Here is a 72089-nt window from a genome sequence, read left to right on the forward strand (position 1 = left end):
TATAGACATGGCCTCGGAAAACAGAAGACCGAAAGGTCGAGCATGAGTCGTATAGAAGATACGATCAACATGAAGATGTTCACCGACGTTGACTAGTCCGTCTCACGTGATGATCGGACACGGCCTAGTTGACTCGGATCATGTTATACTTAGATGACTAGAAGAGGGATGTCTATCTAAGTGGGAGTTCATTGAATAATTTGATTAGATGAACTTAATTATCATGAACTTAGTCTAAAATCTTTACAATATGTCTTGTAGATCAAATGGCCAACGTAGTCCTCAACTTCAACGCATTCCTAGAGAAAACCAAGCTGAAAGACGATGGCAGCAACTATACGGACTGGGTCCGGAACCTGAGGATCATCCTCATAGCTGCCAAGAAAGATTATGTCCTACAAGCACCGCTGGGTGACGCACCTGTTCTCCCTGCAGAACAAGACATTATGAACGCTTGGCAGGCACATACCGATGACTACTCCCTCGTTCAGTGTGGCATGCTTTACAGCCTAGAGCCGGGGCTCCAAAAGCGTTTTGAGAGACATGGAGCATATGAGATGTTCGAAGAGCTGAAAATGGTTTTCCATACTCATGCCCGGGTCGAGAGATATGAAGTCTCCGACAAATTCTTCAGCTGTAAGATGGAGGAAAATAGTTCTGTCAGTGAGCACATACTCACTATGTCTGGGTTACATAACCGCTTGACTCAGCTGGGAGTTAATCTCCCGGATGATGCGGTCATTGATAGAATCCTCCAGTCGCTTCCACCGAGCTACAAGAGCTTTGTGATGAACTTCAATATGCAGGGGATGGAAAAGACCATTCCTGAAGTATTTGCTATGCTGAAATCAGCAGAGGTAGAAGTCAAGAAGGAACATCAAGTGTTGATGGTCAATAAAACCACTAAGTTTAAGAAGGGCAAAGGTAAAAAGAACTTCAAGAAGGACGGCAAGGGAGTTGCCGCGCCCGGCAAGCAAGCTGCCGGGAAGAAGCCAAAGAATGGACCTAAGCCCGAGACTGAGTGCTTTTATTGCAAGGGAAGTGGTCACTGGAAGCGGAACTGCCCCAAATACTTAGCGGACAAGAAGGCCGGCAAAACAAAAGGTATATATGATATACATGTAATTGATGTGTACCTTACTAGTACCCGTAGTAGCTCCTGGGTATTTGATATCGGTGCAGTTGCTCACATTTGTAACTCAAAGCAGGGGCTGCGGAATAAGCGGAGACTGGCAAAGGACGAGGTGACGATGCGCGTCGGGAATGGTTCCAAGGTCAATGTGATCGCCGTCGGCACGCTACCTCTACATTTACCTTCGGGATTAGTTTTAAACCTTAATAATTGTTATTTAGTGCCAGCTTTGAGCATGAACATTGTATCGGGATCTCGTTTAATTTGAGATGGCTACTCATTTAAATCCGAGAATAATGGTTGTTCTATTTATATGAGAGATATGTTTTATGGTCATGCTCCTATGGTGAATGGTTTATTCTTAATGAATCTCGAGCATAATGCTACACATATTCATAGTGTGAGTACCAAAAGATGTAAAGTTGATAATGATAGTCCCACATACTTGTGGCACTGCCGCCTTGGTCACATAGGTGTCAAACGCATGAAGAAGCTCCATGCGGATGGACTTTTAGAGTCTCTTGATTACGAATCATTTGACACGTGCGAACCATGCCTCATGGGTAAGATGACTAAGACTCCGTTCTCAGAAACAATGGAGCGAGCAACCAACTTATTGGAAATCATACATACTGATGTGTGCGGTCCAATGAGTGTTGAGGCTCGCGGTGGCTATCGTTATGTTCTCACCCTCACTGATGATTTAAGTAGATATGGGTATATTTACTTAATGAAACACAAGTCTGAAACCTTTGAAAAGTTCAAGGAATTTCAGAGTGAGGTTGAGAATCAACGTGACAAGAAAATCAAGTTCCTGCGATCAGATCGTGGAGGAGAATACTTGAGTCACGAGTTTGGCACACACTTAAGAAAATGTGGAATAGTTTCACAACTCACGCCGCCTGGAACACCTCAGCGTAATGGTGTGTCCGAACGTCGTAATCGCACTCTATTAGATATGGTACGATCTATGATGTCTCTTACCGATTTACTGCTATCTTTTTGGGGCTATTCTTTAGAGACTACCGCATTCACTTTAAATAGGGCTCCGTCGAAATCCGTTGAGACGACACCGTTTGAATTATGGTTTGGGAAGAAACCTAAGCTGTCGTTTCTGAAAGTTTGGGGATGCGATGCTTATGTCAAGAAACTTCAACCTGAAAAGCTCGAACCCAAGTCGGAAAAATGCGTCTTCATAGGATACCCTAAAGAAACTGTTGGGTATACCTTCTACCTCAGATCCGAAGGCAAGATCTTTGTTGCCAAGAATGGATTCTTTCTAGAGAAAGAGTTTCTCTCGAAAGAAGTAAGTAGGAGGAAAGTAGAACTTGATGAAGTGTTACCTCTTGAACCGGAAAATGGCACAACTCAAGAAAATGTTCCTGAGGTGCCTGCACCAACTAGAGAGGAAGTTATTGATGATGATCAAGATACTTCTGATCAAGCTCCTACTGAAATTCGAAGGTCCACAAGGACACGTTCCGCACCAGAGTGGTACGGCAACCCTGTCTTGGAAATCATGTTGTTAGACAACGGTGAACCTTCAAACTATGAAGAAGCGATGGTGGGCCCGGATTCCGACAAATGGCTAGAAGCCATGAAATCCGAGATAGGATCCATGTATGAAAACGAAGTATGGACTTTGACTGACTTGCCCGTTGAGCGGCGAGCCATAGAAAATAAATGGATCTTTAAGAAGAAGACAAACGCGGATGGTAATGTGACCATCTATAAAGCTCGGCTTGTCGCTAAGGGTTATCGACAAGTTCAAGGGGTTGACTACGATGAGACTTTCTCACCGGTAGCGAAGCTGAAGTCCGTCCGAATCATGTTAGCGATTGCCACATTCTATGATTATGAAATATGGCAAATGGACGTCAAAACGGCATTCCTTAATGGTTTCCTTAAGGAAGAATTGTATATGATGCAACCGGAAGGTTTTGTCGATCCTAAGAATGCTAACAAGGTGTGCAAGCTCCAACGCTCGATTTATGGGCTGGTGCAAGCATCTCGGAGTTGGAACATTCGCTTTGATGAGATGATCAAAGCGTTTGGGTTTACGCAGACTTATGGAGAAGCATGCGTTTACAAGAAAGTGAGTGGGAGCTCTTTAGCATTTCTCATATTATATGTAGATGACATACTTTTGATGGGAAATGATATAGAACTCTTGGACAGCATAAAGGCCTACTTGAATAAGAGTTTTTCGATGAAGGACCTTGGAGAAGCTGCTTATATATATTAGGAATCAAGATCTATAGAGATAGATCGAGACGCCTCATAGGTCTTTCACAAAACACATACCTTGATAAGATATTGAAGAAGTTCAATATGGATCAGTCTAAGAAGGGGTTCTTGCCTGTGCTGCAAGGTGTGAAATTGAGGTCAGCTCAATGTCCGACCACGGCAGAAGATATAGAAGAGATGAGTGTCATCCCCTATGCCTCAGCCATAGGTTCTATTATGTATGCCATGCTGTGTACCAGACCTGATGTAAACCTTGCCGTAAGTTTGGTAGGAAGGTACCAAAGTAATCTCGGCAAGGAACACTGGACAGCGGTCAAGAATATCCTGAAGTACCTGAAAAGGACTAAGGAAATGTTTCTTGTTTATGGAGGTGACGAAGAGCTCGTCGTAAAAGGTTACGTCGACGCTAGCTTCGACACAGATCTGGATGACTCTAAGTCACAAACCGGATACGTGTATATTTTGAATGGTGGGGCAGTAAGCTGGTGCAGTTGCAAGCAGAGCGTCGTGGCGGGATCTACATCTGAAGCGGAGTACATGGCAGCCTCGGAGGCAGCGCATGAAGCAATTTGGGTGAAGGAGTTCATCACCGACCTAGGAGTCATACCCAATGCGTCGGGGCCGATCAAGCTCTTCTGTGACAACACTGGAGCTATTGCTCTTGCCAAGGAGCCCAGGTTTCACAAGAAGACAAGGCACAGCAAGCGTTGCTTCAACTCCATTCGTGAAAATGTTCAAGATGGAGACCTAGAGATTTGTAAAGTACATACAGACCTGAATGTAGCGGATCCGTTGACTAAACCTCTCCCTAGAGCAAAACATGATCAACACCAGAATTCCATGGGTGTTCGATTCATCACAATGTAACTAGATTATTGACTCTAGTGCAAGTGGGAGACTGTTGGAAATATGCCCTAGAGGCAATAATAAAAGCATTATTATTATATTTCCTTGTTCATGATAATTGTCTTTATTAATGCTATAATTGTATTATCCGGAAATCGTAATACATGTGTGAATAATAGATACCAACATGTCCCTAGTAAGCCTCTAGTTGACTAGCTCGTTGATCAACAGATAGTCATGGTTTCCTGACTATGGACATTGGATGTCATTGATAACGAGATCACATCATTAGGAGAATGATGTGATGGACAAGACCCAATCCTAAACATAGCATAAGATCGTATAGTTCGTTTGCTAGAGTTTTCCAATGTCAAGTATCTTTTCCTTAGACCATGAGATCGTGTAACTCCTGGATACCGTAGGAGTGCTTTGGGTATACCAAACGTCACAACGTAACTGGGTGACTATAAAGGTAGACTACGGGTATCTCCGAAAGTGTCTGTTGGGTTGACACGGATCATGCAGGAAATATGCCCTAGAGGCAATAATAAAGTTATTATTTATTTCCTTATAATCATGATAAATGTTTATTATTCATGCTAGAATTGTATTAACTGGAAACATAATACATGTGTGAATACATAGACAAACAAAGTGTCACTAGTATGCCTCTACTTGAACAATGAGTTGTTATTTGATTAACGAGGTCACATCATTAGTTGAATGATCTGATTGACATGACCCATTCCATTAGCTTAGCACCTGATCGTATAGTATGTTGCTATTGCTTTTCTTCATGACTTATACATGTTCCTATGACTATGAGATTATGCAACTCCCGTTTGCCGGAGGAATACTTTGGGTGCTACCAAACGTCACAACGTAACTGGATGATTATAAAGGAGCATTACAGGTGTCTCCAAAGGTAGATGTTGGGTTGGCGTATTTCGAGATTAGGATTTGTCACTCCGATTGTCGGAGAGGTATCTCTGGGCCCTCTCAGTAATACACATCACATAAGCCTTGCAAGCATTACAACTAATATGTTAGTTGTGAGATGATGTATTACGGAACGAGTAAAGAGACTTGCCGGTAACGAGATCGAACTAGGTATTGGATACCGACGATCGAATCTCGGGCAAGTAACATACCGATGACAAAGGGAACAACGTATGTTGTTATGCGGTCTGACCGATAAAGATCTTCGTAGAATATGTAGGAGCCAATATGGGCATCCAGGTCCCGCTATTGGTTATTGACCGGAGACATGTCTCGATCATGTCTACATTGTTCTCGAACCCGTAGGGTCCGCACGCTTAAGGTTACGATGACAGTTATATTATGAGTTTTTGCATTTTGATGTACCGAAGGTTGTTCGGTGTCCCGGATGTGATCACGGACATGACGAGGAGTCTCGAAATGGTCGAGACGTAAAGATTGATATATTGGAAGCCTATGTTTGGATATCGGAGTTGATAATGAAAGTGCAACTTATTTGTGGCACTGTCGTTTAGGTCATATCGGTATAAAGCGCATGAAGAAACTCCATACTGATGGACTTTTGGAACCACTTGATTATGAATCACTTGGTATTTGCGAACCGTGCCTCATGGGCAAGATGACTAAAACACCGTTCTCCGGTACTATGGAGAGAGCAACAGATTTGTTGGAAATCATACATACCGATGTATGTGGTCCGATGAATATTGAGGCTCGTGGCGGATATCGTTATTTTCTCACCTTCACAGATGATTTAAGCAGATATGGGTATATATACTTAATGAAACATAAATCTGAAACATTTGAAAAGTTCAAAGAATTTCAGAGTGAAGTTGAAAATCATCGTAACAAGAAAATAAAAGTTTCTACGATCTGATCGTGGAGGAGAATATTTGAGTTACGAGTTTGGTGTACATTTGAAAAATTATGGAATAGTTTCGCAACTCACGCCACCCGGAACACCACAGCGTAATGGTGTGTCTGAACGTCGTAATCGTACTTTACTAGATATGGTGCGATCTATGATGTCTCTTACTGATTTACCGCTATCTTTTTGGGGTTATGCTCTAGAGACGGCCGCATTCACATTAAACAGGGCACCATCAAAATCCGTTGAGATGACGCCTTATGAACTGTGGTTTGGCAAGAAACCAAAGTTGTCGTTTTTGAAAGTTTGGGGCTGCGATGCTTATGTGAAAAAGCTTCAACCTGATACTCGAAACCAAATCAGAGAAATGTGTCTTCATAGGATATCCAAAGGAAACTATTGGATACACCTTCTATCACAGATCCGAAGGCAAGACTTTTGTTGCTAAATTCGGAAACTTTCTGGAGAAGGAGTTTCTCTCGAAAGAAGTGAGTGGGAGGAAAGTAGAACTTGACGAGGTAACTGTACCTGCTCCCTTGTTGGAAAGTAGTACATCACAGAAAACTGTTTCTGCGACACCTACACCAATAAGTGAGGAAGTTAATGATAATGGTCATGAAACTTCAGAACAAGATACTACTGAACCTCGTAGATCAACCAGAGTAAGATCCGCACCAGAGTGGTACGGTAATCCAGTTCTGGAAGTCATGCTACTAGATCATGATGAACCTACGAACTATGAAGAAGCGATGGTGAGCCCAGATTCCGCAAAGTGGCTTGAAGCCATGAAATCTGAGATGGGATCCATGTATGAGAACAAAGTATGGACTTTGGTTGACTTGCCCGATGATCGGCAAGCAATTGAGAATAAATGGATCTTCAAGAAGAAGACTGACGCTGATGGTAATGTTACTGTCTACAAAGCTCGACTTGTCGCGAAAGGTTTTCGACAAGTTCAAGGGGTTGACTACGATGTGACTTTCTCACCCGTAGCGATGCTTAAGTCTGTCCGAATCATGTTAGCAATTGCCGCATTTTATGATTATGAAATTTGGCAGATGGATGTCAAAACTGCATTCCTGAATGGATTTCTGGAAGAAGAGTTGTATATGATGCAACCGAAAGGTTTTGTCGATCCAAAGGGAGCTAACAAAGTGTGCAAGCTCCAGCGATCCATTTATGGACTGGTGCAAGCCTCTCGGAGTTGGAATAAACGCTTTGATAGTGTGATCAAAGCATTTGGTTTTATACAGACTTTCGGAGAAGCCTGTATTTACAAGAAAGTGAGTGGGAGCTCTGTAGCATTTCTGATATTATATGTAGATGACATATTGCTGATTGGAAATGATATAGAATTTCTGAATAGGATAAAGGGATACTTGAATAAAAGTTTTTCAATGAAAGACCTCGGTGAAGCTGCTTACATATTAGGCATCAAGATCTATAGAGATAGATCAAGACGCTTAATTGGACTTTCACAAAGCACATACCTTGACAAGATTTTGAAGAAATTCAAAATGGATCAAGCAAAGAAAGGATTCTTGCCTGTGTTACAAGGTGTGAAGTTGAGTAAAACTCAATGCCCGACCACTGCAGAAGATAGAGAGAATATGAAAGATGTTCCCTATGCATCAGCCATAGGCTCTATCATGTATGCAATGCTGTGTACCAGACCTGATGTGTGCCTTGCTATAAGTTTAGCAGGGAGGTACCAAAGTAATCCAGGAGTGGATCACCGGACAGCGGTCAAGAAACTCCTGAAATACCTGAAAAGGACTAAGGATATGTTTCTCGTATATGAAGGTGACAAAGAGCTCACTGTAAAAGGTTACGTTGATGCAAGCTTTGACACTGATCCGGACGATTCTAAATCGCAAACCGAATACGTGTTTACATTAAACGGTGGAGCTGTCAGTTGGTGCAGTTCTAAACAAAGCGTCGTAGCGGGATCTACATGTGAAGCGGAGTACATAGCTGCTTCGGAAGCAGCGAATGAAGGAGTCTGGATGAAGGACTTCATATCCGATCTAGGTGTCATACCTAGTGCATCGGGTCCAATGAAAATCTTTTGTGACAATACTGGTGCAATTCCCTTGGCAAAGGAATCCAGATTTCACAAAAGGACCAAACACATCAAGAGACGCTTCAATTCCATCCGGGATCTAGTCCAGGTGGGAGACATAGAGATTTGCAAGATACATACGGATCTGAATGTTGCAGACCCGTTGACTAAGCCTCTTCCACGAGCAAAACATGATCAGCACCAAGGCTCCATGGGTGTTAGAATCATTACAGTGTAATCTAGATTATTGACTCTAGTGCAAGTGGGAGACTGAAGGAAATATGCCCTAGAGGCAATAATAAAGTTATTATTTATTTCCTTATAATCATGATAAATGTTTATTATTCATGCTAGAATTGTATTAACTGGAAACATAATACATGTGTGAATACATAGACAAACAAAGTGTCACTAGTATGCCTCTACTTGACTAGCTCGTTAATCAAAGATGGTTATGTTTCCTAACCATGAACAATGAGTTGTTATTTGATTAACGAGGTCACATCATTAGTTGAATGATCTGATTGACATGACCCATTCCATTAGCTTAGCACCCGATCGTATAGTATGTTGCTATTGCTTTTCTTCATGACTTATACATGTTCCTATGACTATGAGATTATGCAACTCCCGTTTGCCGGAGGAACACTTTGGGTGCTACCAAACGTCACAACGTAACTGGGTGATTATAAAAGGAGCATTACAGGTGTCTCCAAAGGTAGATGTTGGGTTGGCGTATTTCGAGATTAGGATTTGTCACTCCGATTGTCGGAGAGGTATCTCTGGGCCCTCTCGGTAATACACATCACATAAGCCTTGCAAGCATTACAACTAATATGTTAGTTGTGAGATGATGTATTACGGAACAAGTAAAGAGACTTGTCGGTAACGAGATTGAACTAGGTATTGGATACCGACGATCGAATCTCGGGCAAGTAACATACCGATGACAAAGGGAACAACGTATGTTGTTATGCGGTCTGACCGATAAAGATCTTCGTAGAATATGTAGGAGCCAATATGGGCATCCAGGTCCAGCTATTGGTTATTGACCGGAGACATGTCTCGGTCATGTCTACATTGTTCTCGAACCCGTAGGGTCCGCACGCTTAAGGTTACGATGACAGTTATATTATGAGTTTATGCATTTTGATGTACCGAAGGTTGTTCGGAGTCCCGGATGTGATCACGGACATGACGAGGAGTCTCGAAATGGTCGAGACGTAAAGATTGATATATTGTAAGCCTATGTTTGGATATCGGAAGTGTTCCGGGTGAAATCGGGATTTTACCGGAATACCGGGAGGGTTACCGGAACCCCCCGGGAGCTATATGGGCCATAATGGGCCTTGGTGGAAAAGAGAAGGGGATGCCCTAGATGGGCTGTGCGCCTCCCCCCTTCCCCTAGTCCTATTAGGACTAGGAGAGGTGGCCGGCCCCCTCCTCCTCTTTTCCCCCTCCGCGAATCCTATTCCAACTAGGATTGGGGGGGGGGGGAATCCTACTCCCAGAGGGAGTAGGACTCTCCTGCGCCTCCCTCCTTGGCCGGCCAGCCTCCCCTCCTCTACTCCTTTATATACGGAGACAGGGGACACCTCTTGACACACAAGTTGATCCACGTGATCTATTCCTTAGCCGTGTGCGGTGCCCCCTGCCACCATATACCTCGATAATACTGTAGCGGAGTTTAGGCGAAGCCCTGCTGCTGTAGTACATCAAGATCGTCACCACGCCGTCATGCTGACGGAACTCTTCCCCGACACTTTGCTGGATCGGAGTCCGGGGATCGTCATCGAGCTGAACGTGTGCTCGAACTCGGAGGTGCCGTAGTTTCGGTGCTTGATCGGTTGGATCGTGAAGACGTACGACTACTTCCTCTACGTCGTGTCATCGCTTCCGCAGTCGGTCTGCGTTGGGTACGTAGACAACACTCTCCCCTCTCGTTGCTATGCATCACATGATCTTGCATGTGCGTAGGAAATTTTTTGAAATTACTACGAAACCCATCAGATCAAGACTGGGATTTGTCACTCCGTATGACGGAGAGGTATCACTGGGCCCACTCGGTAATGCATCATCATTATGAGCTCAAAGTGACCAAGTGTCTGGTCACGGGATCATGCATTACGGTACGAGTAAAGTGACTTGCCGGTAACGAGATTGAATGAGGTATGGGGATACCGACGATCGAATCTCGGACAAGTAACATATCGATTGACAAAGGGAATTGCATACGGGGTTGCTTGAATCCTCGACATCGTGGTTCATCCGATGAGATCATCGTGGAGCATGTGGGAGCCAACATGGGTATCCAGATCCCGCTGTTGGTTATTGACCGGAGAGTCGTCTTGGTCATGTCTGCATGTCTCCCGAACCCGTAGGGTCTACACACTTAAGGTTCGGTGACGCTAGGGTTGTAGGGATATGTATATGCAGTAACCCGAATGTTGTTCGGAGTCCCGGATGAGATCTCGGACGTCACGAGGAGTTCCGGAATGGTCCGGAGGTAAAGAATTATATATAGGAAGTGCTGTTTCGGCCATCGGGACAAGTTTCGGGGTTATCGGTATTGTACCGGGACCACCGGAAGGGTCCCGGGGGTCCACCGGGTGGGGCCACCTGCCCCCGGGGGCCACATGGGCTGTAGGGGGTGCGCCTTGGCCTACATGGGCCAAGGGCACCAGCCCCAAGAGGCCCATGCGCCTAGGGTTCACAAAAGGGAAGAGTCCCACTAGTGGAAGGCACCTCCTAGGTGCCTTGGGGGGGAGGGAAACCTCCCTTGGCCGCCGCCCCTAGGAGATTGGATCTCCTAGGGTCGGCGCCCCCCCCTTGGCCCTCCTATATATAGTGGGGGAAGGAGGGCTTTTCATCCACGCCTTTGGTTGCCTCCTTCTCCCTCTCCAACACCTCCTCCTCCTCCATAGTGCTTGGCGAAGCCCTGACAAAGTACTGCAGCTCCACCATCACCACGCCGTCGTGTTGCTGCTGGAGCCATCTTCCTCAACTTCTCCTTCCCTCTTGCTGGATCAAGAAGAAGGAGACATTACGCTGACCGTACGTGTGTTGAACGCGGAGGTGCCGTCCGTTCGGTGCTAGGATCTCCGGTGATTTGGATCACGTCGTGTTCGACTACCTCATCCCCGTTCTTTGAACGCTTCCGCTCGCGATCTACAAAGGTATGTAGATGCATCCGATCACTCGTTGCTAGATGAACTCATAGATGGATCTTGGTGAAATCGTAGGAAAATTTTTGTTTTCTACAACGTTCCCCAACAGAGACAATATGACAAAACAAATCACGATGCTAAATACACCCTAAGAAATGTTCATCAGAGCATAACTCAGCTGAATAACAAAGTAGCACCGGAGAATCAATAGACAAGCATACAGACAAACTATCTTAAGTGCTGCAAATTGAAATACACTGAGCAACATAGTCATGGTACACATAATAAATGGACGAAGATATATGATCAAAGACAAAGAGCACAAACGATAAACTACTGAAAAAACTACAATGGAGTAGAAATAACCAGTGGTGCTTGAAGACGACAGATGGTTTGGTAGACCAGTTCACTCTTCTGCAAAAGAGCTACGCCTAGTTGGAGGGACTTGGGATTAAATCGAGAAGATAAATTCTCTTCGTTCTATTGTCCTTCAATATGATGTTGATCAGACATCAGTTGAATTCAATTGGGGTAGATCCTTATCGGTGATCTCCAAACCTTCAACAAACTTGCTTCGTGAACCACAATTACTCTTGCTTGCTGAAGACTTTGGCTTGGTGAAGACAATTATTCTTCGACACTTAAGCCGACACCTCTCCGTTGGGAGAGTATGCAGCTCTCAAGAATAGTGGTACGTCCTCAATCTCTCTCCCCTCTGCATGGTGTGCTCTTTCTTCAGGAATTCACACCCAATCCTCATGAAAATTGAGCTCATCTTTATAGCCTTCTCTATTCCCCACAACGTTTCCACCATAGATCCATGAGCGGGGTGAGCTCATTCATGTTTCTTTTGCTTTTTCTCTCATGCCATCTGCAGTATGCCATGGATCCCACGAGGTTGAGCTCAAGAACATGTGGGACACACACGCCCTCGACTCATGGGGAAAGACAATTGTTATCCTTCCTTACCGTTTCATCTTGGAGCTTTGAGCAAGGGGCACGACGATCGGGTTGCAATCTCGCGCACCCTCTGGGTCACCATGGTACGCGACAGCGGTGACCGGTGTCTGCTCGTGCAGCGATACTGGAACCGGCCGACTGGGAAGTAGCAACCAGAGTTCCCTGTGGACCCGCCCTCGCCACGAAACGCATTTTTTGTTGGAACCAGCCTTTATTTTTGCTGAAACTAGATTTCTTTGTTGCTACAATCGGCACTGGTGCTTTTTGTTGTGAGGTTGTTTTGCTGGAACTAGCGTCATATTTTGCTGGAACTGGATAACTCAAGTGCTATGTTGAGATTTTTGTTGGAACCACCATTAAGTTTCATTAGAACTCGCAAATCCGTTCTGCTTCAATCGAGTATTGTTGTTGTTCTAGATTTTTTTCTGGAACACCATCAAGTTTTGCTTAATCCCGTAAATCTTTTTGTTCCAACCGAGTACTACAGGTCTTTGTTGCTTTAGATATTTTTTGTAGGACATGCCGGTGCATGTCGGTGACGGTGACGAGCTGGAGACGATGACGCCGGGATGCTGCAACCATGGTGACCGCTAGCACCCGTCAATGTTCGGTTTGCAACCATGGCGAGCGGAGGCAGTCGGGGCGAGCATAGTGGCACGAGTGGCTGACAAACACGGGTATCGGGTGCGGTGGCACAGGTGACTGGCAAGCACAGGAAGCCGAGGGCAAGTCCGGGCGGTCGGTGAGCACACGCGGATTCTGGCTGGCGCTAAATTTTCTTTTGTGCATTTGACCTTTTGAAGACGAAGAGAAATATCGTATTGTACAGTTACAAAAAGTTGTATCGTACTCTTGGCAACCAACCGGGCCAATTTTGGGTCGGCCGGCGCCTAGCATTGGCCCAAATTTTAGAGATACAGGAACTGTTGGACAGGAGCACCTATATGACGCATTCTGCGTCAGGTTGCGAGCCTCCGGCACAGGGGAGCGCCTATCTGGGTCGGCCCACAAGCGCACAGGATTGTCGCCTGTAGCGAGCGATCGAACTAAAAGAAAGCTTGTAGCAAGGCGGTGGGCACTATAGCAACCCGCGATACTGCAGCAAGACGGTACTGTAGCGCTCTCGGTCTACAGTACCACCCTCTTTTCTCTAAGTGACCATTTTTTGAAAACGCAAACAGTTCTTCAAATTTGCGAACATTTTTTGAAACAATGAAATTTTAAATCTTTCAACAATTTTTAAAAAATGGGAACATTTTTGAAATTTTACAAACATGAACATTTCTTGAAACTCCGAACAAAATTCAAAAGCACGAACATTTTTTGGATCTATGAACAAAATTTGAATACAGGAACATTTTTTGAAATTCCGAACAATATTTGAAAAGCCGAACATTTTTTGAAACTCCCGAACAAAATTTCAAAACACGAACAATTTTTTAAAAAGTGAACATTTTTGAATATGTGAATTTTTCTTGAAATCGGAAATATTTTTTGAAACAACCGACCAAAAGTTGAAAACACAAACAATTTTCTGAAACTCTGAAACAAAATTTGAAAACACGAACAAAACATTGAAAATCTAACATTTTTTGAAAAAGAGAACGTTTTTAAAAAGGAAAACAAAAAAGAAAAAGAAACAACAAACAAAAAAGAAAAGAAAAACGAAACAGAAAAAAAATGAAAAATAAAAAAAAACGATTCAGGAGCCTTCTAGAAGGCTTCCAAAACCAGAAAAAACCGGCTGGGAATCCTCAGAAGGTTACCAAAACCAGAACGTGAAAGATTGAAGTGATGGGCCGGCCGAAATCGCTGGCTCAGGTCGCTCGTACGTGCGTTCGCTCGACAGTTTGACGCAGAGAGCGTCATATAGGAAATTCCCTGTTGGACGGCGTGCTCTAATACTGCCGGTCAAATGTTGACTTTAAAAAAATAGAAACAAATAAATTTATTTGCATAACAATAATAAAATCGTGATTTAAAAATGTTCGTAGATTTGAAAGAAGCTCACAAACTTCCAAATTTTCATCAAATTGGAAAAAAGTTAATTGAATTTTAAAAGACATTTATCAGATTTGAAAACATTCTTCGGGTTTGAAAAATTAATCAAATTTGAAAAAACTTCATTGAAAAATGAAAAAGTTCATCAATTTTGAAAAAAAATCTTCAATTTTCAAAAAAATTCATCGTAAAACCAAAAATTTGACGAATTTATTTTTTTTCCATCGAGTAAGGAAGAAGGAAAAAAAAAGAAGATAAAAAAAAGGAAAGAAGAAAATGGAAAAGGGGAAGGAGAAGAAGAAACGATAAAAAGGAGTAACTTATCAGATCTTGTTGAGTGGTGCGGTGGTCAGTGTGTCCCTCAATGTGGGACATGGGCGGATCGATTCCCTCCTAGAGTGTGCTTTTTTGCGTTCTTAAAATAGATAAACAAAGGGAAGCTGGGCCGGCCCAGCGCGGAGGGGTTGTGTTCTCCCGTTTGCAAAATGTATGCTAACGGTTGCCTAAAGCGCCAAATAGGAAGTGCCCATATACATAAAGTGCGAAGAAGGAAGCCCTATTATTGGGCCCATGTATGCAGATGGCACACACAACCATCCTCGAATGCAAAGGTCCAACTGAGAAGCAATCAAAGGCTGCGGAACATCAACTCGATCACGCGCGTACCCCGGGAGCTCCTAACTGCCGCTCTTTGCTGCAGATTGTTGGCCGCACGCACAGGTGGATATTCGACTAGGTCGGGCCAAGCTAGCGACCAAACGTGCTAGTACCATTTATGCTAGCGTGCCTTTCTGAATATTCTGCTCCAAGAAATCCTTAAGAAACAAAATCGGCGAGATCCGAAAAAAAAAGATTGCAAAATTCCATAAAACATATTGGTGAAGGATCGAACACAAACCTCTCGCTAGGGAACCGCGTCCATAACCACCGTAGTAACTCAGGTTATGTGTCAAAAATGGCGCCAAGGTGCATATGAACAATAATAGGCGGCAGATTAAAACTTTAAAAAAATCAAGCGTGATTCAAAAAAAAGGAAAAACTTTTTGAAACACCAACATTAGTTTGGGAAAGTACAAATTTAGAAACAAAATATGAACAAAAATGAACACGAGAACATTTTTCTAAATTATGAACTAAGTTTTGTAAAACTAAAAGTTTTTTCAAAAACAATAAAAAAAATAAAATATTTTTCAAACCTCAAGCATTTTTTGAATTGGTGAACTAATTTTGAAAACATGAACATTTTCTGAATTTGTGAACAAATTTAGAAAACTGTAGCATTCTTTGAACAAATGAACAAATTTGAAAAAGGAACATTTTTTAAATTCCCAAACACTTTGAATTTGAGAACGAGATGTAAACATGCAAAAAAAATTTAAATTTGTGAACAAATTTTGAAAAATGAATATTTATTGAATATGTGAAATTTTTTTGAAAAGGAAAATATTTTTTCAATTTGTAGATAAAATTTAAAACAGGAACATTATTTGAAATTCCCAAAAAATTACCCATTTGTGAAAAAATGAAACATGTGAACCTTTTTGAAATTTGAACAAATTTTGGAAATGGGAACTTTTTTTTGAAACAAAATATTGTTTGGTTTGTAAAAAAGTTTAAAATGCTGAATTTTTGAACTTTTTTGTAAGCATGAACATTTTTCGAAATTTTGATCAAAATTTTAAAATAACAAACATATTTTTAATTTTTAGAACAAATTTCAAAATGGAGGAGAATTCTGAAAATCCCCAACAAATTTGAAACACGAATAAATTTTGAATACGTGAACAAAAATGTGAAAAGAAGGCACCGTCTTCAACGTCCGACAGTACGGCGAAGAGAAGGCCAGAGGGACCCAAACGGAGGTTGTAGTTCCTGGGGTCAGAGAAGCGGGAGGAGAGCAAGCCTCTGCTGCAGCAAGCACGCTGATTGTGCCCACCAGCGCCCATATGAGGACGACGCTGCCGATGGAGGCTGCCGTTGGCCAAACAAGAGTGAGACGATGGCAGACATCTTGGTCTTGCCTCCGAGAGGAGTAGTGTTGATATGTAAAGAAGGAAGAGGGAGGTAGAGGGGGATGCAAGTGTTGGTGAGGAGAGTGATGCGGTTCTGCACTGCTTCTGTATCGATTTATATATCCGATATGGTACAATGGATCCATGTGTCGTCAACCTCGGTTCCGGCAAGCAAGGTTTTTAATTTCGGACCTCATCGAAATATGCAAAATTTTGAAAATTTCACATATTTAGGAAATTATTTCAGATTTTGACATTTCAAATTTCACTTAATTTTAATGAATTCTAACATAATATAAATTTATTTTGACCGTGTCGAAATTTCAGGGTTAAAAATATGTTGGAACCCACTGAAATATGTGAAATTTCGTTGAAATTTTTAACCCTGCCGTCAGGTTCATCGTCGTGGACTTCTTGAATGGCATGAAATTCAACAAGGACTAGAACGAGATGGATCCCGTCAAGGAATTTGCCCTCTTCACCGGTATGGATGTAGCATTCAGCGACGGCAAAGGCAATGGCAAGAATGGAAGCAACGTCAAAGGCAAAGACAATGGCCACTGCAATAGTGGCATCGAAGGCTCCGACAACGATAATGGCAACTGCAGTAGGTCTGGCAACGAGAATGGCAGCAATGGCGGCAAATAGAAAGGGTTGATGCGTGGCCTTCGTATGTTGAAGCACAATCACCGTCGTTACATGTTTAGCAACCAACAGAGGATGTATGCGTGCATGCATTCATTCTGGGACTTAATTTGCTATCAGACTAGTGTTGACGACTTTTGCATCTATCCATCTTATGGTATGATGAAAAATATGCTGTAAATTCTAACTCCCTGGTGTTATCAGATTTGCCATCAAATAGTTATTTTTAACTGTTGTGCTATCGGCTTAGCTGAAGATGAATCCAACCCAGGTAGAAAGGAACTTTTAACTTGGTTGATCAACAAATTTTAGATGTTGATTTAATTTCCAGAGTTTGGTGATGAACGAAAACAGCAGTTTGGTTAAGTACAAACTCTTCATCTTTAAGTCACTGACAATGTTGTAATTGAAAATAAAAATTCAGAAACATAGAGCGGGTATGACATTGCTGATCAACTACACTTGCAACTAAAAATAAAAATCATTCTTTTCATTTCAGGTATGAGTATGAGAGTGGTAACGGAATGCATGTTCTAATGTTTTTGAATACATGCTTAGTTTTGACTTTTGACTTTAAGCGTCACAACCTGTAAACTCATCATATTTTATATTTGTCTAAATAGATGTAGCAGCAGAAAATACCTGAAACTGAAACTAATCTACTCAGCAGTTCAACTTGTTTTCTGACCATTCAAAAGAAACAAGAAGGAAGAAAGCAAGGGGCATAATTTGCACCACTCTAGACTCTAGTGTTAGGTCAACTCCCTTTGAGACATTCATCCTGTGGCATGATGAAAACGTACTGTAAATCGTCCCTCCCTTCTTCTTTTTTTAGCTAGACTAGACTGGAGAAAAGGCTCAAGCAAAAGTTGTTGTGTCTGCACCCAACACGTGTAGGCTAGTAGTACAAGTGCATGCACCAAATTTGGCATGTATGGAGCTCCAATGGCTCATGGCCTCACAATCACATCACCCCAGGTCGACTCTCAACCATCGATCGCCTATTCCTATATATATATATATGAGGACAGATGATAATGCAGCTCTAGCTAGCATCTCGATCAACACCGGCGCCCATCAACTAGCTAGCTAGAAGAGTAGAAATCGACAAGAAGATTGATCGATGGCCGTCACCCTAGTCATGGTGGTGGTGGTGCTGGTGATGGTAGCCACATCATCCATGCCGGTGGCGAGGGGGGAAGATCTAGAGAAGGATGATGCCTCCACCAGCTGCCCGGGCGAGTACTCCAAGCTCTGTGGCAAGGACCCCGCGTGCACCGCCATGGTCGAGACGGCCTGCCGCACCGATGCCGGCAGCGTCGAGTCCATCAAGGGCATGTTCGCCGAGCTCGCAAAGGTCGGCGGAGACAGCAAGGGTTTTGCTTTCACGGAATGGCCGTGGGGGCACGTGGCCCTCTGCGCCGCTGTCAACGAGCATGGGGCCTGCCCCGGCAACAGGACGGTCCAAGAATTTGCTGGCCAGCACTGCATAAACGACCTCAGCGTGACATGCCTGGACCCTATCTGCCACGACGGTGCTCGCATCGAGTGCTACCGTACAGCCTCGAGATTTTGCTACATCAAGGCCACCCCCGCCGATAAGAAAGCCATAGAGGAAAACTTGAAATGCTTCGAGGGCTGTTGCGCGCAGAAGAAGAAGAGTGAAGAGTGCCGTAAAGAATGCATCCTCAACAAGAAATGAAAATGCACACAATTATTATTACCAAAGAAAGAACCTACCAAGGCTTCCTTTGGTTCATATAGGATGTAGGAATATCATAGAAATAGAAACATCATAGACAGTGAGATGGCATGTATCTCAAAAATAGATTCTCTTCATTTTATTCACATGATAGGGATTTTTTTTCATCGAGGCTGTTAGAGTTGCGTCGAATATTATTGTACAAGGTAGATTACAGTTGGATTTATAGTTGTATTGTGTTTAGATAGGATATGGAGTTGTGTCTAAGTAGGACACTTATATCCTATACCTCTTATATATGAGAGAGTAGACATACGATATATCCTATGCCAACATAATAGTACGGGTAAGCGGAGGAGCCAGCGGCGTGTGCCGGCACCCGGGAGACAGGGTGCTGTATTGTAGTGGCGTCATGGGGAGGAGCACCCATAGTCAGGCCCCGAAGATGTAGCCATATCGGTGAACCTCGTTAACAAATGACGATGTCGTGCTCGTGTGATTGCTTGGTCATCGGATGATGGACGGTGGCCTCGGATTAATATTCTAACAGAGGCTAGGTTAATGTTTTTATCCTTGGAAGTGTACATAGAAATATGAATATATTACTACAAATGAAAGGGCTCTAAAGAAAATTTTCCAACAAAATTCCTATCCTTTAGGCCAGAGGTGGCTCTAGTCGGACGAAATTCGTTGTGATATATCTTGAGGTTTGACTTGGTACAGGTCGTTGGCCATGCTAGAGATGCGCATCAAAAAGTCGACCCTTCACTTTAAGGCTATACGGTGTCAAAACTCTATGTGAGCACTAGCTCTGTTGGAAATACTCAAGTCCTTGAAGGCATTCTGGCACTGTGATATCAGACCTTAGCTGCATGTGGAAATGTTCGACGCCATTTTGGCCGATTTTTGTTATGAAATATAAAAAACATGGTGTCAATATGTATGTGCAAGAATGAATATGACCAAGAATAATATGTTGATATTCATCGGAGAGGGTCATCAAGACCACAGAGCAGTGATTATTTATGTCCACACATACTTGATCTAATTAACCTGATTACCTAGCACCTAGTTTGTACGTAGGCATGCAAAGAGTTATGCATGGGCACATCTCACATACAAGTTATGATTACGATGGAAATCCTATGCGTGCATGTAGATAGCTCGTTGAACGTGACGAGTTAGTTGGCTTGACTATCCACGAAAGCTGATCAGGCCAGGTCCCTACGTGTCAGCCATGACCGTGTCCGCGTGTAGGTCTAGCTGCTGCAATGCACCACAGGGGATAAGCTTCAGAGGAGATAATGCATCCTTATCTTGTCATCTCTCCACGAGATCAGGAGCGCCGGTTCAACAACTCTGGAGCGAGACTTATCCCTTCTGGCCACACACCTGCCTATATAAGAAGCAGCCACCACGAGTCCAGGGGGACCCCCGGGGGGGACGCGCCCACGGCGGCAGCGTCGAGCAGATGGACGGAGGAGCCTGTAGAGGAGCCCCCACTGCGCCCTCGGTGATGAAAAAAAGAAGCCAAAAGGCCACGCCAGGGAGGACCATGCGCTCGGATGACGCGCCGGCGTCCACTGCACCGTAGACGTGCTGCGACCACGACGACGACGACGCACGCCCGCCGGCAAGCCCGGCGGAGCCTTCTTCCATGCTCGCTGCCGCACACTCCATCAACCCAAGCAAGCACACGCACGCGATGCCAAGACTCAAGACTAACCGTGCACATTGATTCATCTATCTATTCTTCTTTTATCTTCTTCGTCATGCAGATCGAAGATTCAAAGATCGACAGCCAAGTGAGCACTCGACCAAGAAAGAGGCGGCACCCAGGAAAGCATGCGCCCATGGTGGCAGCCGACGGCGCCCTCGCGCAAGCAGGCCACATGTAGATGAAGCAGCGGCGATAGCTACGACCCACACGAGAAGGGCGCTCACACCGGCGGCAATGCCCCGGCCGGCCGGGGACGACGCTGATCGTGTCTGCGAGGCTAGGAAGTTGCGCCGCCGGTGGTGGCGCACACCTGGCCATTTTGTGTTATGTCCAAGTCGTATGGTGCTCTTCTTTTTCTGCCCATATGATACGTATGTTTCTTTTCTCTCTTGATGCCCAGGCGCCATGGAGACCCACACACAAGGACTCGAACGGGGCGAACACACTCGGCCGTCAGGCTGTCCACACACGCGCCGCCGCAGGGCTGCGCACGGGGAGGCGCACACAGATGGGCTGGCTGCCAGGCCGCCCTCATGCACGCAGCTGCCGACGGCAGGCTACACACCGGAGAGGGGCACAGCCACACACGCGGCCATCAGGCTGCTCACGCGCACACACGCACGCGTAGACGCCGCCGCCCTGCACATCCACGCATTGCCAGAGAGGGGAGAACCCACGCACACAAACATCCAGCACACGCACCTCCAACATCCATCCATTCACCAGCGCCCACATCCATCCACCACACATCTACGCGGCCACGCAGCCGGCAGAAGACCATATCGCATTGACGGGCCAACGCAACCGGGCAAGAACACCCGCGCCAGCGACATGGACACCAAGCTCACGTTCCTGAAGGGTGAGATTTTGATCTAATACATCTATTTTCTTCTGCCTCCTTCCCTCCAGCATGCATGCGCTACGCGGAGAGTACGTGCCGGTCACTGGAGACGACACTCGTGTGATCCCGTCGCCGCCGCCGGAGATGACTGCACCGACACCGTCGGAGATCGTCTACACCAAGCCTTTCATTTTCAGGTGTCATGTTCTTGGCTGGAGATGACTCGGGAGCTGCCGGAGCTCGCCAACGACGCAGCCCAACCGCTAGCCCTGACGCTGTTCTAACATGGCAGTCTACAGGTCCCCGGCGAACAGGTTACGATGCACAGGTCAAAACGAACAGGTCACCGGTGCACAGGTCCATGGCGTTCCAATCGCGGTGCACAGGTTTGGTGTCTTGCTTCCTGGATGAGACGGCGGGGCAGAGCCGGAGCTCGGTGATGACGCGGCCTGGGACTCGCTTCCCCCTTGATGGCGTACAGATCTTTGGTCAAACCAAAGTTTGCAACGACACAGTACAAGACCGGTCCCTCCTTTGAGAGGTGCACCTACCGTGGCGAACAGGTCCATGGCGTTCCGATCGCGGTGCACAGGTTTGGTTTCTTGCTTCCCGGATGTGACGGCGGGGCGGAGCCGGAGCTCGATGATGACGCGGCCCGGAACTCGCTCCCCCCTTCACGGCGTACAGATCTTTGGTCGAACCAAAGTTTGCAGCAACATAATACAAGACCGGTCCCTCCTTTGAGAGGTGCAACTACCGTGGCGAACAGGTCCATGGCGTTCCGATCGCGGTGCACAGGTTTGGTTTCTTGCTTCCCGGATGTAACGGCGGGGCGGAGCCGGAGCTCGGTGATGACGCGGCCCGGGACTCGCTCCCCCCTTCACGGCGTACAGATCTTTGGTCGAACCAAAGTTTGCAGCGACACAGTACAAGACCGGTCCCTCCTTCGAGAGGTGCACCTACCGTGGCGAACAGGTCCATGGCGTTCCGATCGCGGTGCACAGGTTTGGTGTCTTGCTTTCCGGATGTGACGGCAGGGCGGAGCCGGAGCTCGGTGATGACGCGGCCCGGGACTCGCTTCCCCCTTCACGGCGTACAGATCTTTGGTCGAACCAAAGTTTGCAGTGACACAGTACAAGACCGGTCACTCCTTCGAGAGGTGCACCTACTGTGGAGAACAGGTCCTTGGCGTACAGGTCCACGGCGTTGCCGGCGTACAGGTCACCCTTTGGGCTAGCACCAGCCAAGGCGACGCGGCCTCTACAACGCTACCTTTGTCTTGGTGAACCGCCAAATACTTGGCGTCTAGCAAAGACGAGGCGCCAACCACCCCAGCCACGCCATTGTGAGCGTGCGTCAGTTTTTACACTGATGCCGGCCTCCCACTACAAGAAATATGTCAACTTATGACCTTCTGTCAGTGACCCTCGAAGAATTGGTCATAAATTTATGACCATTTTAGACCAATTGGTCAAAAGCTGTTCAGGGGGCTCCAAACCCTAAACCATTGCGACCATTTTGGTCAGAAAGGTCGTAATTTCCTTACACGAAATAGTCACAAAGCAAACAGTGCTAGTCCGCTGCCTTATTTCTAGTTGTTAATGACCAATATAGATGGTCATAGCCTTGTAGATTGTGGTGGGTTGTGATGACTAGGCGCCATCTCATCAGTTTTGCCTATGTGTCATGTCCATGTGGCAGTTTTTGCCCTAGGTTGTGAAGCAACCTATATTTCTATCATTCCCAAAATTCCCAAAAAAATCTCATAAATTCTTTGGGGCATATCTTCATCAAATATGTAAAAATCCTTCCTTTCCTAGTTCAAAACTAATTCAACAATATTCATTTTCCTATTTTGTTCACAACAACACTTTATGAAGAAAGTGCTATTTATATATTCTTGATTGCCCTCGGAATTTTTGGGCACTCTTTCCTATCCAAATCATTACCGCATGACAAAATTCAGCTCCATTTGCCTAGCAAATCTTCCTCGGCAAATTTCCAAAGTTTTTGTCCACCTAGAAGCATTGTGAAGGAAGTACCTTTTTTATATCTCTAAATGACATGAAATTTATACAGCTCCTTCATATGCCCAAATTATCACCCTCCTCCAAATTGCAGCTCAGTTAAATCATCTATGTGAGCCCAGGTTCAATTTATATTTTATGGCCAAATTGGCACGTTGCAAAGCAAGTGTTATATAGACCCCTCCTATTACCCTTAAACTTTTCGGGCACTCTTCCATACCCAAATCATTGCTACATGATAATATTCAGCTCAATTTTCCTAGTAAATCTTTCTTGGGTAATTTCCAAAGTTTCTACCTCGAGAGAAGCTTTGTGAAGTAAGTACTAGCTAGGCTTACCCAAATGATCTGAAAATTTACCAGCGCTTGATCATACCTAAGTAACTTACCTACACCAATTTTGAGCTCATTTCATTCATCCAATCTCTCTCACTAGTTTTCCCAAGTTTTTGTCCATAGAAGAGCATTGTGAAGGAAGTACTACTTTGGCATGTCCAAATGGTATCAATTTTCTACAATGCTTTCCTATGCCCAAATAACCATCCTCCACAAAATTTCAGCTCACTCCATTCATTATTTTGAGCCCAGCTTCAACATTCATATTTTTGTCCAGCGTGGTACTTTGCAAAGCAAGTACCACCTAGGATCCTCCTTTTGAGCTAAAAATTTGTGAAGACATTCTCCTTAGTAGATTATCATCCTCAGCCAAAACTCACACCCATTTGCCATGTGCATTTCCCGTACCGCTAATCAAACACTTGGCTGCTAATTCATGTTTGAGCATCGATCGGTCTCCTCGTGAGAATCTTATGTTGTAATTTTCTTCCTAGCACCAACCTGGGGAGTGCCCAACCCACTAGACATGCCTAGGCCGCCCAGAACACATGGCAACATTACGGTCACGCGGTGACCACGCGACGGGCATGCGAGTTTATGCGCTCTAGAGTCGGGGCCCTCGGCCACCGCCCAAACCTCGACGTATCGCCACCAAACCATGTATTTATGATTAAATAGGTCCTTATGTAACTAGAAATGATTTTTGGAAAAAATAAATAGCAAACTATGAGGCAGCTGCAGTTCAAATTTGACCCGCTTCCAACTAAATCGGCGGAAATTTGTCTTTTTCACGAGAGGTGGATCAAAAAATTTTACACCCAACCATTTTGTCAATTGTGCATTAAATATGGCCTAGTATTTTATAAAAATGATTTGGTCCAGTTTTGCAACAATTATTTGGTAGTTCCTTCACAAAAAAACCTCCTTTCGAGCACTCGAAAAATGGAAAATTGTTTTTTCGTCCAACGAAAATGAAAACTTCCTTAGGCAACATTGTTTTCCATTCCAATATGCACCCTTGTGCACAATATGAGATCATTTGAACAAACTATGCCATGAATGTGGCCATAAGATTGATCATTTGGCTTGAAAGCCATGAATCTTCACACTTGATAGCTCATTTCTGAGAACACTTTTTTTAAAATAATTAATGTATTACAATTTTATTATTTTTCCTGGAAACTTGTTCACATATAATGACACAATGCGAAGGTTTTCCAATTTTTTGATTTTTTTTGAATTTTTTATGCCCGTTTCAAAATGCGGTCAAAACGACGAGCTTGACCGTTCCTAGCTAGTGGTTGAATATTGGAATTTTTTTGGTGTTTCTCTGATTAAATATATACTTATGTACCTAGAAATGATTTTTGGAAAAAATAAATAGCAAACTATGAGGCAGCTGCAGTTCAAATTTGACCCGCTTCCAACTGAATCGGCGGGAATTTGTCTTTTTCACCAGAGGTGGATCAAAACTTTTGACACCCAACCATTTTGTCAATTGTGCATTAAATATGTCCTAGTATTTTATAAAAATGATTTGGTACAATTTTGCAACAAATATATGGTAGGTCCTTCACAAAAAAACCTCATTTCGGGCACTCGAAAAATGGAAAATGAATTTTCTGTGCAAAGAAAATGAAAACTTCCTTAGGCAACATTGTTTGGAATTCCAAGATGCACCCTTGTGCACAATATGAGATCATTTGAACAAACTATGCCATGAATGTGGCCATAAGATTGATCATTTGGCTTGAAAGCCATGAATCTTCATGCATGATAGCTCATTTCTGTGAACACTTTTTTAAAATAATTTCCATATTACGAGTTTATTATTTTTTCTGGAAACTTGGTCACATATATTGACACAATGCGAAGGTTTTCCAATTTTTTGATTTTTTTGAATTTTTTATGCCCGTTTCAAAATGCGGTCAAAACGGCGGGCTTGACCGTTCCTAGCTAGTGGTTGAATCTTGGAATTTTTTGGTGTTTCTCTAATTAAATAGATACTTATGTACCTATAAATGATTATTGGAAAAAATAAAGAGCAAACTATGAGGCAGCTACAGTTCAAATTTGACCCGTTTCCTACTGAATCGACGACAATTTGTCTTTTTCACCAGAGATGGATCAAAACTTTTTTCACCCAACCATTTGGTTAATTGTGCATTATATATGTCCTAGTATTTTATAAAATTGATTTGGTCTATTTTTGCAACAATTATTTGGTAGGTCCTTCACAAAAAAGCTCCTTTTGGGCACTCGAAAAATGGAAAATGAATTTCCCGTGCAAAGAAAATGAAAACTTCCTTAGGCAACATTGTTTGGAATTCCAAGATGCACCCTTGTGCACAATATGAGATCATTTGAACAAACTATGCCATGAATGTGGCCATAAGATTGATCATTTGGCTTGAAAGCCATGAATCTTCATGCATGATAGCTCATTTCTGTGAACACTTTTTTAAAATAATTGCCATATTACAAGTTTATTATTTTTTCTGGAAACTTGGTCACATATATTGACACAATGCGAAGGTCTTCCAATTTTTTGATTTTTTTTGAATTTTTTATGCCCGTTTCAAAAAGCGGTCAAAACAGTGGGCTTGACCGTTCCTAGCTAATGATTGAATCTTGGAAAACTTTTGATGTTTCTCTGATTAAATAGATACTTATGTACCTAGAAAGGATTTTTGAAAAAAATAAAGCACAAACTATGTGGCAGCTGCAGTTCAAATTTGACCCGCTTCCAGCGGAATTGGCAGAAATTTGTCTTTTTCAGGAGAGGTGCATCAAAACTCTTGACACCCAACCATTTGGTCAATTTTACATTAAATATGGCCTAATACTTTATAAAAATTATTTGGCCCAATTTCACAACAAATATATGATAGGTTCTTCACAAAAAAACTCATTTTGGGCACTCAAAAAATGATTAAAAATAGATAGAAAGATCAGAAATACATACAAATTGGTGCTCATCCATAAAATATGGTCTAACTTGAGTGAAAATTTGTGTGATGCCATTTTGCAAAATAGTTTTGATAGTTACTTCACAAAATCCCTCAATTTTTAGTACTTAGAAACTATTGTAAATCACTGTTTTTTCGAACCAATCAAAACTCTTCCCACGGATCGATGACATGGTGCCCATCCATCCATCCATCCATATATCCGTCCCACATCCATCAATCCATCTATCTACAGAAAAAAAGAAAAAGAGATAACCCCCCGCAGCCCAAACCCTAGATCAGATCCATCCATCCCCTGCTCCCAATCTCCCCGCCGCCGCCGCCACCTCCTCCCCGTACCCGCCCCCTCCCGATCCAGTCCTCTCCCACCCACCCCTGACCTCGCCGTCCTCCCTCCCCTCCCCGCATCTCCCAGCCACCTCTTCGCCCGAGGAGATCGAGCGAGCGCCCGAGCGTGCCCGTCCTCGCAGCCTCCTCCCACGATTCCCCGCACCCGAGCCCCACGAGAGGAGCTCCTCCTGTGATTTTGCACGCCGCCGCCGGCGACCACCAGCCACAGCTTGCCGGAGCCAGCAGATGAGTGCCACCCTTCTTCCCGTGCTCTCTTTCTTCCTCCTTTTTCTCTCTCACACATCTCAATTTCTCTCTTTGTCTCAAATAGTGCACTCTGCCGCCATGGACGCTCGCGTCCCCGACCTTGCAGCATGCCGCCCCGATGCCAAGTCCCTCCTCGCCGTTCCTGTGCCGCCGAGCCGAAGCCTCGCCCAAGTCCAAGAGCTGCCGCCGTTTGCCTCCTCGCCATGGCCTCCCCTGCTTTGTCTGCTTCGCGGACAGAGCTGCGTCTCCGTCAACGTGTCCTCCTGCCGTCTCTGTTCGCTATCGGGCTCGATCGACTCCAGCAGCACCCCATGGTGACGCTTCGCTCCTCCTAGCCCCCGTCTCCTGTGCGTTTTGTTCCTGTAGTCGTCTTTCCGTTGCTCTAGTGATGCTGCAGCTGTATGCTTGTGGGAATTATGTTGTATGAGTACTGAATAGCTTAGATTGGTAGTGTCATCATCATGTGCTAGCTTAGTTCCATTTTGTGTTGCTTCATCCTGGCGGTTGTATCCGTGTGTCTGCCCATGTAATTAACTAGATAGTAGTTGTTTCATCGCTTCAAGTTTAGAGCCGGGGTGCTTTGTGCTCTTTTCTGTAAACAAAGAGTGGCATCTACTACACTAATAGTCTAGCACTACTTGCACCAAGATTCGGTGGTTTGATGTGGCCTGTAAGCTAAACTACTCCAAGTGGGCAGTACCTGTTTAATTAGATTAGCAGAAAATTCAGGCCCCTGAGATTTTGTTGCTCTTGTATAGTGTGAAATTCAGTAGATGAATCAGTAACAAACTCAGCCAGCATGAAGTTTGAATCAACACCGATGCTAGTGTTCTGCAATCATATATAGGTCTTTGAACTCGCAGACTGGAATATATATGGGGTGTTTGTGACTGCTTGCATGACAAGAATGTTACTAGTACATTTGTCATCAGTAGTGCTTTCATCATTTTATAGTTTACCACATGTGTTAAATGACCAAAGTTCATGGCTGGTTCTCTAACTTGGAGGTGATGTCTAGGCAAAACAACAGTAAATTACGATCACCATACCTGGTGATCTGCTACAGCTATGCACTGATGAAACTGTTTGCTTGCTTCTGTACCGTGCTTGCTTCTGTACCTGGCTCTTGTATAGTTCTGAATTGGTCCAGTAGATATAAATTTGGAGTGCTTTTTGTACTGCAGCCAGTGCCTCAGCGCTATATATGTTAGTGCCAGGCTGTTTGTCTGTTTTCTGCTTCTCTGCTGGTAGATTAGAAGAATACAATTCTCACTGAATGTACTTTTGCATTCTTACTATATCTACTGCTGCCACAATCATTCTTACTATATCTCACTAAATGGCATCTCAGTTTGTACCTCATCTAGCACACTGCCTAAAATTGTCACTATTGTTTCAATGAAATTAGTAGAATTACCTTGTGATTCCTCTGTTTGCTTCATATTATGGTTGCTCTACTGCTAGTGTCTTACTAGCTTGTTCTGGCTCATCATATTTCTGCTTGTAGTTGATTTTCTATGTGCCTAAGTATATGAGTAGTACATGTGCAAGCAAACATTTGAACTCAAACCCATCCATCCTTTGTACTGTACTATACTGAAGAAGTAATGTAGATGAATATACATGCAGTTTTATTAAGTGAATGCCATGCAAACAACTAACTTGCTCTTGTCCATGTAGATGGAGTAGGAGGATGAGCAGCAGCAACAAATGAACCTGATGGTGAAGAAGCACCTGATGACCAGAACTCGTCCAAGTGCTCTTTAGTCCTTCCAAAGCAAGGTCTTGATGTCCCCCTTACAGAAAATGTTCATATATGTTCCTGCATGACGCGTGTGTGCATGTTGGATGGTCACATTCTAGTGTACTAGCTAGCTAGTAAGCTTGTTTTGCTACCGGATGATTGAATGTCATCTCAGTTTGTACCTCATCTAGCTCACCACCTCAAATTGCCATTGTTTGGTTAGTGTTTCCTTCTTGGTTGGCTAAACATATTTGTTTGTTTAATTAGGAGCATTAGACGCTCTCCATCGATGATTGCCTAATTTTATTCATGGTCTGCACAATATATTCATTTGATTTTCTGCTACATCTCCACTTAAATACTCATAATGCTACTGTCCAGCCTTTGTTCAATTGGACTGACTATATATCTCTTGTTGAAATTGTGCTCTTGATCTTTTGTTTAAACCTGGGACATCATGCATATCTAGCTCTTCCTTTTCAGTCTAAACCTGAGACCTCTTTTGTTTTCAGTCACACTACTGTTTTGCTGTGCTTGATAAACCTGAGACTTCTTTCTATTGTAATATCGAAGTTGTTTGGTTCTGGCCTCAGCACTAAGTACACTAATATTGAAGTTGTTCACTCTTTTACAGGAGCTTTGGGCCTAATTTTTTTGGAGTGTGAAGCCATGAAGCCAAGTGTGAATCAGTGAAGCCCTACTTAGCAAAGAGTTTTTTTGGTTCTGTAGTAGACTGTAAATTGTAATATTGTATCAGATTGTAAAAGACTAATGTAGTGTTATGTGATGAATTATATTTATCCCGTCCTATTTGAAATAGTGATTATGTATGTTAAAAAGATGTGAAATGGAAACATGACCAGCGGGACCAATTTATGCCCCACTTATGAATATAATTTGAGATATTTTGAAATTTTTGACATGTGGGGCCCATGTGACTAGTGGGACTAGCTCTAAAATAAAATGATTGAAAAATAAAAAATCAATTGATGGTAAGAAGGCCACGGCCCAACAATAAAAAGGCTGCAATATTGGGCTTGGCCCATGAACCGAACCAAAAATTGATAGAAAAAACACAAATAGGCTGAATTGTTGGGCTAGGCCCATGTAGAAAATCGAATTGGACCGGGCTGAATCTTGTGCCATGTCAGATTACCACGTTGGATGCCTACGTGGCCTGGGGAGGTTGCTAGTGACCAAAACGCCACAGTAGACGTATTTTGGTCATAAACGTCTACGACCATTCCAGAAGAAAGGTCGCTATAGTCAGTTTATGACGGCCAGCTTTTGACCTTATGTTTTTGGTCACAAAAAGGTCACAAATGGAAATTTGTGACCATTCAGTGACCAATAGTGGTGGTCACAAGTTGACATATTTCTTGTAGTGTCCCCAAACCATCACTCCCGCAAGGTGTACCCCCTTGCACACCCCGATGAAGTAACCAGCCGTCGAGAAGTCTAAGCCGAGCGCGGCCCATGCCACCCCGACAACAAATACTCCAACGCTGGCAAGACCGACGAGGCACGACGGTCTGAGGTCTACATCGACGAGCTCGCATTGTCATCATCTTCAAGCAACACCTCCACGCGGCGACACTCGAATCTACTCCGACTTCTACATCAACACACTCCCGAAACCCTGTCCAAGCTCCGACGAGGCGAAGCCACTTCACCGACATGTCTTCTTTCGATGAAGCTATCCATATCTTGCCGGGCACCGACGAGGCGAAGGCAAGACACACCGTGTCTGACACCGACGAGGCGGACACCACCAGGCCGGGCACCGACAAGGCGAAGGCCGACCATCTGTCTGAGTTGACGAGGCCAGACATCTTCATCATCGGACATCGACAAGCCGGAGGGATGTGACTAAGCATCGCCGGAGCGACGGACGTACCGCTCCACTCTTCTATTCCACCACATCATCACCATCATCTACACCGAGCACTTGGAGAAGACGAGACTTGAAGACGACGACCATTGTAGCAGCTTAATCGGAGGTGGTCCGTGGCTCCAGCTCGCGGACGTAATTAATCGGGAGCTTTCCGAGGCCCCGTGAACCAGAACCTCACAACCGCCGAAGTCATATTGGCCGAGCTAGCAGGCCGTTGAGTGCTTATATAAAGGGGTCATGTAATTTGTTTCTCCGATGAGAGATTAATAAAATACAAGTTTCCCTAATTTTATTTGTGTACTTAGTACACTGGCACGCCCGCATATTTATTTTCCCTAGCGCGTAGAGAGATAATAACACGATAACCATTGTTGTTTGTTATTATTTTTCGTGTCAAACAGGAAAAAAGCTTTTTCTGCAAAAGTAGCTCGTTTTTTCCCAGTACAGATGCAAGTGTTTATATACACGCGCATACACTCACCCGTATGAACACACACACACACACGCATATCCTACCTCTATGAGCACCTTCGATAGACTGAGCCGGCATATCCTAAATGTGCATCGTCGGAAATCCTGAAATAAATCCAGGAATAAATGTGAGCACTAGTATTTGAACCCTGGTGGGCTGGGATATCACAGTCCCTCTAACCATCCAACCACAGGTTGGTTCACGTACAAGTAGCTCGTTGGTAAACTGATCTATGACTGTATTTGAGGGGCCTTATGTGTAATTAAATAAAACAAATGGGGGTTTTCTACAAAGAGAACAACACCCGTGTGCTTGGCGATTCGTGACGACAATCAGCGGCCAACAGATTTGTGAACCAACCTCTTGTTACCAAAAAATCACGCGCCCGTGCCTGGGCGAACGCCGAATTTCTGACATTTCCTTTTCAACAAGTGTAAAGTTTCTTTTTTGCCAGAAAATCAATGTCAATAGTTTTTATATTTTTTTGCGAACCAATCTCTTGTTGGATGGTTAAGAGGACAGTGGTATCTCCGCACAATAGACTTGACACTGGTGCTCGCATTTTTCTGGATTTATTTATGTCATTCCGGCGATGCGCGTTTAGTGGAAGGAGACATTTTAATCGATTTCGAAGACGTTTGTGACGAGTTCGTCAATCTGAAGATGATATGTTGGCTTCTCTCAAAGGTGCTCGTAAAGGTAGGGTGTGCATGCTGCGTTCATAGGGGTGAGTGTGTAAATGTGTTGTATGAGCGTCTTTACTGTGTCAAGAAAAGTCAAATATTATTTTTAGGATCAGATCAATATTTTTTTGATCAACCTTTAATGTTTATTAATATTCCCAAGAAAAGTAGGGATCCTCTATCTCTCGTCGGCACCGTTGCAGGTCCGCCTCGTCTCCGCTAGCCTTAGGGCTATGGGAGCGCAATGGATCCCGGCCCTTGCGGACGGGAGGGCTCTGTTTTTAGACGTTTCTTTGAGTTCTGTTAAGGTTTGTGTCTTTCTTAGGAAGGTGAGACGACGGCGGCTCCCCGGAGATGGAATAATGTTAGGACCATAGCACGACGAGTTCCCGACCGTTTACTACAACAAGGTTTGTCTGGCTCCGGCGAGAGAGGGGCGATGAGGGTGGCGCGCCTTCGGCTAGCTTCAGTGCTTGTAATCATCGCTAGGTGGTCTACGGATCTGAATGTAATTTTTATTATTTTTTATTTTCGTTGTACCCCCATGATGTTCAATGAATAGATCGGAATATTTTCGAGAAAGATAAAAAATAAATCAAGTTGATTGGCTCCAACAGATAACGAACGCCGCCGCGGCTTGGCTCCACACAGATGGACGACGAGGTCGTTGATTGGTCGGACCGGCACGCCTTGACGAGAAGGCCACTCTCCTTCCAGGTTCGCCGCCGGCCGGTCAATCACAGTTCACTTGCTTCGATTAATTTGATCATAGCAAGTACTTCCTCCGTTAGTACAAAGTTGGGTCATCTATTTTGGAACGAAGGAAGTAGATGAGTGACCGGTTCTTGAACCTGGGGTTGTATGACGGGCACAAACGGCGTGACCTCTCCAAGATAATCTTTTTCACCCGACGGCGGAAGAGGCGGCCACGCATGGCAAGGTGCTGCCAACAATATAATGACGCCCGCCAAGGCCCGTGCCACCAACAGGAGAAGGATCTGTGACACCGATCTGGCCACGGCGGAGGCCGCGACGCCCAGAATCGTTCTGCCAAAACCCGAGCTGCTGCTCATGGGGCCACCGTAACTCTCCTCCTCCCTGGAGGCCCATCACTTGGTCCATTTCTTCCCCACCGCCTCGGAGAGCATGGTCGTCCTGGGCGACCACGGGAACCGCATGCTACGCTTCCAAAATCATCGATGGCTTCCGCTACATCGATACCCTGCCATGCCTTCATGGAGTCAAGGAGATACCCATGGCCATCTCCGTCCCTCCGACGGACTTGTACGTCCCTGACGGTGAAGACACCCGAGACCTCTACATCATTGATGGCCTCCTCCATCCGGACAAGGCCGTGGTGCGGCCGCAGTTCGAGGCCCTGGTGTGGAGGGGGTTCCTGCTGGAATTTAGTCTATTTGGGCAGCCCAATAACTATTTCAGAAATTCCTAATAAATCCTAGAGGCCCACTTAGCCCATTTGTGCAAGGCAAGGGATACTACTAAAGTTTAGTCCCACATTGCTAGTTTACTGGGAGTTGGACCTCCTTATAAGGGAGGTTCTTTCCCCACTTGTATGAGCATGAGAACAAGAGGGACATCCACGCGCGCTCCTCCTCGGCGCGGCGCGGCGGGGCGGGGCGGGGCGGGCTCCGACGACGACTACCTCAGCAACGACATGGCTGGAGAGGATGTCGACCCCAAGTCCAGTGCTTCTGCTGCTATTGTCCCGTATGTGTTCTTCTTTTTGTCAGATGTCCTGTCACAGTTTCTCGTACTAGTTCTTGCCCTACATGTGTTAGGTTCTACTCCATATATGCAACATGACCTAGTGTCTGTCCTAGATGTGTTCAGTATAAGTTCATATATGCAGATGCTACTTACTTTCTCTCCGTCAGATTGCATGACTTGCTTTATCGCAGCTATTATAGGCAATTTACCCCAAGTGGTTTTGCTGCTTCCATGAGACCTCCTATGTTTGAGGGTATCCACTATAAGAGGTGGCGCGTGAGAGCAGTTGAGGGAGTCCTGGATTAGGGGGTGTTCGGGTAGCCGGACTATACCTTCAGCCGGACTACTGGACTATGAAGATATAAGATTGAAGACTTCATCCCGTGTTCGGATGGGACTTTCCTTGGCGTGGAAGGCAAGTTTGGCGATGCGGATATTCAAGATCTCCTACCATTGTAACCGACTCTATGTAACCCTAACCGTATCCGGTGTCTATATAAACCGGAGGATTGTAGTCCGTAGGCAATCAACTCCATACACAACAATCATACCATAGGCTAGCTTCTAGGGTTTAGCCTCCTTAATCTCGTGGTAGATCTACTCTTGTACTACCCATATCATCAATATTAATCAAGCAGGAGTAGGGTATTACCTCCATCGAGAGGGCCCGAACCTGGGTAAAAACATCGTGTCCCTTGTCTCCTGTTACCATCCGGCCTTGACGCACAGTTCGGGACCCCCTACCCGAGATCCGCCGGTTTTGACACCGACATTGGTGCTTTCATTGAGGGTTCCTCTGTGCCGTCACAATCAGGAAGGATGCCTCCTCCCGTCTTTAAAGACGGCGCCGTTGCTAAGGGAGCCTTGGCTCTCGGCCAAACCCTCCGGCTAGGTGGTTTCCTCACGACCGCCTGTTCAGCTGTTGCGCCGACGGTGACCTCTCGGGTCATCAAAAGCAACCTACACGTCAGCTCGGAGCTCGTCGAGCAGCTAGATCCAATGGAGCTCTCTTCCATAAACGAGCTCTTGGATCGCATCGCCGCCCTGGGGGTCGCTACGGATTACGACCAGGTTGGGCTTAAACCCGATCTAAGAGAAATTAACTCTTCCCAAGTCACCCACCACATTGCCGTGGTAGAGGCGCAGTGCGGCGACCCTTCATCTATTTTAAGGACTAGCTACGTCCGAATTCCCGACTCCACCAAGCCGGATACCTGCGGAGAGGAGGATGTAACTCAAGACCTGAGCTTAGGATCAGGCAACGGGCTAGATTCGTTGGACAACATCCAAGAATCCGAACTTCAGAGTTCGGAAACTCTTCGGCCTCTGAATCTTGGATTGGGTGAGGTTTCAGATTCAACGACACCCGCCCACCCGAACATAAGCGATCTCTCCCAAATCAGGCAGAGGCCCGAGGAAATAGTACATCATTACTGGGCCAGATTCCTCCTGGTTATGAACAGGATAAAGGATTGCCGCGAGGGAGACGCAATCTCAATTTTCTGCAGTAATTGCACGGACGAGGGAATCCTTAACGCCGTAAGTCGTCGTGATATTACACGCTTCGCTGACTTGGCGTCCATAGTACAAAAATACTGTGCCATGGAAAGCGCCTGGAAAACCGGAATAAAATTTTGGGATAATCCGGCCTTGAATAGTAATCCCGTCCGAACTAAGAGGGTGCATCATCATAGGACACCCGGGATAAACACCAAAAAGCCAAAACCCTCTACAGGGCATGGAACCGTACTGGAAAGGTGGCTTGATGGACCCTATAGAATTCACAGTACAGAGGACGCCACACCAAGTCACAGCCTTAGAGCATGTTGGATACTTCGGCAGGTGGCCAAAATTGGCGAGGACCTCTTAATTCTTGAGGCCGCAAAAAGCCAGCCCGAGGACACCAGTATCGTTCTCACAGTCTTCGAGACTTTCGCATCAAACAATATGCGAAAAAGAACACTCCGCAGCCTCGCCGAAGTCTATCAAGTTGCAACAATAAATCCATGGAGCGACACTGCTATTACCTTCAACGCAAGTGATGAACCTAGATTCCGAACAACCCGAGCACCAGCCGCATTGGTCCTCAGTCCCATAGTGGACGGCTTTCGCCTCACCAAGGTGCTCATGGATGGAGGCAGCGGACTGAACCTCATTTATGAGGAAACCCTTCAAAAAATAGAAATAGACTGGAACTGCATCGAGCGAAGCAGCACAACCTTTAGAGGAATAATCCCCAGTCGGGAAGCACGCTGCACAGGAAAAATCACACTAGATGTGGTGTTCGGCACGCCGGATAATTACAGGTCCGAAGAAGTCACGTTTCAGGTGGCCCCATTTAAGAGCGGATATCACGCTTTACTAGGGCGGGAAGCATTCACAATCTTCCAAGCAATACCCCATTACGGGTACATGAAGCTTAAGATGCCCGGGCCGAATGGAATTATCACTCTAGCTAGTGATCTGGACATAGCACTCCGCGCCGAAAACAAGACGGCCGCATTAGCCCTTGAGGCGCTATCCGAAGCCTTAGTGGCCGAGGAACTGACTGCGCTGCGCTCCACAGTTAACAGGGATGATGTGATACTCGATAAGAGATCCAAATCCACATCCTTCAAGCCAGCCGACGAAATAGTCAAATTCCAGGTCCATCCAACGGACCCCAATAAAACAGCTTCAATCGGGGCACGACTGAACCCTGATGCAGACGCCGCACTGCGAGAGTTCCTATGAGAGAACTGGGACATCTTCGCCTGGCACCCTTCAGACATGCTAGGGATCCCACGCAAGCTGGCCGAACATAACTTAAATATCCTAAAAGGATTTAAACCTGTCAAACAAGCCCTTCGGCGTTTTTCCGAACCCAAGAGACAGGCTATGGGAGAGGAGCTAGCCAAGCTATTGGAGGCCGGATTCATCAGAGACATAAAACATCCGGACTGGCTAGCAAACCTGGTGATGGTACCAAAGAAGGACAAATCCTGGCACCTGTGTGTCGATTTTAAAGATCTTAACAAGGCTTGCCCAAAGGATCCCTTCCCCCTCCCCCGCATCGATCAAATTATCGATGCCACCGCAGGACACGATTTGTTGTGTTTCCTCGACGCATACTCCGGTTACCATCAAATCAAGATGGCAGAATCAGACCAAGCCGCAACAGCATTCATCACACCATACGCCCCATTCTGCTTCAACACAATGCCCTTCGGGCTGAAAAACGCCGGCGCCACATATCAGCGCATGATCCAGACATGTCTGGCAAACCAGATCGGCAAAACAGTGGAGGCGTATGTGGATGATGTGGTCGTCAAATCAAGACATGTCGAATCCCTAGTAAACGACTTGAGGCTTACATTCGATAACCTCCGACAATATGACATCAAGCTCAACCCAGAAAAATGCGTCTTCGGCGTTCCAGCCGGAAAGCTCTTGGGCTTCATTGTATCCGGTAGAGGAATTGAAGCAAATCCAGCCAAGATCCGAGCTTTGTCACAATTGGATATCCCAAAGGACCTCAAACAAATACAAAAATTAACCGGATGCGTGGCGGCTTTAAGCTGCTTCATCTCCCGCTTGGGAGAAAAGGCACTACCCCTCTATCGCCTCCTTCGGCGCACCGAACACTTCGAGTGGACGGATGCCGCCACGGCCGGACTTGATGAAATAAAAGCCATATTGGCAACAAACCCAGTCTTGGCCGCGCCATTCACCGGTGAACCAATGTTATTGTACATTGCAGCAACACACCAAGTTGTCAGCGCAGTGCTCGTTGTCGAGCGGGAAACGGACGGACACAAATTCCCCCTTCAAAGGCCGGTCTACTACGTGTCCACTTTCCTCACTCCATGCAAATCACGGTACCCGCATTATCAAAAGATTGCATACGTGGTATTCATGGCATCCCGGAAGCTACGACACTACTTTCAAGAGTGTTCCATAACAGTAGCCTCGGAAGTGCCACTAAACGATATTATCAACAACCGCGATGCAACGGGCCGGATTGCAAAATGGGCCATCGAGCTTCTCCCGTTCGATATAACCTATAAGCCACGGCGAGCTATTAAATCGCAAGTTTTGGCCGACTTCGTCGCAGAATGGACGGAGGCCGAGCTCCCTAAAGAGCACGGCACATATTCAAACTGGATTATGCATTTCGACGGCTCCAAAATGTTGGCCGGACTGGGGGCTGGCGTCGTCCTGACGTCCCCCACAGGAGACACAGTCCAATATGTGCTCCAGATTATGTAAACGGATTCCAACAATGCAGCCGAATATGAGGCCCTCCTACATGGTCTCCGGATAGCAGTATCCATGGGTATCCAGCGCCTAGAGGTACGCGGGGATTCAAACCTCGCGATATCCCAAATAAATGGAGACTTCGACGCCAAGGACCCAAAAATGGCAGCTTACCGCAACGTCGTCCTAAAAATGTCAGCTCGGTTCGAAGGGCTGGAGTTCCACCATATAGCCCGAGAAAACAATCAAGCAGCGGACGTCCTGGCACGCATCGGAGCAAAACGCGATGCAGTCCCCCCCAACATCTTTTTGGAAAGATTGTTCAAGCCATCCATAGCATGGGAGGGGGAACCCGCAAATAACAGCCCGGACCCAGCCGCACCACTCGACGCCGAACAATCTGACACAATTGGAGGCTCTGCCAATGAAATTACACCTTCAGCCCACGTAATAATGGCGGTTATCGCCCCATGGACAGAACCATTCCTAGCCTACCTTACTAGGCAGGAACTCCCGGAGGACCAAAATGAGGCCCGCTGCATAGTGTGGCGATCTAAAGCCTATAGAGTCCATGAGGAAGAGCTTTATAAGAAAAGCACTACCGGAGTCCTTCAAAGGTGCATCTCCGAAGAGAAAGGGCGGAACCTTCTGGCTGAAATTCATGCCGGACTCGGTGGTCACCACGCCGCTGCTCGGTCCCTTGTTAGCAAGGCTTTCCGTACAGGCTTTTATTGGCCGACGGCCCGGGCAGACGCTCAGGACCTAGTCCAACGATGCGCTGGTTGCCAACTTTTTGCCAACCAAAGCCATATGCCACCCACCGCACTCCAAACTATACCCATCACCTGGCCTTTTGCGGTCTGTGGGCTTGACATGGTCGGACCCCTTAAAGGTGGAACCAATAGGAAAAAATACTTACTGGTCATGGTGGATAAGTTCACCAAATGGATAGAATCCAAGCCTGTTAAAACGGCCGAATCCGGACCTGTGATAGACTTCATATCCGGGGTTGTACACCGTTATGGCGTCCCCCACAGCATCATAACCGATAACGGTACAAACATTACCGCCGACGAGGTAAAACTCTGGTGCAAAAACATGGGCATCAAGCTCGATTATGCTTCCGTCTATCACCCACAAACCAACGGCCAGGTCGAACGCGCAAATGGTCTTATCATGAGCGGCATTAAACCCAGACTGGTGCGGTCCCTCAAGGAATCTAACACGCACTGGGTAGAGGAGCTCGACTCCGTGCTATGGGGGCTGCGGACCACGCCAAATCGCACCACCGGATACACACCATTTTTTATGGTGTACGGCACAGAGGCAATTCTGCCCTACGACATAATTCATGACTCACCTAGAGTGCGCATGTACGAAGAAAGATAAGCCGAGATCGATCGACAGGACAACTTGGACGCCTTGGAGGAGGAGCGTGACGTGGCAAAAGCCCGTTCCGCATTTTATCAATAGCAGGCCCGAAGATATCAAAGCAGAGAAGTACGGGCCAAAAATTACAATGTTGGCGAACTAGTTCTACGCCTGCCGGATAAGAAAAAGGACAAACTCAAGCCCAAGTGGGAAGGTCCATTCATAATCGACCAAGTCCTAACTGGCGGGGCGTACCGCCTGCGAGATGCGTCGGATAACCGACTCGAGCTGAACCCGTTGAACGCCACCCGTCTCCGAAGATTCTATGCCTAACGCCGGACTCTGTGTTCGTCTCCTTCCTCTGTCCATTTTTTGCATTTTTTATTTCTCTCTCCTTCCCCTCTTTTCTTTTATAGCCCTTAAAGGCTCATCTAGTGACGCGCCACTCACGCTCATTAAACCTGGGGGCTTCTTTAACAGAAGCTTATTCATACGGGCTTCACGCCCAACACATGCGTCAAACTTCTGCATGTACCTTTTTCTTCACCATTATATGCATCAATATGACTTAAGTTTTGGCCAAGCTGGGTTGCCTGGCTCCTGTGCTTACCCCTATGTTCCCAATAGTTTGGCTAGGCGGTAAAGGGAGCACCTCTGCGACTGTTACTGCCGGGTCAGCCGGATGTGTACCTCAGACTGGGTGAAGCCGAAAGCTAGCGTTCTTAAGAGAATATTCGGTCGGTGAAATAAAAGATGATCTTTTTACTCATTTTATGCGCCCCAGATGCTTTTTCCGCGTCTTTTCACGCAGTCCGGACATGCACTTTAGGGCGCCTCCCAGCGAAAGGAACCCTTAACGGAACTATTCTCTCTGGAAGATGCTTCTTACTAACCATGTAATATAACATAACTAGTTGGGCACTTGTCTGATAAAGCACTAATGAGCCCTACGCCTGGTCTCCACGCATACCCCGGTTCTTATATAACCGCTATGGTATTCGAACACACTCCGGACCGTCAGGTCCCGAGGTTGAAGCGAAAAGGTCGGCAACGACAAACGATCTACAATCCGGCTAGAAGGCATTACACATGTCAATTCAAAATTACATAGTCATTCTGACTGATTGTATTCCTCTTCTATACCATCTAACAGGCTGTCTAATTTACAGTCCTGCTGGGAATACTTTGCGGCTAACTCTACTTGGCCGTTACTAAGCTTACAGGGATCTCCTTCCCGTCAGGCCCCACTGGTCCGACCCCGGCCATGTGGTTTGGGTCAGACTTCGTAAAACGGGTCTTCACCATGGCCCAGGCCTCCCTAGCGCCTTGTCGGCAGGCCGATATCTTCCATAACGGAAGCGCCGCCGAGCTCCCTTCAGCTTCTCCGCAAGCTCTCCAAGGCCCTCGGGCATGGAGTGGGCAGGCCATAAGGCTTGGGCAACGCCTCGCATCGCCTACCGAATTCGCCCGTGCAGTTGCATGAGTTCGGGAAGAAGGTCACCCATAGAACCGGGCATCTCCTCTGCAGGATGACCTGTGAGCATACCTACAGACATTACTCTGTTAGTCGACTTCCTCGCCGAACTCTTTTTTCAAAGTTCGTTCAAGCACTTACTAAATATGCCGCATCGAAGCCGCTGATTCTCCTTCGTGGAGTCCGACAGCTGGCCACGAACATCTTTAAGTTCGATGTCCAGCCGGGTGTTGGCATCCTGAAGATCATTCTTCTCTTGCCTCACCTTTGTCAACGTACTCTCACCGGCCTTTAGCCGGCGTAAGAGTTGTTGCTTGTCTGGATCGAGTCCGGCGCCATCTGCAATATGATTTGTCAGATTTGCACCCACACCGCATAATACTAATCTTTCGAAGTGTATCTTACCTGAGGGGGTCTCTTTGGGCTCCCCTGCTGCGGCTAGTGCGACCTCTAGTTGGGCCTTGCACTTTTCCAGCTCCTGGGACAGTACGGTATTCTTCTTTGTAAGAAGCTACATATTAAATGATCCTTAAATCAGTTGCTCTAACTGCTTCAAGTCTCGGGGGCTACTGGCATATATATATATATATATTTAACCAAAATTTTCTTACCCGTATGTCTTTTACATACTGCTCCGTGGCTCTGGCTAAACCATTTTGAGCGGCACGGAGGTACGCATCTCCCAAATTAAAGGCATCTAAAGCCTCTTGGGAGAAACAAGCGTCGCGTAGAATTGTCCAGCGACACCTGTGGTTCATGGCACTCTCCACTAAAGAATTTGTGGCAGACAGCATGTCCGCATCCTCTGACGGAGGAGCGTCCGGTGCGCGCCTTGTGCTCGTCTCCGCCTCCTGGCCAGACATTGGAGCCTGGCTGGTGGAGGCGCGATTAGCAACCTCTCCGGATGTAGTCCGGCGAGATCTCTTCGTTCTGAAGATAGCACGAACGTTAATATGCCCTGACAGAATAACTCCAGGGAAATAGAGGTGCACTATACCTTTGCGCCGGCATCTCAGTCCGGACTTCATTCCTTTTTGCCCCACGGGGCCCTGCGGCCCCTCGTTGGCTAGCCGCCGCAGGTTCGGCCTCCTGCCTCGGAAATCTCCCCTACAAAACATGGCTGTCGTCAGAAACACCGGGCTATGTAAGGGTGGAATCTCTTTCAAGGGAATAAGACCCCGGTTTCTGTCACATGGGAGGCCGGGATTAACCCTGGGTAATCCGCCGTAATGGCTACCAAGGTATTGTCCTTGCTTAGCTGATGGAACACCCCGTCGATAAGCTCCACCGATATGTCCGGATCCTCTTCGGAGTCCGGATTGAGGGACCGTTCTGGGTCCTCGGGCTGTGGAGGGCGGCTGCTTATATCCTTTACCTCCTGTCGCAGTTCCTGCATTGAAGTCGTTAGACTACCTATCTAACGATGGGAGTATAAAACAAACGGGCAAGCGCAATTGTTCACTTACCCAACTTGGAGGATCATACATACTGAATCCGGCCCGCGGGTTGACGCGGAGGAATTCCTCCTTTTCTCCCTTGTACAAAGAGGATAAGATCTTTACTAAGGCGGCGGCTGAGGCCGGCCCCTTACGACCGTAACGTGTGGCGTCATCCTCCCCGTTGAAATCCCACATGGGGTGGCCTCTATATTGAAGCGGTTGCACCCCCCGCATAATGCATGCGGCCATAACTCCAATCATGGTTAGTCCGGAATGAGCCAACAGTCTTATCCGGCCCATCAGGTAAAGGGCGTCTCTATCGCTTTCTCTCCGAGAGCTCCGCGGACGCCAGCTCAAGCGTTTCTTCAATGGAGCACTGTTGAACTCAAGGAGACCGACCCGGATAGGGTCCGGTAGCGGGACATCATCTATATAAAACCATTCCGAAGGCCAGTCCTCGGACGCTTTCTTTGGGGTTCCGGATAGGTATCCGGTCCCGGCGATGCGCCATACTTCGGCTCCGCCCACTTGGTATATAGACCCCTTTTGAGAACGGGGCACCAGGCAGAATAACCTCTTCCACAGCGCGAAATGAGCCTCAACGCCTAAAAATAGCTCACAAAGGGCGACGAAACCCGCAATATGCAATACGGAGGCGGGCGTGAGATTGTGCAGCTGGAGGCCGTAGAAGTCCAGAAGCCCGCGGAGAAATAGATGAATTGGAAATCCCAGTCCCCTTATTAGATAGGGGACGAGGCACACCCGCTCTCCTTTAGAAGGATTGGGGGTGCTCTCCGCTTGTTTTCCGCCATTGTAGGTGGCGAGACCGGCTTGGACCGGGACCATGTATGCCTGAGGGAGAAATCCCTTGGCCTGAAGCGACACTAACTTGCTATGCGGGATGGTGCAACTCTCCCAGTCCCCGGGTTTGGGACCGGAGGGGCGAGGGGAGGAGCTGCCACGGCTGGTCATGTTGGAATGGACCTTTGCTGGAAGCGCTCTGATGATAACTCGCGAAAAGGAGAAGATGTGGTTTGGACCTAAATCCCCATCCCATTAAATAGGCGGCTCATTTATACGGCTAGGGGTGTGGATGTAAAAACACCCCGGCTTTTCGCATTCGTTTGACACGTGGAAGACGGCCATTATTGGGCGTGGAAGCCGAGGAGCACTACATTGCAAAAATCGGACATTATTCCTACAGGTACACAAGATTTGGAGAAGAACCCGCCTTGCAATGCCGAACAATCTGCGCGCCGGACTCATCGTCATTGAAGCCTGGTTCGGGGGCTACTGAGGGAGTCCTGGATTAGGGGGTGTTCGGGTAGCCGAACTATACCTTCAGCCGGACTCCTGGACTATGAAGATACAAGATTGAAGACTTCGTCCCGTGTCCGGATGGGACTTTCCTTGGCGTGGAAGGCAAGCTTGGCGATGCAGATATTCAAGATCTCCTACCATTGTAACCGACTCTTTGTAACCCTAACCCTATCCGGTGTCTATATAAACCGGAGGGTTGTAGTCCATAGGCAATCAACTCCATACACAACAATCATACCATAGGCTAGCTTCTAGGGTTTAGCCTCCTTGATCTCATGGTAGATCTACTCTTGTACTACCCATATCATCAATATTAATCAAGCAGGAGTAGGGTATTACCTCCATCGAGAGGGCCCGAACCTGGGTAAAAACATCGTGTCCCTTGTCTCCTGTTACCATCCGGCCTTGACGCACAGTTCGCGACCCCCTACCCGAGATCCGCTGGTTTTGACACCGACAGCAGTCTTATGGTTTCAAACCATGAGTTGCTATGACGCCACTCTCGGCAAACCTGAAGGAGAGCTTGATGCTCAACAGGCACAAGCTTTTCAGAAAATGGATACTCTGTTTAAGGCTGCTCTTTTGAGTGTTCTTGGTGAGAACATAGTTGATGCTTATGCGTCAATTGATAATGGAAAAGATATGTGGGATGCACTCGAGGCCAAGTTTGGGGTCTCGGATGCTGGCACTGAGCTGTACATCATGGAGCAATTCTATGATTACAGGATGACTGAAGAGCGCTCTGTGGTTGAGCAAGCTCATGAGATACAGTCATTTGCTAGAGAACTTGAGCACTTCAGTTGTATGCTACCGGACAAGTTTGTTGCCGGAGGTATCATCACTAAGCTTCCTCCTTCGTGGAGGAACTTTGCTACCTTGCTGAAACATAAGAGGCAGGAGTTTTCCGCCCCGGATCTCATTGGCACTCTTGATGTGGAAGAAAAGGCGAGAGCAAAGGACACACGTGCTCGAGGTATTGAGGGAGGATCTAGTGCCAATCTGGTACAGAAGAAGAACTTCCAGCCCCACAAGTTCAAGAACAAGGGCAAGTTTGATGGTAAAGCAATGTTTGATAAAAAGAACAAAGCTGTGCAACACACGAACTTCAAGAAGAAGAATGACAAGAAGAAAGGTGCTTGTCATGTGTGTGGGGATCCTGATCATTGGGCTCCTAGTTGCCCTAATCGCTATGACAAGCGTCATCCTGGGAAAGGCGGCAAGACCGCTAATGTTGTCATTGGAGACACTAACATGAAGGATGCTGGGTATGGTATATTTCCCACTATTCTTTCAGTATGTCATTCTCCTGATTGGTTGATTGACACGGGTGCTAATGTGCATGTATGCGGTGATATTTTCATGTTTTTGTCTTATCAGACTGCAGGGACTTCAACCGTGCTGATGGGCAACGGTTCAAGTGCTTCTGTTCGTGGTGTTGGCACGGTCGATCTGAAGTTTACTTCAGGGAAGATCGTGCAGCTGAAGAACGTGCATTATGTCCCCTCCATCAATAGAAATCTTGTTAGCGGATCTCTTCTGTGTAGAGATGGCTACAAGCTTGTCTTTGATTCGAATACATTTGTAATATCCAAGTATGGAACCTTTGTTGGTAAAGGCTATGAGTCAGGAGGCTTGTTTCGTTTATCCTTATCAGACGTTTGCAATTAAGTTGTTAATCATATTTGCAACAATAGTGAATCCAATGTGTGGCATTCACGTCTTTGTCATGTTAACTTTGGTTGCATGTCGCGACTAGCGAAGTTGAACTTAATCCCTAGTTTCACCACCGTCAAGGGATCTAAGTGTCAAGTGTGTGTGCAAGCTAAGCAACCTCGTAAGTCTCACACGATTGCGGAAATAAGAAATCTTGCACCACTAGAGCTCATACATTCAGATCTATGTGAAATGAATGGTGTGTTGACAAAAGGTGGAAAGAAATATTTCATGACGTTAATTGATGACTCCACTAGATACTGCCATGTGTATCTTCTGAAATCTAAGGATGAGGCTTTGAACTTTTTCAAGATCTATAAAGCTGAAGTGGAAAACCAACTTGATCGAAAAATCAAGAGGCTTAGGTCCGACCGTGGTGGAGAGTATTTTTCCAATGAATTTGATGCTTTTTGTGCGGAACATGGTATAATCCATGAGAGGACGCCTCCCTATTCACCTCAGTCAAATGGGGTCGCCGAAATAAAGAACCGTACTCTAATAGATTTGGTTAATGCCATGTTAGACACTTCGGGTCTCTCCAAGGCATGGTGGGGGGAGGCGATATTGACTGCATGTCATGTCCTAAACCAAGTTCCCACAAAGAACAAAGAGATAACTCCATTCGAGGAATGGGAGAAGAAAAGGTTAAAACTCTCTTATCTACGAACATGGGGTTGTTTGGCGAAAGCCAATGTTCCAATTCCAAAGAAGCGGAAGCTTGGACCAAAGACAGTGGATTGTGTTTTCCTGGAATATGCTTTTCATAGCATTGGCTATAGATTCTTGATTGTAAAATCTGAGGTACCTGACATACATGTCGGTACGATCATGGAGTCGAATGATGCGACTTTCTTTGAAGATATCTTTCCCATGAAGGATATGGCTACCTCATCTAATCAGGAGATGCCTAGTTCATCGAATCAGGAACCAGTTACAATTACCGAACCTGCCATTTCGATGGAACACTTTGAAAGTCCTGTGGAGGAGAACAATGAAGTTCCTACTAGAAGCAAGAGACAGAAGACTGCAAAGTCCTTTGGTGATGATTTTCTTATGTATCTCATAGATGACACTCCCAGTTCTATTTCAGAGGCCTATGCATCTGAAGATGCTGACTACTGGAAGGAAGCGGTTCATAGCGAGATGGATTCCATCTTGACGAATGAAACCTGGGAGATAACTGATCGTCCTGATGGGTGCAAACCTATAGGATGCAAATGAGTATTCAAGAAGAATCTTAGGCCTGATGGTACTATTGTAAAGTACAAGGCTCGGCTCGTGGCTAAGGGTTATACCCAAAAGGAAGGTGAAGACTTCTTTGATACTTACTCACCTGTGGCTCGACTGACCACTATTCGAGTTCTACTTTCACTAGCTGCCTCGCATGGTCTTCTCGTTCATCAAATGGATGTTAAGACTGCTTTCCTAAATGGAGAGTTGGACAAGGAAATTTATATGGAACAACCAGATGGGTTTGTACTAGATGGTCAGGAAGGGAAAGTGTGCAAGTTGCTGAAGTCTTTGTACGGACTTAAGCAAGCACCCAAACAGTGGCATGAGAAGTTTGAAAGAATTTTAACAGCTGCAGGCTTTGTTGTGAACGAAGCTGACAAATGTGTGTACTATCGCCACGGTGGGGGCATGGGAGTTATCCTGTGCTTGTATGTTGATGACATACTGATTTTCGAAACAAATCTGAATGTTATTAAGGAGGTCAAGGATTTCCTATCTCGTTGTTTTGAGATGAAGGATTTAGGAGTGGCTGATGTCATTCTGAACATCAAGTTGTTGAGAGACGATGATGGTGGGATTACATTGCTTCAATCTCACTGTGTGGAAAAGATCTTGAGTCGCTTTGGCTATAGTGACTGCAAGCCCTCTCCAACACCATATGATGCGAGTGTGTTACTTCAAAAGAATCGAAGAATTGCTAGAGATTAATTAAAATATTATCAGATTATTGGCTCGCTTATGTACTTAGCAAGTGCTACAAGACCTGACATCTCTTTTGCTGTTAGCAAACTGAGTCGGTTTGTCTCAAAACCAGGAGATGTGCATTGGAAAGCTCTAGAGAGAGTTTTGCGTTATTTGAAAGGCACTGCAAATTATGGAATTCACTACACCAGGCATCCAAAGGTGCTTGAAGGGTATAGTGACTCAAACTGGATCTCAGATGCTGATGAGATAAAGGCCACGAGCGGTTATGTATTCACTCATGGAGGTGGCGCTGTTTCTTGGAAGTCTTGCAAGCAGATCATCTTAACGAGGTCAACAATGGAAGCAGAACTCACATCACTAGATACAGCTACGGTTGAAGAAGATTGGCTTCGCCGGCTCTTGAATGACTTGTCGGTTGTTGAGAAACCTATACCGGATGTCCCTATGAACTGCGACAATCAAACTGTGATCACGAAAGTGAGCAGCTCAAAGGATAACATGAAGTCATCAAGACATGTTCAGAGAAGGTTAAAGTCTGTCAGGAAAATAAAAAACTTCGGAGTTATTGCGTTGGATTATATCCAAACGTCTAAAAATCTGGCAGATCCTTTTACTAAGGGTCTATCACGTAATGTGATAGATAATGCATCGAGGGAGATGGGTTTGAGACCCACAATATGAGTTGTTCACAGTGATAACCTATTCTTTGTGATCGGAGATCCCGTGAATTAGATGTGGAAGACAAGTTGTTGGTCAACTGAGAGGAGAGTATCCTTACTATTCACAATACCACTCCTTGAAGATGCAATACTCTCCTAATCTGCATGGCAGGTTGATGTATATCTTAATGTGTTCTAAGTGGCTTATTTAAGCAGAGATGTTATCCTGCAGAACATCTTTTGAAGAACACACCTATATGAGTCTGATTGTCAAATGTCGCAATCTATGAGAGTAGGATTCTCTCTAGTAAACTCATGAAAGGTCACGGAGTATGACGCATAAGCTCCACCCGCGGGGAAGACCCACGGTAGCCACGTATCAGTCAAGGCTTTACATGAAGCTAGATTCGCAGAAAAACTTGCAGTTCAAGGCCCAGTCCACTGTTCAAGTTGCTTACTAGTGTAGCATAGAGTTCTAGGTGGAAGTTCAACTTAACAGTCTCCACTGCAGTACCGGTATATAAAACAGTGTTTTTGAACCAAAGGCAAATTTCTGTGTGCCTCTGGGATCTGGTGGGGGATTGCTGGAATTTAGTCTATTTGGGCAGCCCAATAACTATTTCAGAAATTCCTAATAAATCCTAGAGGCCCATTTAGCCCATTTGTGCAAGGCAAGGGATACTACTAAAGTTTAGTCCCACATTGCTAGTTTAGTGGGAGTTGGACCTCCTTATAAGGGAGGTTCTTTCCCCACTTGTATGAGCATGAGAACAAGAGGGACATCCACGTGCGCTCCTCCTCCGCCGCCCGCCACGCCGCGACGCGACGCGGGTTGCAGGAATGAGCCAAGCCGATGTCTAAATTTTTGCCACGCACTACGGGTATACGAAAGGCCACTCGGGAGCTGGAAAGTTTTTGCTGTAGTGGATATTGAATACGAACGCAGTACCCTTCGGCTGCTGCCTCTTCGTTTCGTCTCCCTCGATCCCTATAAAAGGGAGGTCGCTCCTCCCAGAGAGACGCACCAGAACTACTCCTTCCCTCACCATCGGTTCCATCCATCTCTGAGCTGCTGTTGTCTTCCTCATCCCGGCTTGCGGCGTGCACCGCACGTCGGGACAGTAGGCCTCCGAGACCGCACCTTTTGAGTCCTGTACGGGAGAAGGGTGATAAGGTTTTTGGGGAGCGCTCTGCGTGACTACTGGCTTCTTCATCACGGACTCCGACGACTACTTCCTCGACGACGACTTCTTCCCGGACGTCGACTACCTCAGCAACGACATGGCTGGAGAGGATGTCGACCCCAAGTCCAGTGCTTCTGCTGCTGCTGTCCCGTATGTGTTCTTCTTCTTTCTGTCAGATGTCCTGCCATAGTTTCTCGTACTAGTTCTTGCCCTACATGTGTTAGGTTCTACTCCATATATGCAACATGATCTAGTGTCTGTCCTAGATGTGTTCAGTACAAGTTCATATATGCAGATGCTACTTACTTTCTCTCCGTCAGATTGCATGACTTGCTTTATCGCAGCTATATTAGTCATGCTTTATCTAATATTTCTGTTAATAAAATCATATGGTAAATTGCTCATATTTCCAACAGTTCCACCCGTCCGCCCTATCTAGTAGGTTCTGGCACTACGACATCCTCCCGCTGCCGCCATGGATCAGCCACCACAAGCATGCCATGGTCTACGGCCACACCCTCGTCGGCGACTGGCTCATGCCCTTGTATGGCAAAGCGGATTACGTCCGCGAGCTTGGACTCTGGTTTGGCGTCTCATGAAACCTCCCCTGCGCTACTGACCTCTCGAGTGTCCATCACGTCTAGAGGGGAGGTGCCGCCGCCGGACAAGTTGTGATATCGCTAAGCTTAGATGAAGAATTCAATATAATGCAGGTTCCAATTTTGTTTCTTAAAAAAAACATACCTGCTCAGTTTTGAGTACTTTTGACCTCCCCTGCTCAATTTTGTTTTCTGACCATTCAACTCAGCAGTATAACATGCTTTCTGGGCTTCCATTTTCTTGTTTTAGCTAGACCAGAGGAAGGAGGAAAGGCTCATGCAAAAGTTGTTGTTGGCACCCAACGCATGCATGTACGCTAATTAAGCTCCATCCCTACGCGTGTGTGTGTGGGTGAGCGTTTTGCCCGGCCGGTCTAGTAGTACCAAATTTGGCATCCATATATGTATATGGCTCAGAGCTCTAAGACATGATAGCATCTCGATCAACACCGTAAGCCACCATCTAGTCCAGAAAGGTAGAAATCGACAACAAGATTGATCGATGGCCGGTGCGCGCGCTGGCGGGTCGTTCCTCGCCGTCACCCTAGTGGTGGTGGTGGCCGCATCATCCATGCCGGTGGTCAAGGGGGATGACAAGTCTACTTGCGTCGGCGAGTACTCCAAGCTCTGCGGCAACAAGGACCCCGCGTGCACCACCATGGTCGAGACGACCTGCCACGATGATGCCGACAGCGTCAAGGCCATTAAGGGCATGTTCGACGAGCTGGCCAAGGTCGGTGGAGACAACTATGGTTTGGCTTCTACGGCAAGGCCGTGGGGGCACGTGGCCCTCGGCGATGCCGTCGACTAGCATGGGGCCTGCCCCGGCAACAAGACGGTCGGAGATTTTGCCCTCGAGCACTGCATCCCGGACCTCGACGCGGCATGCAAGGATCCCAGCTGCAGCGACGGTGCTTACATCGAATGCGGCGGTGCGGCGTCAAGATTCTGCTACATCAAGGCCACCCCCGCCGACAAGAAAGCCATAGAGCAAAACGTGATATGCTTCAGGGACTATTGCGATCAGAAGAAGAAGAGTGAAGACTGCCGTAATGAATGCATCCTCCACAAGACTAGTCCGGCCGCTTGAAAAATCAAAATGCATGCATTCCTTCCTTCCTTCCTTCCTTCATTACTTGAGGGTGTTTTCACATGCGCATGTATTCATCTCATTTTGTTGTTGCTTTTTTTGTTGAACATTTATTTTGTCTGTTTTTTTGTTGTTGCGAAAATAAAATTCATTTTGTTGTTGCTCTTCTTGGAGAAGCAATAAAGAAAGAGTGGTAAATAAGTTTTGGATGATCTCTAACCTCACGTTACATTTTGCTAGCTAGCTACTCCTATAGATGTGTTTGCATGTTGGCAGAGTTTCTTACCTTGGTGCATGCGCGAGTGGCACATATCAGGGCACGCCTGTTTTCTCTTGCTGCATGCGGGCTATTTAGGGAGGTTACAATCATGGTTTCTTTGGGGGGTCACAAGAAGATAATTTTTTCAATAAATGGCGATTTTATTATCTTAAAATGTAGCATCAAGTGGATACAAAACATTATGAGTAACACCCGACCTCTGCATAACTAAGATGCACACAGCCAAAACCAGAAGTTTGACAAAAAAATCATGAAATACAATCCGACAAATCGGCAACAGTAGAGTCCTATAGACCGACACTATGCCTATGTCGAAGAAGGTGGTGGACCAATCCATAGGTTATGCTGCTATCCATGTCGCGAAAAAACCTCCGTAGCCACCTGCTCCAATCGCGTACACACTGCCTTGAACAGAGGTTGGTACTCTGGTCGTTGTAGCATAGACTATGTACGTAGCGAGTGTGTACACCGGAAAATAACTTGTAGAGGTGAAGCATTTTTGTCATTAAAAGTTAAATCGTTTCTACATAGTCAAAGCGACCAAATTAAGGCATACGCTCTCATCCTTATTAGCGTTTTGAACCTATTTTATGTACTTGTCTTGTGACCTGTGAAATGGTTTGTTTATTTTTTTTTTTGCGGGTGAAAATGAATTGAGAGAGCTGAGACCTGAGAGACTCAGCTCCAATATTGCCAAGGTTCAAAGACGCCATGACCGGCAATAGATTTGTTTTCCCCGATAAATCACTACTGGGGAATGCTTATATGATGGGTAAGTGCATACCTTCGATCACTCGGTGAAGGCCACCTAGCTAAACCGAGTGCATATAAAAAATATAGATCATGTTTGCGGAAAAACTACCAAAATTTACAATGCTAATTTGATATTATTTAGAAACTACATTCTATGATGTATTTAAGGATAACTAATTTGGTATTGTGTTTGTTGATAGTTTTCATATAAACTTGAACAATTTTTGTACCCTTTGACTCTAGACAAACATTGTGTAGGATCAAGAGTATATCAACTAGAGGTGGGTGGGTGGGGGGGGGGGGGTCAATGGGATATTTAATTTATTTATTTTCAAAACTTCAAACCTCTCGCGACAAAACAACAGAAGTAGTACTACAATAGAAACACTGAAACAAAGTAAGTACAGGCACACGAAGACAAATAAGCTAAACCAGTAGGACTAAGCAAAACTTTCGACGAAAGCGATGATAATCTTCCTAGAATAGTGGCAGGGAACTTTTGCGACAATAATGGTAACACAGAAGGGAAACAAATCACAGCATGGAGGGACAAAATGACGAAACAGATCACGATACTAAATACATCCTACCGAGAAATGTTCATCAAAACATAACTTAGTTGAATAACAAAGTAGCGCCAGAGAATCAATAGGCGAGCATATAGACAAACTATCTTAAGCACGGCACATTGAAATACACCGAGCAACATAGTCATTATACACATAATAAACAGAGAAAGATATATGATCACAATTACCTATCAGGGCTATCGGGGCAAAGCGCATAGAAAATAAACTACTGAAAGAACTGTAGTGGAGTAGAAATAACCAGTGGTGCTCGAAGACGACCGGGCTGCAAGCTCGCGCACCCGCTAGGTCACCATGGTACGCGACGGTGGTGACCGGTGCCTGCTCGAGCGGCGATGCTGGAACTGGCCGACTAGGAAGCGGCAACCAGAGTTCCCTGATGCTAGAACCAGTGTTCCTTGATCCTAGAACCGGACCCGCCCTTGTGACGCGACGCGTTTTTTGTTGGAACCGGCCTTTATTTTTGCTGGAACTGGCTTTCTTTGTTGCTACAATTGGCATTGGTGTTTTTTGTTGTGAGGTTGTTTTGCTGGAACCAGCGTTATTTTTTGCTGGAGCTGGATAATTCATTTTCTATGTTGAGATTTTTGCTGGAACCACCATTAAGTTTTGTTGGAACCGGCAAATCCTTTTGCTTCAATCGAGTACTGTTGTTGTTTTAGATTTTTGCTGGAAGCACCATCGAGTTTTGCTGGAAACAGTAAATCTTTTTGTTTCAACCGAGTACTCTGGAGGTTTTTGTTGCTTTAGATATTTTTTGCCGGACATGGCGGTGCAAGTCGATGACGGCGACGAGCCGCAGACGGTGATGCCAGGATGCTGCAACCATGATGATGGTAGAACATGTCTGTGATCGTGGTTTGACCGGTCAACTGTTGACTTTAAAAAGTAGAGAAATCCAAAATCCCCAAAAAAAGTGACATAATAATCGGAAAAAATCGTGAATTCAAGAATGTAGATGGATTTAAAAGAAGTTCACAAACTTCAAAATTTTCATCAAATTGGAAAAAAGTTCATCGAATTTGAGAAAAATGTTTATCAAATTTGAAAAACGTTCATTGGCTTTAAGAAATCATCAAATTTGAAAATTTTCATCAAGAAATGAAAAGTTCATCAAATTTGAAAAAAAACATTTTAAAAAAAGAGTTCATCAAAAAAGAAAAATCTTCCTGAATGCAATTTTTTCATTGAGTAAGAAGGAAAAAAAGAAGATGAATAAAGGAAAAAAGAAAATGGAAAGGGGAAAGAAGAAACGATAAAAAAGAGTAACTTATCAGATCCTGCTGAGTGGCGCGGTGGTCACTGTGTCCCTCAATGCGGGACGTCGGTGGTTCGATTCCTCCTAGAGCGTGCCTTTTTTGCGTTATTAAAAATAGATAAACAAAGGGCAGCTAGGCCGGCCCAGCGCAGTGTGTGCTCCCGTTTGCAAAATTTATGCTAACAGGTGCCTGGAGCGCCAAATTGGAAGCACCCTTATTTACATTAGCGAAGAGAATGAAGCCCTACTGTATAGCAAACTGAATAGTGGGGAGGGAGGCAGTGCCTAAGTCGGGCCTCAGACCGGGTGAATTGCTTTGAACTGGCCTAGGTTCCGTCCTAAGATAGGTAGAAACGGCGAAATATGATAAATCACAACCTAGATGTAGGCGGATTCTAGGCAGATCTCGGGCGCGCCTGGGTTGTTTGACTGTGACCTAGCTGGATCGCCTTTTTTGCGTTATTAAAAATAGATAAACAAAGGGCAGCTAGGCCGGCCCAGCGCAGTCTGTGCTCCGGTTTGCAAAATGTATGCTAACAGGTGCCTGGAGCGCCAAATAGGAAGCACCGTTATTTACATAAACGAAGAAGAATGAAGCCCTAGTGTATAGCAAACTGCATAGCGGGGAGGGAGGCAGTGCCTAAGTCGGGCCTCAGACCGAGCGAATTGCTTGGAACTGGCCTAGGTTCCGTCCTAAGATAGGTAGAAACGGCGAAATATGATGCCATCTTCTACCTAGATGTAGGCGGATTCTAGGCAGATCTCGGGCGCGCCTGGGTTGTTTGACTGTGACCTAGCTGGATCGCCTTTTTTGTGTTATTAAAAATAGATAAACAAAGGGCAGCTAGGCCGGTCCAGCGCAGTCTGTGCTCCGGTTTGCAAAAATGTATGCTAACAGGTGCCTGGAGCGCCAAATAGGAAGCACCGTTATTTACATAAACGAAGAAGAATGAAGCCCTAGTGTATAGCAAACTGCATAGCGGGGAGGGAGGCAGTGCCTAAGTCGGGCCTCAGACCGGGCGAATTGCTTGGAACTGGCCTAGGTTCCGTCCTAAGATAGGTAGAAACGGCGAAATATGATGCCATCTTCTACCTAGATGTAGGCGGATTCTAGGCAGATCTCGGGCGCGCCTGGGTTGTTTGACTGTGACCTAGCTGGATCGCCTTTTTTGCGTTATTAAAAATAGATAAACAAAGGGCAGCTAGGCCGGCCCAGCGCAGTCTGTGCTCCGGTTTGCAAAATGTATGCTAACAGGTGCCTGGAGCGCCAAATAGGAAGCGCCGTTATTTACATAAACGAAGAAGAATGAAGCCCTAGTGTATAGCAAACTGCATAGCGGGGAGGGAGGCAGTGCCTAAGTCGGGCCTCAGACCGGGCGAATTGCTTGGAACTGGCCTAGGTTCCGTCCTAAGATAGGTAGAAACGGCGAAATATGATGCTATCTTCTACTTAGATGTAGGCGGATTCTAGGCAGATCTCGGACGCGCCTGGGTTGTTTGACTGTGACCTAGCTGGATCTGGATGGGTCTATTGTGGGCTTTGGGCCTTGTCTTGTGAGCAATCGAGTCTTCGTACGCACGGACGGACAGATGCATCGGAGGATCATGCATTTATAGCACCGCATCGGTACTCTTTTGCACGTTAAACATGTAACATTTTGATTTGTGCTTAACCATACGCAGGCCATGCATCATCCCTTTGACTTTGCTGTCGTTGCCGCCATTGTTGACATTCTTGTTGCCGGAGCATTTGGTGTCACTGTTGTAGTTGTCATTGTCTTTGCCAACGCCATTGGTGCCGTTCTTGACATTGCCCTTGCTGCGGCCGTCATCGTACACTACCTCCATGGCAGTGAAGAGGGCAAATTGCTTGCCCGTAACCATCTCGTTGCAGTCCTTGTCAAATATCGATCATGACACCCAAGAAGTTTACAACATTGAACCTGCCGGAACCAAGGTTGATGACCTTGGAGCTACACAATTCGCTCGCTTGCCACTCCTTTGACAGGTCATCATTCATCTAGATTCGCAATTTCTTCCGCGGCGGCTCCTCCCCTCTGACGACGCCAGAAATGTCGGCCGAGCAGGGGAGGCTGCCTGATTCGTCGAACTAGTATAGCTTTTCTGATCCAGCTCTTTGTTCAAGCCTATAGGGTCATCAGCCTTGGTTCCTTTGACCATTCATCTTGCATTTTCATTTTATTTTTTTAGCTAGAGAAAAGGATTCTGCAAAAGTTGTTGTTGGTATCATCTGCACCGAACACATGTGGTTGGCGAGCGTTTTGCAAGGTCTAGTAGTACAAGTGCATGCACCAATTTTTTTTTTAGAAATGAAGGATAACAAAGTCATACAACAGTGAGATTAAAGCCACCGTCTAGGCAACATCTGCCGCTACTCCTATCCAGTTGATGTAGGGATGCTGATAATCTGGGCCTAATACCAAACAAACCTCGCAGCCAAACCTAACATCTATGACCTGAGGTCCCAACCAGGATGCCCTGCCGGGTATGGGACACCCACCAGTCCGGCGCACTCGTCAACCCGGACGCCTGCCGGATATGAGGCCGCCGCAGCCACCTGCCACCAATCCATCTTCAGAGCTGTAATGTTGCATCTACCGTGCCAGGTCTCTCAGCCATCGACGCCACCACCACGACAGACAGCGTCGTCCTCCTGCACGAGTCCATCCTCGCACATCGGACGCCGAATCTGCACTGCGCCATGCCGTCGAGATCCGTCACCATCAATGTGTAGGATGAAGCACCGCTCCACCTCAGATGCGGTCCACTGGTCCCTCGAGCCTGTGCACACCTCCAAGAACGACGCCCCCAAGGGGGGGACGACATTAGAACGCCGCCGTCTTCCGATCAACTGATCTAGGGTTTCCCCCAGAGGTAGCAGACAGTGACCTTGAAATTCTCCTTGGCGATGCCTTCAAGAAGGGAATGTCGCAAAATAGCGCTGGCACCGCCGGCTTTGGCAGTAAGCCAAAAGCAAGTTTTCATCCGGATTTGTTCGAAGGACCTCCATCAAGCATCTCGTGCACGAATCGTTGCCATCTCTGCCGGGGAATGGACGATGGATCCAGGCAGCCGCCGCCGCCTGACCGGCCACGGCACCACCGCGGTGCCTAAGCCGGCGCCGTCAGGCCCACCGTGCCCGCCTGTAGACACCCTCCAGATCTGCCGGCGTGCGGACGAGGCCCGCGATCTGGGCCGTCGCCACAGGTGCTCCTCGGCCGCGGGGAGAATGCGCCTGCGCTGTCGTTGCCGTCACAGTCGCCGCCGGGCGCCCGCTGCTCCTTGCCGCTGGTGCACCGCTGATCCATGAGCCGATGCCACCGATAGGAGATCGCCACCACTGCGCAAGGGGGAGTGCCCCGCCGCCGCCGTCACTGGCCAGGCAACGCCGGCGTGGCCTCGGGCTGCGGCAGGAGGAGGGAGAGAGGAGCGGAGGCCTAGGGCCGGCGCAGTAGATCGCCCCCGTGTCGCCAGGGGCTGGCGACGCGGGGGTAGGGACGAGGTAGCACCAATTTAAATTTGGCATGCATGTATGTATGGAGCACTATCTAATGGCTCATGGCCTCACAATCTCATCACCCGACTTATATGAAGAGAGAAGATATTACTGCAGCTCTAGCTAGCATCTGGATCAATACCTTACCAGTGCCAAGCCATCATCTAGAAAGGTAGAAATCGACAACAAGATAGATCGATGGCCGGTGAGCGCAAGGAGGCTAGTGTTGTCGTCGCCGTCATCCTCGTGGTGGTGGTGGTGGTGGTGGTGGCCGCATCATCCATGGCGGTGGTGAGGGGGGATGACAAGTCTGCTTGCGTGGGTGAGTACTCCAAGCTGTGCGGCAAGGACCCCGCGTGCACCGCCATGGTGGAGAAGACATGCCGCGATGATGCCGACAGGCGACAGCGTCAAGGCCATCAAGGGCATGTTCGACGAGCTCGCCAAGGTCGGTGGAGACAACAATGATTTCGCTTCCGCGGCATGGCCGTGGGGGCACGAGGCCCTCCGTGCGGCCGTGGACAAGCATGGGGCCTGCCCCGGCAAGAAGACGGTCGGACAACTTGCTGGTGAGAACTGCATCGAGGACCTCGACGCGGCATGCAAGGATCCAACCTGCACCGCCGGTGCATACATCGAATGCTACCGTACAGCCGAGAGATTTTGCTACATCAAGGCCACCCCCGCCGACAAGAAAGCCATACAGCAAAACTTGGATTGCGTCAAGAGCTGTTGCGCAAAGAATAATAAAAGTGGAGACTGCCGTAAAGTATGCATCCTCAAGATTCTGTCCGCTTGAAAATGCATGCATGCGTGCATTCCTTTTCATTCATGTTTCATCTCATTTCTTGTTGGTGCTTCTTTTTTTTTAACATTCATTTTGTTTGTTTGTTTTGGCAAAAAAACATTCATTCTGTTGCTGCTGATCTTGGAAAACCAATAAAGAAAGAGTAGTAAATAATTTTTGGATGATCTCTAACCTCACGTTACATTTTGCTTGCTAGATGTGTTTGCATGTTGGCAGAATTTCTTAGTGCGCGAGTGGCACAAAATCATGTTTTCTCATGTTGCATGGCTATTTAGGGAGGTTACAAGCATTTCTTTTTTTTTTGGCTCAGAAGAAGATAATAGAAAGGAGAAAAGCAAAATCGTATGTCCTCTTTTGTGTACTTGTGTTTTGACCCGTGAAATGATTTTTTATTTTTGCGGGCGAAAATGAATTGAGGGAGCTGAGAGACTCAGAGACGCCATGATGGGCAATAGATTTTTTCCCCTATAAATCACTACCGGGAAATAATTATATGAAGGGTGAGTGCATACCTTCGAGCACTCAGTGAAGGCCACCTAAACCGAGTGCATATAAAAAATATAGCCATGTAGTATAGCGGCAGAGAACTTCCGCGAAAACAATGGTAACATAGAAAGGAAACAACACAAACAACATGGAGGACAATATGACAAAACAGATCACGATACTAAATACACCCTACTGAGAAATGTTCATCAGAGCATGACTCGGCTGAATAACAAAGTAGCACCAGAGAATCAATAGACGAGCATAAAGACAAACTATCTTAACCTCGGCAATTTGAAATACAGTGAACAACATACGCATGGTACACATAATAAACAGAGGAAGATATATGATCACAATTATCTATCAGGACAAAGAGCATAGAAGATAAACTACTAAAAGAACTGCAGTAGAGTAATCAATGGTGAGCACTGCATCAGCGACCTCAATGCGGAATGCCAGGATCCGAGTTGCACCGACGACGACGACGCTTACATCGAATGCTACCAAACAGCCACGAGATTTTCCTAGATCAAGGCCGCCCCTGCCGACAAGAAAGCCATACAGGAAAACATGGATTGCTTCAAGCGCTGTTGCGCAAAGAAGAAGAAAAGTGAAGAGTTCCGTAAAGTATGCATCGTGATGCATGGCTCCTCGTAGCCCGGCCGTTTGAAAATGCATGCATTCCTTGCAGCGGTGCTTCATTCATGTTTTCACATGCATGTGCTCATCTCATTTTGTTGTTGCTCTTCTTGGAAAATCAATAAAGAAAGAGTGGTATACCTTGTACGAGCTAGATGAGGAATAGTTTTTTTCTTTGATATATCACTAAAGGGAAATGATTATATGCCAATTGCATTCCTTTGAGCACTCCGTGAAGGACCGCCTAAACAGAGTGCATACAAAAATTAAATAAAATAGACCATGTTTATAGATAAACTATGAAAACTCGTGTATAATGATATTTGGACATGTATTGGTTGTCTCTTTGGACATGTGGCCTATGTTTGCAGGGAACACCTCTGAGTGGCCTATATTTTGCCGGAATGTTGATTCATTTCCGTTCCGGCAAATTTCAAACGCTCGATATGTCTTGTTTTTAGCAAAGGTCATGCCAAAGTTTTTCCGTGAATTTTAACATGACCTGTGCTAGAATATAGGAAATATCGAGTGCACTGGATTTGCCGGAATGTTGATTAAACGACATGTTGGGTTGACTTTCAGTATGTCTGGATCCATAGATGACGGTCAAAAAAATCAGTGAGGGAGGGTGTCCACCATAGACGTGAGAAGAAGAATGGCAATTGTTGTCGTGGGGGTCGTTTCTTCTCCTTCTTCTCATGATATACATTAGTAACGCATGAGAGAAGGAGGGGAAGCGACTATCACCGACCGTCGAAATATCTATGAGGGAGTGTCCACCATATACTATCGAAATATGAGAGAGGAAGAATCCTGACTGTTGTCGTGGGGTCGCTTCTTCTTCATTCGAAGGTGCTAGACATTTTGGTGTAATGCACTTTCGAATGAAAGTAGGAGCGACCATCACCGACGATCGCAAATGTTAGAGACAAATAATCCCGACTGTTGACGTGGGGTCGTTTCTCCTTCGTTCCCGTATGCTAGACATTTTGGTGTAATACACTCGGGAACGAAGGGAGGAGCGACCATCACCGACAGTTGAATATATTAGAGAGGGAGTGACGGTGTCCTGGATTAGGGGGTACTCACCACGTCGACGGCATAAATCAGGTGTTATAATTTCAATTCAATCTATTCTGCCTACATCAGATTTCTTTTGCCTGTAGTCTTGTACTATTTTGTTTGCAGACCACTTTTGATCAGAATATACTAGGCGTGCATGCGTCATGCAGCGGCCGCCTTGCCTCACTGGAGATCAAGCAGATGTAGTACACTACGGGATGCCAAATCAAGACATCTCGTGAAGCGGCGGCCTGGCACTAATTACCAGATCAATGAAATCATGAGGTTGCACACTACTACTAGTACTTCCTCCGTCTGAAAATATTTGTCTTAAAAATGAATAAAATGGATGTATCTATAATTAAAATAAGTCTAGATACAATCATTTATAGGACAAGTATTTTCGGACGGAGAGAGTACTAGTTATGGCACATCAATCTGTTTTTGATTGATGCAAGCGTGCTAGTTTAATCTGGCTACCTCTCACGCTGAAACCCTAGGTCCGCCGTAGATCGTTTACACATTATAGCAGAGTAAAGCGTCCATGGAATACTAGCAAGGAAAGTCCTAATTGTAACAAACTTTAGCACGCTTCTCCATATCTAATGGATGAATATCACCGCTTTTGTCCGGCTATATACTAATCTGTCCAGATTACTAATTAAGCATGCCTTTTCTTGATCATTGTTGTGATCATGTGGTGGCCTAACTAGCTTTCACTTGACCGGGTTCTCATGGAGGCGCTCACAGCGGCCGGAGAGACGTGCCGTCAAAGAGATTAGACGGGCAGACGCATGCGCGGCAGCGCGTGCATAGGGCTGCGGCGGCAGGTGATCCAGCCGAAGAAATCGTACGCGTCGAAGAGACAGTGCATGGCAGTGCACCGATTAGAGCTCGGCTCGATGCCAGCACACCACAGGGAGATTTGTTTCTCACCCTTTGTTTTAATTCAATACCTACCTAGTCGACCGCCGGTTCTTCACTACTTTTGTTCACAAGTATGCAAAACCAAATTGCTACTAATCATTTTAGGTAGTACTAGTTTGGCAGCATGTTCATGACGGATCAGTTTATCTGTTTGCTTCAGTCCGCTATGGTCGTCGCCGCGGGCGAACAGGTTTTATTTTTCCAGACTACTCGGTTAGCATTACTATACACAAAATATTTCTACTGGCTTGTAATGCATTATTTTTGTGGAGATATTCTACCGACGCTCATACGTAACGTTGGTCGGGCTACCCTTTCGCCGTCACCTCGGCCAGCCGACCTATGTCGACATCGACCTCGCGCCTGATAATCGACCTTGACCAAGCCATGCCGCCACCTTGGCGCCGTCGTTCCACATGCGTTGACTAAGTTGTGACATCGCCTTGGCGCGCCCCTCTATGTTGCTGTCTCCGCGCGGCCACTCCACTGGGTAGTCGACCTCGGTTGCGTCATGTGTTCACTTCTGCGTCATCCGGCCAACCTACTCCATCTCCTCGGCTGGACCAGGGGCTTCGTCTCGCCGCATCGACTGTGCTACATCGCCACCTCGTCAAGTTGCGGCCACCTTGGAACCGGCTTGGGGGCTGGGACCTCGGATAGTCCGAGGACTATGCTCCATGTCCGACCGGTCGAAGATCAATGGGCGTCTTCGTCCCACCACACGCCCGGACCGTGTCGTCAATGCTGAGCATATTAACCAGCTAAGTTGTTTTCATGCTTACTTTTAAAAAAAATTGTTCGGTTCCACCAAGCATTATATTTTTTGTTAAACAAAAAACTATGTTTGTTAAAAATGTTGTTAGTTAAAAACATTCCTTTTGCCCTAGTTAACTGGGGGCTCTTAAATTTACAGGAGCCATTTTATAATAAGTTCATTTTTAGTCGTTACAAAGTTTTTTTCTATTACTCCTTTTTCTAACTTGAGTGTGTGGTCAATAGCCGTCGCCTGATTTCTCTCTAAAGCCGCTCGATTTTAGTTCGCTAAACTGGCCTGAGAAACACTCTGCCTTCGGGATAGGAGGTTGAAGCCAAAGGATGACCCACTTGAAGTGGATTGGATGTATCATGTTAAAGCACGACAGAAGCACATACTAATTTTAAGACCAATTTTAGATTGACACCACAAAACCTGATCTAATTTAGACGTAAAGTTTTTATGTGTGTTTTTTGGTTTTCCAAGCTTATGGCACTTCTAACCTATTTGTGTGTCTCCAGCATAAGTCTCGCAGTACAACACCGGACACCTTTAAAACTTCGGCAATATCAACGAGGGCTGCAACTAGAGCCGAACCCACCAAAAGCCAAGGTACTCCATGGACTCCTCGGCAAAACGTTTTCGGATATTGCTTTATATGCATCAGTTTCGAATTGCGTTTTCGGTCAATAGTTGGGTTGCCTGGCTCCTATGATTGCCCCCTACGCTCCGCTTTGTTCGGCTAGGTGCACAAAGGGAGAACCACTGCGATTGTGCTTCCAGCTCGCATCGTTAAGGGTCTCAGTGGAGAAAGCTAAAAACTGACTGTCACAATAAGCGTAAACTGGTCAGCGATCCTATTAGTGTGTTAAACTATAAGATTGATGGAGGTCACCCCGTGTTAAACGACGGGCTGTTCATAACATTGGCCAAAGTGTTAACGGGGCGGCTTGACCTCAGCTGACGCCGAACACTAACTGGGGGCTAGTAACTGGCTACCCAACTTTAAGCTCCTATGACTAAGGGAAAACTATAAAGCCCGCATATCTGATTGCCTTGTTTCCGCTAACAAAACCGCCTCCGGGCACCGAGACATCAGTTAAGGGTTGTCTTGTTACTACAGAAGCACCCTGCATAGCATCTACAAAGGGGTAGAAGCCGACAATGGGCCACTTTCAAATGATAAACCGTGGCAACAGAGTCAAAATAAACATGTATCATCAGCGTTTGTATTCATTATACAATCGCTGCCTTCCGTAATTATCGTTATAAAGCCATAAATATGCATCAATTTGACTTAAGATTTTGGCCAAGCGGGGTTGCCTGGCTCCTGTGCTTACCCCTGCGTTCCCGATCATTCGGCTAGGCGGTAAAGGAAGCATCTCTGTGATTGTTACTACCGGGTCATCCGAGTTAGTACCTCAGACTGGGTGAAGCCGAAAGCTAGCCATCTTAAAGGTTATGATTGGTTGGCAACGATGGAAGTGAAAATTTAGGTTCACTTAAAACCACAGAGTTCGGGAACTTTCCCCAAACTAAAACATCAATATACATTGGTCGGATGTGAGGTTTCATGATCATGATCAGCATGACAACTCAAAGAAAGGAACCGATAGCGGGACTATTTTCTTTGGAAGATACTTCTTACGTCAAATAGTAATATAACATATCTCTCCGCGTACCTTTCTTTATAAAACCGCATGGCCGGATTTCCTTGTTTTCAATAAATCTTTGCCCTTATAATGGCTTTATAAAGTAGGAAAACACTCCTCAGCTACTGGCCGAGGAGGTTGAAGCTGATGGTTGGTCAACAAAGTTTGTACAATGCGGATCCGAGTACTAATGATGTAAAGTACTTTGGTACATAGAATCACTACACATAATGGACAAAGTTCATTTTACTTCAAGTCGTCTATACATATATTAACGAATGGCGGAGGAAGGAGATCCTGATGGCTCTGGTGACCGAATGACGGAGGAAGGAGATCATGATGACGGCTCCGGTGACCGAATGGAGGAGGGAGCTATTGCAAAGTCCAGCGAGGTATATATATTAATTATGCCTGTGCTGACTATTGGGGAACGTTGAAGAAAACAAAAAATTTCCTACGGTTTCACCAAGATCCATCTATGAGTTCATCTAGCAACGAGTGATCGGATGCATCTACATACCTTTGTAGATCGCGAGCGGAAGCGTTCAAAGAACGGGGATGAGGTAGTCGTACACGACGTGATCCAAATCACCGGAGATCCTAGCACCGAACGGACGGCACCTCCGCGTTCAACACACGTACGATCAGCGTGACGTCTCCTCCTTCTTGATCCAGCAAGGGGGAAGGAGAGGTTGATGAAGATCCAGCAGCACGACGGCGTGGTGGTGGATGCAGGGCGTCACAGTAGCAGGGCTTCGCCTTATACTACGAGAGAGAGAGAGGTGTAGTAGGGGAGAGGGAGGCGCCAGGACTCAGGGTGCGGCTGCCCCCTCCCTCCCCCTCATATATATAGGCTCCCCTAGGGGGGGCGCCGGCCCTAGGAGATTGGATCTCCTAGGGGGGCGGCGGTCAGGGCTGGAGTGGCCCCCAAGGCAAGGTGGGGCGCCCCCCCACCCCTAGGGTTTCAACCCTAGGCGCATGGGGTGGGCCTAGGGGGGCGCACCAGCCCACTATGGGCTGGTTCCCCTCCCCACTTTGGCCCATGGGGCCCTCCGGGATGGGTGGCCCCACCCGGTGGACCCCCGGGACCCTTCCGGTGGTCCCGGTACAATACCGGTGACCCCGAAACTTGTCCCGATGGCCGAAACAGCACTTCCTATATATAATTCTTTACCTCCGGACCATTCCGAAACTCCTCGTGATGTCCGGGATCTCATCCGGGACTCCGAACAACATTCGGGTTACTGCATATACATATCTTCACAACCCTAGCGTCACCGAACCTTAAGTGTGTAGACCCTACGGGTTCGGGAGACAAGAAGACATGACCGAGACGACTCTCCGGTCAATAACCAACAGCGGGATCTGGATATCCATGTTGGCTCCCACATGCTCCACGATGATCTCATCGGATGAACCACGATGTCGAGGATTCAAGCAACCCTGTATGCAATTCCCTTTGTCAATCGGTATGTTACTTGCCCGAGATTCGATCGTCGGTATCCCAATACCTTGTTCAATCTTGTTACAGGCAAGTCACTTTACTCGTACCGTAATGCATGATCCCGTGACCAGACACTTGGTCACTTTGAGCTCATAATGATGATGCATTACCGAGTGGGCCCAGTGGTACCTCTCCGTCATACGGAGTGACAAATCCCAGTCTTGATCCGTGTCAACCCAACAGACACTTTCGGAGATACCCGTAGTCTACCTTTATAGTCACCCAGTTACATTGTGATGTTTGGTATACCCAAAGCACTCCTACGGTATCCGGGAGTTACACGATCTCATGGTCTAAGGAAAGGATACTTGACATCGGAAAACTCTAGCAAACGAACTATACGATCTTATGCTATGTTTAGGATTGGGTCTTGTCCATCACATCATTCTCCTAATGATGTGATCTCGTTATCAATGACATCCAACGCCCATATTCAGGAAACCATGACTATCTATTGATCAACGAGCTAGTCAACTAGAGGCTTACTAGGGACATGTTGGTGTCTATTATTCACACATGTATTACGATTTCCGGATAACACAATTATAGCATGAATAAAGACAATTATCACGAACAAGGAAATATAATAATAATGCTTTTATTATTGCCTCTAGGGCATATTTCCAACAGTCTCCCACTTGCACTAGAGTCAATAATCTAGTTACATTGTGATGAATCGAACACCCATGGAATTCTGGTGTTGATCATGTTTTGCTCTAGGGAGAGGTTTAGTCAACGGATCTGCTACATTCAGGTCCGTATGTACTTTACAAATATCTATGTCTCCATCTTGAACATTTTCACGAATGGAGTTGAAGCGACGCTTGATGTGGCTGGTCTTCTTGTGAAACCTGGGCTCCTTGGCAAGTGCAATAGCTCCAGTGTTGTCACAGAAGAGTTTGATTGGCCCCGACGCATTGGGTATGACTCCGAGGTCGGTGATGAACTCCTTCACCCAAATTGCTTCATGCGCTGCCTCCGAGGCTGCCATGTACTCCGCTTCACATGTAGATCCCGCCACGACGCTCTGCTTGCAACTGCACCAGCTTACTGCCCCACCATTCAAAATATACACGTATCCGGTTTGTGACTTAGAGTCATCCAGATCTGTGTCGAAGCTAGCGTCGACGTAACCCTTTACGACGAGCTCTTCGTCACCTCCATAAACGAGAAACATTTCCTTAGTCCTTTTCAGGTACTTCAGGATATTCTTGACCGCTGTCCAGTGTTCCTTGCCGGGATTACTTTGGTACCTTCCTACAAAACTTACGGCAAGGTTTACATCAGGTCTGGTACACAGCATGGCATACATAATAGAACCTATGGCTGAGGCATAGGGGATGACACTCATCTCTTCTATATCTTCTGCCGTGGTCGGACATTGAGCTGAGCTCAATTTCACACCTTGTAACACAGGTAAGAACCCCTTCTTAGATTGATCCATATTGAACTTCTTAAATATCTTATCAAGGTATGTGCTTTGTGAAAGACCTATGAGGCGTCTCGATCTATCTCTATAGATCTTGATGCCTAATATATAAGCAGCTTCTCCAAGGTCCTTCATTGAAAAACTCTTATTCAAGTAGGCCTTAATGCTGTCCAAGAGTTCTATATCATTTCCCATCAAAAGTATGTCATCTACATATAGTATGAGAAATGCTACAGAGTTCCCACTCACTTTCTTGTAAACGCAGGCTTCTCCATAAGTCTGCGTAAACCCAAACGCTTTGATCATCTCATCAAAGCGAATGTTCCAACTCCGAGATGCTTGCACCAGCCCATAAATCGAGCGTTGGAGCTTGCACACCTTGTCAGCATTCTTAGGATCGACAAAACCTTCCGGCTGCATCATATACAATTCTTCCTTAAGGAAACCATTAAGGAATGCCGTTTTGACGTCCATTTGCCATATCTCATAATCGTAGAATGCGGAAACTGCTAACATGATTCGGACGGACTTTAGCTTCGCTACCGGTGAGAAAGTCTCATCGTAGTCAACCCCTTGAACTTGTCGATAACCCTTAGCGACAAGCCGAGCTTTATAGATGGTCACATTACCATCCGCGTCTGTCTTCTTCTTAAAGATCCATTTATTTTCTATGGCTTGCCGCTCAACGGGCAAGTCAGTCAAAGTCCATACTTCGTTTTCATACATGGATCCTATCTCGGATTTCATGGCTTCCAGCCATTTGTCGGAATCCGGGCCCGCCATCGCTTCTTCATAGTTCGAAGGTTCACCGTTGTCTAACAACATGATTTCCATGACAAGGTTGCCGTACCACTCTGGTGCGGAACGTGTCCTTGTGGACCTACGAATTTCAGCAGGAGCTTGATCAGAAGTATCTTGATCATCATCATTAACTTCCTCTCTAGTCGGTGCAGGCACCTCAGGAACATTTTCTTGAGTTGCGCCATTTTCCGGTTCAAGAGGTAATACTTCATCAAGTTCTACTTTCCTCCCACTTACTTCTTTCGAGAGAAACTCTTTCTCTAGAAAGGATCCATTCTTGGCAACAAAGATCTTGCCTTCGGATCTGAGGTAGAAGTTATACCCAATAGTTTCTTTAGGGTATCCTATGAAGACGCATTTTTCCGACTTGGGTTCGAGCTTTTCAGGTTGAAGTTTCTTGACATAAGCATCGCATCCCCAAACTTTTAGAAATGACAGCTTAGGTTTCTTCCCAAACCATAATTCATACGGTGTCGTCTCAACGGATTTCGACGGAGCCCTATTTAAAGTGAATGCGGCAGTCTCTAAAGCATAGCCCCAAAAAGATAGCGGTAAATCGGTAAGAGACATCATAGATCGCACCATATCTAATAGAGTGCGATTACGACGTTCGGACACACCATTACGCTGAGGTGTTCCAGGCGGCGTGAGTTGTGAAACTATTCCACATTTTCTTAAGTGTGTGCCAAATTCGTGACTCAAATATTCTCCTCCATGATCTGATCGTAGAAACTTGATTTTTTTGTCACGTTGATTTTCAACCTCACTCTGAAATTCCTTGAACTTTTCAAAGGTCTCAGACTTGTGTTTCATTAAGTAGATATACCCATATCTACTCAAGTCATCAGTGAGGGTGAGAACATAACGATAGCCACCGCGAGCCTCAACACTCATTGGACCGCACACATCAGTATGTATGATTTCCAATAAGTTGGTTGCTCGCTCCATTGTTCCTGAGAACGGAGTCTTGGTCATTTTACCCATGAGGCATGGTTCGCACGTGTCAAATGATTCATAATCAAGAGACTCTAAAAGTCCATCTGCATGGAGCTTCTTCATGCGTTTGACACCTATGTGACCAAGGCGGCAGTGCCACAAGTATGTCGGACTATCATTATCAACCTTACATCTTTTGGTATTCACACTATGAACATGTGTAGCATTACGCTCGAGATTCATTAAGAATAAACCATTCACCATCGAAGCATGACCATAAAACATATCTCTCATATAAATAGAACAACCATTATTCTCGGATTTAAATGAGTAGCCATATCGAATTAAATGAGATCCCGATACAATGTTCATGCTCAAAGCTGGCACTAAATAACAATTATTGAGGTTCAAAACTAATCCCGTAGGTAAATGAAGAGGTAGCGTGCCGACGGTGATCACATCGACCTTGGAACCATTCCCGACGCGCATCGTCACCTCGTCCTTCGCCAGTCTCCGCTTATTCCGCAGCTCCTGCTTTGAGTTACAAATGTGAGCAACTGCACCGGTATCAAATACCCAAGAGCTACTACGAGTACTGGTAAGGTACACATCAATTACATGTATATCACATATACCTTTTTTTGCCGGCCTTCTTGTCCTCTAAGTATTTGGGGCAATTCCGCTTCCAGTGACCACTTCCCTTGCAATAAAAGCACTCAGTCTCGGGCTTGGGTCCATTTCTTTTGCTTCTTCCCGGCAGCTTGCTTGCCGGGCGCGGCAACTTCCTTGCCGTCCTTCTTGAAGTTCTTTTTACCCTTGCCCTTCTTGAACTTAGTGATTTTATTCACCATCAACACTTGATGTTCCTTCTTGACTTCTACCTCTGCTGATTTCAGCATAGCAAATACTTCAGGAATGGTCTTTTCCATCCCCTGCATATTGAAGTTCATCACAAAGCTCTTGTAGCTTGGAGGAAGCGACTGGAGGATTCTGTCAATGACCGCGTCGTCCAGGAGATTAACTCCCAGCTGAGTCAAGCGGTTATGTAACCCAGACATAGTGAGTATGTGCTCACTGACAGAACTATTTTCCTCCATCTTACAGCTGAAGAATTTGTCGGAGACTTCATATCTCTCGACCCGGGCATGAGCTTGGAAAACCATTTTCAGCTCTTCGAACATCTCATATGCTCCGTGTCTCTCAAAACGCTTTTGGAGCCCCGGCTCTAAGCTGTAAAGCATGCCGCACTGAACGAGGGAGTAGTCATCGGTACGTGCTTGCCAAGCGTTCATAACGTCTTGTTCTGCAGGGAGAACAGGTGCGTCACCCAGCGGTGCTTGTAGGACATAATCTTTCTTGGCAGCTATGAGGATGATCCTCAGGTTCCGGACCCAGTCCGTGTAGTTGCTGCCATCGTCTTTCAGCTTGGTTTTCTCTAGGAACGCGTTGAAGTTGAGGACTACGTTGGCCATTTGATCTACAAGACATATTGTAAATATTTTAGACTAAGTTCATGATAATTAAGTTCATCTAATCAAATTATTTAATGAACTCCCACTTAGATAGACATCCCTCTTCTAGTCATCTAAGTATAACATGATCCGAGTCAACTAGGCCGTGTCCGATCATCACGTGAGACGGACCAGTCAACATCGGTGAACATCTTCATGTTGATCGTATCTTCTATATGACTCATGCTCGACCTTTCGGTCTTCTGTGTCTCGAGGCCATGTCTGTACATGCTAGGCTCGTCAATTCAACCTAAGTGTTTGCATGTGTAAATCTGTCTTACACCCGTTGTATGTGAACGTTAGAATCTATCACACCCGATCATCACGTGGTGCTTCGAAACAACGAACTGTCGCAACGGTGCACAGTTAGGGGGAACACTTTCTTGAAATTATTATGAGGGATCATCTTATTTACTACCGTCGTTCTAAGTAAACAAGATGCAAAACATGATAAACATCACATGCAATCAAATAATAATAGTGACATGATATGGCCAATATCACATAGCTCCTTTGATCTCCATCTTGGGGCTCCATGATCATCTTGTCACCGGCTTGACACCATGATCTCCATCATCATGATCTCCATCATCGTGTCTCCATGAAGTTGCTCGCCAACTATTACTTCTACTACTATGGCTAACGCGTTTAGCAATAAAGTAAAGTAATTTACATGGCGTTTCTCAATGACACGCAGGTCATACAAAAAATAAAGACAACTCCTATGGCTCCTGCCGGTTGTCATACTCATCGACATGCAAGTCGTGATTCCTATTACAATAGCATGAACATCTCATACATCACATATATATCATTCATCATTCATCACAACTTTGGCCATATCATATCACAAAGCACTTGCTGCAAAAACAAGTTAGACGTCCTCTAATTGTTGTTGCAAGTTTTACGTGGCTGAATTAGGGTTCTAGCAAGAACGTTTTCTTACCTACGTGAAAGCCACAACGTGATTTGTCAACTTCTATTTACCCTTCATAAGGACCCTTTTCATCGAATCTGCTCCAACTAAAGTGGGAGAGACAGACACCCGCCAGCCACCTTATGCAACTAGTGCATGTTAGTCGGTGGAACCGGTCTCACGTAAGCGTACGTGTAAGGTTGGTCCGGGCCGCTTCATCCCACAATACCGCTGAAGCAAGATACGACTAGTAGTGGCAAGAAAGTTGACAACATCTACGCCCACAACAAATTGTGTTCTACTCGCGCAAGAAGAACTACGCATAGACCTAGCTCATGATGCCACTGTTGGGGAACGTTGCAGAAAACAAAAAATTTCCTACGGTTTCACCAAGATCCATCTATGAGTTCATCTAGAAACGAGTGATCGGATGCATCTACATACCTTTGTAGATCGCGAGCGGAAGCATTCAAAGAACGGGGATGAGGTAGTCGTACACGACGTGATCCAAATCACGGAGATCCTAGCGCCGAACGGACGGCACCTCCGCGTTCAACACACGTACGATCAGCGTGACGTCTCCTCCTTCTTGATCCAGCAAGGGGGAAGGAGAGGTTGATGAAGATCCAGCAGCACGACGGCGTGGTGGTGGATGCAGGGCGTCACAGTAGCAGGGCTTCGCCTTATACTACGAGAGAGAGAGGTGTAGCAGGGGAGAGGGAGGCGCCAGGACTCAGGGTGCGGCTGCCCCCTCCCTCCCCCTCATATATATAGGCTCCCCTAGGGGGGCGCCGGCCCTAGGAGATTGGATCTCCTAGGGGGGGCGCCGGCCCTAGGAGATTGGATCTCCTAGGGGGGCGGCGGCCAAGCCTGGAGTGGCCCCCAAGGCAAGGTGGGGCGCCCCCCCACCCCTAGGGTTTCAACCCTAGGCGCATGGGGTGGGCCTAGGGGGGCGCGCCAGCCCACTATGGGCTGGTTCCCCTCCCCACTTTGGCCCATGGGGCCCTCTGGGATGGGTGGCCCTACCCGGTGGACCCCCGGGACCCTTCTGGTGGTCCCGGTACAATACCGGTGACCCCGAAACTTGTCCCGATGGCCGAAACAGCACTTCCTATATATAATTCTTTACCTCCGGACCATTCTGAAACTCCTCATGACATCTGGGATCTCATCCGGGACTCCGAACAACATTCGGGTTACTGCATATACATATCTTCCCAACCCTAGCGTCACCGAACCTTAAGTGTGTAGACCCTACGGGTTAGGGAGACAAGCAGACATGACCGAGATGACTCTCCGGTCAATAACCAACAGCGGGATCTGGATACCCATGTTGGCTCCCACATGCTCCACGATGATCTCATCGGATGAACCACGATGTCGAGGATTCAAGCAACCCCGTATGCAATTCCCTTTGTCAATCGGTATGTTACTTGCCCGAGATTCGATCGTCGGTATCCCAATACCTTATTCAATCTCGTTACAGGCAAGTCACTTTACTCGTACCGTAATGCATGATCCCGTGACCAGACACTTGGTCACTTTGAGCTCATAATGATGATGCATTACCGAGTGGGCCCAGTGGTACCTCT

The 72089-nt window shown here is 46.2% G+C and overlaps 1 protein-coding gene and 4 pseudogenes across 1 annotated transcript; all 5 read left to right on the plus strand.

The window, feature by feature from the left end:
* Positions 1-18023: 18023 nt before the first annotated feature.
* On the plus strand, positions 18024-18831 carry LOC147986600 (uncharacterized). The gene has a single exon (XM_087540096.1). The coding sequence runs from the start codon at positions 18063-18065 to the stop codon at positions 18639-18641; it is 579 nt and encodes a 192-aa protein (XP_087396222.1). The 5' UTR covers positions 18024-18062; the 3' UTR covers positions 18642-18831.
* A 2440-nt stretch (positions 18832-21271) lies between these two features.
* Positions 21272-27448, plus strand: LOC147986601 (uncharacterized; annotated as a pseudogene).
* Positions 27449-32753: 5305 nt separating this feature from the next.
* On the plus strand, positions 32754-49660 carry LOC147986602 (uncharacterized; annotated as a pseudogene).
* Positions 49661-50023: 363 nt separating this feature from the next.
* LOC147986603 (uncharacterized) lies at positions 50024-50875 on the plus strand (annotated as a pseudogene).
* A 6392-nt stretch (positions 50876-57267) lies between these two features.
* Positions 57268-57868, plus strand: LOC147986604 (uncharacterized; annotated as a pseudogene).
* Positions 57869-72089: the final 14221 nt, after the last annotated feature.

This window comes from Triticum urartu, chromosome 2A (assembly GCF_056163025.1).
Source record: "Triticum urartu cultivar PI428250 chromosome 2A, HENAU_Tu73, whole genome shotgun sequence".
NCBI lineage: Eukaryota > Viridiplantae > Streptophyta > Magnoliopsida > Poales > Poaceae > Triticum > Triticum urartu.

Excerpts from the sequence above, each read along its gene's own strand:
- LOC147986600 (XM_087540096.1), top strand. The coding sequence starts at position 18,063 with ATGGCCGTCACCCTAGTCATGGTGGTGGTGGTGCTGGTGATGGTAGCC.